The following is a 72089-nucleotide window of genomic DNA, read 5'->3' as shown; positions in this document are numbered from 1 at the left end:
CAGTGCCATTTAAAAAATGTAAGCCAGCTATTTTACTGCACGTGGAATAAAGATTCCTGATGCAGGCACACCTTCCCACCTCTTTTTCTTCTAAGATTGTTGTTTCCCTGAATGACATGGTTCGTTGAATCATCCTAATTAAAATGTGGGTGGGACTCCTTAATTTCTCCCTGTCTCTACCTCTCTGGTGTAAAAAGCAAGCATGTGGGCCTTAATCTATTTCTATTTCTTCCTTTCTATATTCAATCATATATACTGCCAACTCAGTTATAACTAAAATATATTTTTTCAATATTTTCTTCAAAGGCAGAGCTTTATATATAGAGAGAGATGGAAAGGCACGCAAAAGATCTTGCATCCACAGCTTCAGTTTCCAGATGACGTCAACAGTGAGGGCTGGGCCAGGCTGGAGCCAGGAACCCCGAGCTTCTTCCAAGTTTCCCACGTGGGTGCAGGGGCCAGAAGACTTGGGGCAGCCTCACATGCTTTTCAGAGTGGAACGGGGCAAGGAGGCTCTTCCTGGCCATTGCCACACCTTGTTCTCAGAGAAAGGCTGCCGTGAGTTTGTGATTTGTGCATTGGGTTAGTGTCAACTAAAATGATTCCCTTGGCCACTTTTAAAATAAAACTTACCTTGTGGCTTCATATTTTTAGTAAATCCAAGTGATAATCCCTTTCTCCTACTTCTTATTAGGACATTATTTTGAGATGATAGCCCTAATGGGTCCTAACTGTCAAACCCATGCGTTTTCAAGTTCACTTTCCCCAAACACTTGCTTCTTTTTCAGGTAATAGATCCTCAGACTTCCAAAATACAGGTCGGAGGTGGTGTGTTAGCCCTTCTCATCAAATTGCATTGATGTGAGGCTCCAGAGAGAGAGGCACTGGATTCTGTTTCCATGGCAACTGCCTCACTGCTCAAGGGGAAAACAGGACAGCAATTGAAGTCTGTGTTAATGGCAGCTCTAAAAATAATCAGGGGATGTGTTGAAATGAAGTGAAAGATTCAGGAAGCAACAGATAAAAATTATAACCACGCAGGGAGGCATGCAACAGACAGGTGTGGTGAAAATACTGTTACCGCTATAATGTGAAGAATTTTCAGAATGGTTAGTGACAAGCAGATTTTTGCAGAAAATAGAACAAATGATTTTGCTTACTTTTTCATTTGCGTGGGTGACTGTTGAGTACCAATGACAGGTCGGCCATGTGTCAGGGTCCGAGGATGCAGAGATGGTTCAGTGCTGGTGTCTTTGTCTCAGAATCCCAGGCACCTGAGGACCAACAGACAAGAAAATTCACAAGGTTATATAACTTTTTTTTTTTGTTTCCCTACCCAACATCCATTCTCATTACTTCTCAGGAATTTCAGTCTTTGTGTTGTGCTGACCTTACAACACGATCCAAGGGCCATGTAAAAATCATAATAATTACCGGTTCGGCAATGAGCATGCGACGGAGTGTGCAGATTTATGCGATGCCCTTGTCTACAGGGACTTGCTTCTGCACAAAGCTCGGAGAGCTTATTTGGTGGCGCTGGAAGGTTTATCATTTTTTCCACCTAGACATGAAAGAGGAAGCATATTGTGTCTATTGCTTCAGACAGCCACCGTGTGACCAGGAGGAAGGTCAGCCTAAGGACACAGCCAGTCCTTGGACAAGGATGAAGCCAAGAGAATCACAGAGAAATGCATCCACATTTGATGGACTGCCCTAAAGCCCGCTCCACCCCGGCATGTCCTTGGGAGACTTAACCAACGACACTTCCGTCTGTGGCAACTTGAGCTGGTTTTTCATATGTTCTATCTCCCGAAACAAAAGAAAAAGGCATCCAACTAACAGTAAAGGTTAATAGAGTGAATAAAATATTGCAAATGAGCAGGAGAAATTCCTGGATGTAGAGAGAAAGATGAAACCCTAAGGCGAGGGCGGAGGAGGTAACAGCTGGCGTGTCCGGAAAGACCAAGACGCTGCCTCGTCCGTGAGGCAGGAATTCAGCTTTGCTGCTCGCACAGCCCCTCACTGTCACTGTCCAAGTTTCTAGAATTCATGGTCATTGGGAAAATAAGCCTCTTTTCACTTAAGATCTGCAGAGAGGCTGATGTATCTTGAAGCTTAAGCTCAAACGCTTCTCACGAACATGGTCCCTCTTGGTTTGGAAGTAGCAGCCACAGTTTCACAGTAGCACCTGGGTCTTTCCAGCTTCAAGGTCACCCTGTGAGGTACGGCGGGGATTCTGGATTGTGGTGATCAATATTATCACTCTGCCCAGTCTCCAGTCACAGCCACTGGTGCGTCCCCTCAAGTGCGAGGGTCTTCAGCTCCAGGGAGAGGCCTAGGAACGGCTTCTTGCTCCCTCAGGGAGTTCAGCTATCAAATCTGCAAATCTCAGATGTGAGAACGGGGTGAACCCTAAATGAGCTGCACGTGCCACGTCACATGGTGCTTACCCCGTGACCAAGACGCTGGAGGAACTGAGGGATAACGCAATTCAACAAATAGAAACTTTCTAAAGTTCAAGTAACGAAAATAAATGGCCGTATGTTCTCTAGAGATTGTTTTTATCATCATTAGGCAAAATATTTACAAACTAGTCACAGGACCCTGGGTCATTCTCTCCCTCCTGCCGCGCTCTGTGCTGAACGCTGGCTTTGTTTTCTCAAGCTGGCTGAAATCACGGCCACTGCGAGTTTCTGGAATCATTACCTCATGGTTTCTTCACCAGAGATTTAAAACCATTAGGAGAAGTTTGATTTTCTGAGCTTGAGGGAAGCTCTCAATCCTGGACCAATTGCTTCTCTAAACGCAGTGGGTTTCACTGTATTAGTGATGGGTGAGCCACACAGCCATTCTCATTTCCAGGGGTGTCACTGGGTTTGTTTCTAGATTAAAGAAGGTGTCAGCTCGACAGAAGTCAGGTGCCTACTAAAAATAAATGAGAGTGCCTTTTCCCATTGCCTCCTGCAATCTCTCCTCCTTCACTGAGTACCACGAATTGGATCAGCCACTGCCATGACTCACCAAACAGGCAACCCTGAAGGCTAACAGGGAAAGAGAATGAACATTTTGATTTTAGCTAAAGGGCTCAAATGCCAGTTTTAGAAATGCTCTGTGCTTGCAAGCTTGCAAACCTCAAGTTCAGTCCCTGCTTTAGCTCTGACATTATGTGATCTTGAACGAGTAATTGCCCAATCATTACTCTTCCTGACTGTCAATATGTTGGCAATGTAAAAGTCAGCGGGAAATGTTAAAAAAAAATAGTTTAGGAAATTTATCTTTAACATGAAAAGAAGGGTCTATGTGATCTGATGGTGCTGAGGACATAATAAAATGGAATAAGAGGGAAGGCATCCTCCAGTGAAAGGAATACTTAATTTGAATTTAATTTGGATTCTTGTGCCTTATTCGGCCTTTCTGAGGCCAGTAAGCTGCGTGCTCTATCTATGCAGTCAGTAGGTGATACTTAGTTTATCTCTCAGATCCTTTCCTCGTTCTAAGATTCCATTTACAAAAACAAGTATATTCCAATTATCCCAAACATTTCAACATGTTTATAAACCTTCTCTAGGCTGGTAGCATTAGTGGAATAGGAAAATGTCGGCTGTTTTCTCAATCTAGCTCCCTGCTGACAGCCTGGGAATGCGGTGAAGAAGGGCCTAACTCCTTAGACCCTGCGCACAAACAGAAGCCCTGGAAGAAGCTCCTGGCTCCCAGCTCCCAGCTTTGCCCTGACTTGGCCCAGGTCTGGCTGTGACAGCCATTCGGGCAGGGAAGCAGCAGTTGGAAGGCACAGTCTCTCTCTATTCTCTCTCTGTAAGATCTGCCTCGCAGATGAAATATGTATGTGTATATTAGGTACAGCTTGGTTTCCTGGTAAAAATTACAACTGCCCACTGGTTAAAACGTGCATAATATCATCCTTTTCTCTTTTCTAAGGTAGTAACATTTATGTGACTCGAGGGGAGAGGGAAGCAGAACTGTTCTTTTTCACAGAACCTTATTTCTGAGAGCTGTGGAGGTACCACCCAAGCACCTGCTATGATGAAACCTGGAGTGCCTTTTGGAGAGGACTACCCAGCGGAGGCAGCTTTCAGGGCCCCTGAGCAAAGGAGCCAGGAACTCCAGCAGTCCTGGACCTGAACGTGGAAACCCTGGATCCAGGAGCTAGCCCAGGCAGAGAAGTGCACAAATCAATTGGGAAACCAGTGCCTCTGGATCGGGCTCCGGACTGGGCTCCGGAAGGCCTGGTAGGGTACCCTTTTTATTTTGACTGTTTGCACTTTTTATTTTTATTAGGTTTTAAAATTTGCAATAATTTGTAGATACAGATGATAAACTGTTGAGGTTCTATAAGATATTCTTAAAAGAAGTGCTTCTCTTTGTTTAGTATGAGGCCGGTCAGGTCCCTTCAAGTGTCGCCATGCCTGCCCTATTTCAGTTTTGTTGTCTACATGAAGCCCCCAGTAATGCCAGGGAGTGCCCTTGCCCAGTTTTGGGGCCTGCCTATGGAAAGTCCTCTTTGCCTTCAGTTCGGATCTTAACTCCTCCGTTCCGCCAGCTGCTATGATGCACGCTCAGTATTTGAGCTCCTGTCTGCTGTTTTGCTGCTTGCCTTGTATGTGCACAGCAAAGAAGCTGACTAACGATTTAAGGGAGGCTTGGATGCAGACTGTTGGGCAGTTCAGCAGTTGGCTCCTCAAATCCCAGCTCGCTTTGTGGCCCGAGTCTCAGCCTGTGCTTGCTGGAGTTGGCTGTTCTCTCTGGCTCTTTTTGCCTTCACTGCACTTTGGAAAAGTCCCTCAAGAGAATCCATTTGGAGAGCAGACTGTATGTCAGGAGCGTCCCTTTCTCCAGAGGTCAGCTTCTCCCTGGCACTGGCAGGGAGTCTCCAACGCCTTCAGAGGATACTTTTTTTCCAAGTGTTGGAGAACACTTAGTTCGATGCAAGTTACATTGTTGCATGTAGAGGGCAACATTTTAGTACATTTTAGTTGCTCACAGGGAACTTTGAGAGTTTCCAACTTGACATGCTATACTGCTTGAACTAAAAACTTACACTTCAACTCTGAATTACGCTCCTTGGGAAAACCTAAAAAGCAATAAAAATATGTCGTGATGAGCTTACATTTAGCAAACTTCTCAGACACAAGCTCGAGCTGCAGACATTCCAGAGCTTACATATTGAAACTGTTTTCACTCATGTAAAGGAAATTGTACATTTTAGAGAAATGGACATTCATCTTGTCACTGACATTCAAATAGTTTTAAAGGACTTTTCCCCCTCTACTTAAGGAGAAGGGACCATGTGGGTGCTTTTTTCTAGGATCTAATAAGTAAGTAAGTGAAAGTAAGCTTATGTTGTAAGTTTTTTGGTATTGAACATAAAGTACCTAGAAAATTCCAAATAAACAAGTCCAGTGCAGTCATGTGGCAGGTGACAAAACTGGCTTGACTGGGTTTGTCATATTGAGATTATATGTAGGCATGATCAATTTAATGACACTAAGGTAAGACAGAAGTGGGATCTGAACCTGGACATGTGATACGTTGGGTGGTTCAGGGGGTGGTGGGTGGGGAAGACACGCTGAGAGCAGATTCAGGAATCCTACCAGCACTACAACGTGGGACCTGGGAGTCCCTGGGTACTACCTCATCTGCGGCACACCGTGCCAACCTTCACCCCACTGAGAAGCCGTCCAAGGGTCTCCATAAGAGGGAGGGACCTGCTAGGAAAATTGCTTGTGACATTGACCTAATCATTGCATGACCTCTCCTCTAATCGGAGTGTGAGCAGGCATGAGCCACTCGGAATCGCACTTGGGCCACAATAAATAAATACAGTCAAGGTCACTTTTTTCCACCACTGTGTCCTGGTAATAAAAAGCCTTTTTTGCATAATAATGCCTTGCATGTATTCATTACTCTAACTTACTTAATAAGACAGGTGCTATTAAAAGGGTAAAATTAATTTTAAACTATTACATACCCTTGTTGCTATCAATCATTTTGGCTCTGATTATCTTGCCAGAGGCCTAGAAGAAGTGTGACTGACCAATCTGAATGTATCAAATATTTCAAGAACAAATCCCTCAATGTCTAATCTGCAATTCATGTCTTATGACAAATTATCCCCAATTTTAATTACATTGACAACACTCAGCCCTACCACAGCCTCACCTAAACTGACGGTATTTCAGAGGCCAAAGGCAAAAACACCTTATACAAAGTAGCATGCAGAATACATTGCTGACCATGTTTTAAGTTTTGTGCTAAGTATAAAAGAAAATACGAAGCAAATTCTGGGTGATTTGCTGCATTAGTAACTTAACATTGAGAACTATTTCTTTAACCTGAAATGAAGTGCTTATCAATGAGTTTTATTGGGTTTTATCAATGAGTTCATGTCTTCTTGTGGATTCCTTAAAATGTGCTTATCCATTGGCGTCATCCATGGGGAAAGAAAAGAATGAGTAACCGAGCAATTACTTCCTGCAATTTTTCAAGCACCCGGCTAAGTGCATGACAATATAATACATACGTAAATTTCTAGAACCAGTCTGTGAAATATAGATAGCAATCTGTGTTTTTCAGATGAGGAAACAGAAAAAAAAATTAACTATCTTGCAAAAAGGATCCCAGTTGGAATAAGGTTTTTGCTTATTAAATTCCTGGTTCAGCTGAATGAGGTACATATTTATTGTCTTGAATGCTAGTGTAGTTCTGTTACTTTCCCAGACATTTATTTATTGAAAGAGTTGAGAGAGAGAGAAAAGAGAGAGAGAGAGAGAGAGAGAGATAGCAATGGCCAGATCCTGGTCAAGCTGAAGCTAGGGGTCAGGTACTTTGGATCTCCCACATGCGTATCAGGGGGCTAAACACTTGGGGGCATCCTCTGTTGCTTTTCCTAGCCCATCGGTAGGAGTTAGAAGTGGTGCAGCAGGGACTTGAACCGGCGCCCACATGGGCTGCTGGTCTTGCAGACAACAGCTTTACCTGCCGCTCCATAAAGCTGGCCCCTTCTTGTGTGTTTTTAACAGGCAGTTGGTGTGAAAATAAAGCATGGGGCTGTGACTTCCTTAGCCCAGAGTGGCTTCACCCTGCCCAAGGACAGCAATAGAATGTGCATTCTTAGCTCAAGCACTGGTCATTTCCCTGAAAAAATAGTTGGGGTGTTTTATATTTAGAGAAAGGACATGCTCATTCCTTTAAAAATATTGAATTTTCTTTTCTGTGTTATATTCCCTTGTATCATTCCAGGCTCCCAACCAAAAGCTTCTAGGCTTATAATTTTTGGCTACGCTACCGGCTACATGACCTTGGGACCCTGTGACTGCCTTTTGGAAAACAGTGAGATTTTACCTTAAAAGGCATCCTTGTGGGCGTTGGCCTGTGGGGAACTGAGTCATCCTAGTTATTTTCTTTAGCCAACCCCTCCACGGAAAGCTGTAAGTTCTCCTGGTTTTCACCGTACCGCGTAGGCACGGTGGTTCCTTCTATTCCTAGACCTTACATCCTGTGACTTTGCTTTGAGAAAGCGGAGGTGAGCACGGTGTCCGGGCTGCGTGTGTGACAATGCAGATTGTCAGGAAGGAGTGGAACTCTCTGGAAGGGGGGGGGGTGTCAGACAAACTGCAGGTAGGCTTCTCACCGCTATCTTTCATCTTCTGTCATCTTCCAGACTCGCCCACCCACTTTTGTTTCTCATCTAGAGCAACGGTTCTCACGCTTTTGGCCACCAGGAGGCGCTTGTTCCAGCTCAGACTGCAGAGTCCTTTGCCCGAGTTCCTGCTTCAGCAGGGCTGGGGCGATGCTCTGAGGTTTGACTTCATTGTAAGTGAAAAACGTCAAACACACCATAACCCTCACTGTCCGTACAGATGTGGGGCGCGTATAAGGCCTACACAATTAAAAAACGAAGACTTTGCATCTTTGTGCTTCATTGGATTGTAAGGAATTTATGGAACTGCACGGCCAATGAAGCACCTCCAAAGAACCGTTCCACACTGCTGCTTCTCCATCATTCATTTTTCCCTGCTCCACAAAGGTCTGAAAAATGGTCCTAGGTAATTCTACTGTAGCTATGGCAATGTAAAAAAGGATTTATTTATTTAAAAGTCAACATTTCCGAAGCGGTGGGAAGGGGGAGCAGGGAGCGGAAACGAGAGGCGCAGACAGGAAGCATTTGGGCCATCTCGCTGCTTTCTCTGGCTGCCTGCAGGGAGCCGGATGTGGCACAGCTAAGGGATGCTGGTGCCACCATGCTACAGTGCTGGCTCCCGTGGCATACTGTTTTGTTTCCACTGCTTTTCTCAGCTTTTTTATGTTTATGCAGAGGAAATGTGACAGGCATGAGGCCTGTTAGTATGTCTGTCCCAGTAATAGTGATAATAATGTTTTAAATTCAAATCAAATCATTCTCTGGTCATTATTTGTAACACTGCAGCAAAAAAAAGTGTTCAAATCATCATTCATTCAAGGAATTTAGCAATTTTTCTAAAAACTGAATTCCGCTTCCCTTGAGCACCATGACAACCAAGGGCACAAAGTGTCTTTCTATTCAGCTTTTTTTTTTTTTTAAAGATTTATTTTTATTATTTTTTCATTGGAAAGGCGGATATACAGAGAGGAGAGACAGAGAGGAAGATCCTCCGTCCGATGATTCACTCCCCAAGTGAGCGCAACGGGTCGATACTATGCCGATCCGAAGCCAGGAGCCTCTTGCGGGCCTCCCACGCGGGTGCAGGTTCCCAAAGCTTTGGGCCGTCCTCGACTGCTTTCCCGGGCCACAGGCAGGGAGCTGGAAGGGAAGCGGGGCTGCCGGGATTAGAACCGGCACCCATATGGGATCCCGGGCGTGCAAGGCGAGGACCTTTAACCACTTGCGCCACCGCGCCGGGCCCTCTATTCAGCTTTAACAGAAAACCTGGACAATAGGTGGCACCAGCCACCTGAGTCCTCATCCCTCCAAAATGGGGAACAGGGCTGCCATGGCACCAGAAGGTGATGGCCGCCTAGGGCAGCCTGAGGTTGCAGCGACAAAGGATGGTGACTGCGGTCCATGGGAGCCCTTGTAGGTGATATGCATAGGGCCAAGAGAGTAGACAGCCTGCTGTCTGTCACTGCTGACACAAGGTTCCAACATCCCCCGGGCCTGAGGGGACAGCGACAGTGACCAGAGAGGTGCTTTCGTGGTGGTCTCAAAATCACCCACAAAATGCCCATTGGAGGTTCAGACCCCTACACCTGCCTGCCAGGCGAGCTTCGGAGTCAACTCATAATCAAGAACATTGCTGAGGCTGGCACAATAGCTCACCTGGCTATTCCAACGCCTGCGAGCGGCAGCATCCCTGGTGGGCACCCACTTCCCATCCAGCTCCAGGCTTGTGGCCTGGGAACGCTACAAGTGGAGGATGGCCCAAAGCCTTGGGGCCCTGCCTGCTGGAGGGAGAGCCAGCGGAAGCTCCTGGCTCCTGGCTTTGGATGGGATCAGCTCTGGCCATTGTAGCCACTGGAGGGGGTGAACCAGCGGATGAAAGATCTTTCCCTCTCTCTCTCATCTCTGTAAATCTTCCTTTCAAAAAATAATACATAAACAAATAAAATCTTTAAAAAGCCCCCTCCGTTGTTTCTGGTCTCTCACTCCCTTTTAACTCACAGCGAGCAAGTACAGCCAGGCTCAGCTGGGCGTGGGGAGGGGCTGAGGAGCAGAATCTCCAGTCAAGAAAAAAGAGTCCGGATGTAGCCCCTTCCTCCTTTACATCAAGTGTCTGGGTGTGTTTCATGGGCGGCTGCTCACCTCTGGAGGCAAGGATGCTTTTATCTGAAGAAAAATGGAAACATTTTGGTGATTATACAGAGGCTAGCATTTTAGTTACTTACTGCGTGCGGGTGTCCGCACTTGTCTGTATATGGCGGCCAGTGACCGGAGAACATAAACAAATATCAAGCTGTGGCTAGCAAAGTGTCGGGTCTTCCCGAGTCCCCATCAGAGAAAGCTGAGAAGAACTCTGAGGAGGTCGCTCGCTCCTTCTGATTCCTGCATCTCGTGGCGCTGTGGAAGGAGAGAGATTTGAGTTCAGAAGTGCACACAGCATGGCATGGCTGCTGGCACGGCAGCAGCTGGTGGAGATGCAGTACTCTGAGGATTAAAGTCCCTACACTTGCACAAAGTCCTCTTCCCTTCTTACTGTGTGCTTTGGCAGTGAGACGCCAAGGTCATCAGTGCCCGCCTTGGTGCCAGGACCTGCCAAGCACCTAGGCCAATCACTAGGCTGGTTGTTTTTTGTTTTTTTTTTTTTAAGCCAACCTCCAATCGGATGACTCCACAACTTGTGTGAACTGTTGCGCTGTACCTGCGAGGGCACACTGTAAATGTCTCCCTCCCTATGCGCGTTCTTATCTCACCGTTCCATTTTTTCTGTCGCATTTTTCATGAACTCTTTTCTAACCTTTCTGAAACCCCAGGCCTGTTCTTTCTAGAACTGGTGGGAGACAAGTGCTGCCCTGTGCAGGGCCAGGATGGCAAGGTAAGGGGCAGCTCCTGGGCATCCTCATTCTACAGCTGCACCAAGCTAAGCAAACACTCAACCCTTTGTGACTCCCCCCTCCACCCCACCCCGCCGCTGACATCTGAGTGTATTTGCAAGACAGGACGCTAGGGGGCACCCAGGGGTTAAAAATCAGCGGGAAGTGCCTTGAATGAAAACTCTACGGCATTTGTTTTTTTTTTCATCATTTAAAAAACTAAAGTTGGTTTCTAACTCTTTCGAGTTATACATGCTAAAGCGGTGCAGCGGCCCGTTCGCAGGTAACTCTTCTGCCCGGAAATCAGTGGTTTTCAAGGGAGCTTTGAAAGCTGAGCGGAAGTGTTTGAAATGAGGAACACACTTGACCATGAAATATGTTCTCAATCTTTAAAAGCTCTTTGCATCAGAGGCAGGGGTTACATTCTCCCTGGAGCCAAGCGCGGGGCCAGCTGTGTAAGTAGGCTTGCTTACGAGTTTCTTGTTTTTAATAATGTGAAAAAAAAAACCCTGCAACTACAGATTGAGCTTTTTTTTTTTTTTAAATTTCTTTCAGCTGACTTGGGTCGAAAGAAAAAGAATACAAAGCGTCTGGATTTGTGTTTGTGTGAGTGTCATTGCTTCTAAGATATATGAACATTCTTCACATTTATACTAACGTGTAAGGTGAGCTAACGGAACACATGGTGGAGAAACTTTTTTTTTGGCCATTACATAAAGAAAATATATGTGTGCAGTTTGAGTATTAACACTCGGTGCTTCTGGTCCATCAGTTAATGAAGGACTCTTACAAACGGCCGTGGGATAGTGTCGATTCTGCATCACTGTCTGTCATTTGTCTTATTTCCGAATTTCACGAACAGTCAGGTTTGTCACCTGGCTTTGCTTCAGAGTCAAATGAAATGGCTCTCACTACAAGTCAGAAAATGTTCTTGGATTTTTGTGGCTTGTTTTCACTGCTTTAAAACGAGTCTGTCTTGGCAGCAGCTCCCGGCCCTCCTCCCCTGTTGACTTTTGTAAGGAAAGGGTTACTCTCTCCTCTTGTATAGGAATTGAAGTGGGCTGAGACTGTGTGACTCAGTGAACTCTGTTTCCATTCATTCCCACAAGTCGCCACAGTTCTCCTCGGGGAGGCTGATAGGAGTTTAAAACGTTTGTTGTGGTGTCAAAAAAAAAAAAAAAAAATTCCCACCTCTATCACCGGCGCTTCCCTTCCACCGCTGCCCACTGGAGACCACTCAGGCACACAGGCGGGCTGAATCCAGGAGACCATGCATCACGCCGGCAGGGGCCAGGGGCAGACGCTGAGCTCCGCTCAACATGTGCAAGCGGCCAAGAAATGACCTGTCCGGACGAGCCCGGGCGACTCATAAACTGGCTCCTCTGCTCGCTGTGCGTGGTGCGGGCACGCAAGCTCTGGAGCAGCCGGCGTCCGAGGACCAGGAGGAACCTCCTGCTGGGCACCGCCTGTGCCATCTACCTGGGTTTCCTGGTGAGTCAGGTGGGACGGGCCTCTCTGCAGCACGGACAGGTGGCCGCAAAGGGGCCACAGCACAGCCGTGACGCAGCGGAGGCCTCACTCGCTGAGATACCCCTGGATGGCACCCTGGCCCCTCCGGAGTCCCAGGGCAACGGGACCACCCTGCAGCCCAACGTGGTGTACATTACCCTACGCTCCAAGCGCAGCAAGCCTGCCAACATCCGTGGCACGGTGAAACCCAAGCGCAGGAAGAAGTATGTGGTGGCATCTGCGGTCCCCGCCCAGGAGGCCTTGGCTGGACCATCTCTTCAACCGGAACCTGCCAGGGCAGCTGATGCAGAAATGCCAGGGTATGCTCAGGGAGGCTACCTGGCCAACCTTGGAGAGCGACCATGGAGACGGGTGCGGGGTGTGCAGTTGCCCAAGGTCCAGGAGAGCAACATCAGGATCTACAGCGAGCGCGCCCCCTCGTGGCTGAGCAAAGATGACATCCGGAGAATGCGGCTCTTGGCAGACGGTGCGGTGGCGGGATTCCAACACGACTTCTCCGGGCGTGGGGCCCTCTTGCTGGTGCTGGAGGGGGGTGCCTCTGGCGCTGCACCCCGCTGTGGCCCTAGCCCCTGCGGGCTGCTCAAGCAGCCCCTGGACATGAGTGAGGTGTTTGCCTTCCACCTGGACAGGATCCTGGGCCTCAACAGGACCCTGCCGTCCGTGAGCAGGAAATCGGAGTTCATCCAAGGTAACAGATGAGCGCGCTTCGTTATTTGCAGCTGTTGCACATTCGGGTTCGTTCTTTCTTTTTTGAAATGCCTTTTCTCCACCCACGTCTCCCATTTGGATCTCAGCAGAAGCAGTTCCAGCAGCAGCAGCAGCGTGTCTTTCCATGCACTTGGCAGTCTTTATTTTTCCCAGCCGGGGAGGATATGAGAGTTCCAGGGAAATGCTGTGCTGGACACGCAAGAGTAAGCTTACAATGCTCTCCATGGTCCCTTGCTGCACTTCCCGGCGGCTTATTAAATCTAATTAACACCAATGGTAATTTGCATGATGAAGAAGCCTGGTGGAGGCATAGAACTTGCTGACGGTCAGGCATGCTAGTATAAGCTACCAGGGGACCAGCTTGCGTTCTTGCCAAGTTTTTAAAAGTAAGGAGGAAGTGGATTATCTTTCTTAAGCAGATGCACTCTTCAGAGGCTCAGAGCCAGAACACGTGACATTGAGATACTTGCTTTTTTTTCTTTTTTTTTTCATATAATAATAGGTTTCACTCCTTTGTTAAACAAATCTAAAAAATTAGCCCAAAAAAGGTGAAATGTTCAATATGTCTATGCCCCGGGCAGGCAGTTTCTTCAAGCGCTTGACTGCACATTTCCTGAGCCTCATTTCTGAGACGCTCTTTGCTGGGCTACAGAAGTTTTGTTGACAAATTCCGGGGTAGGTAAGTGCTGACTGCTGTCACAAGTGAAACTCTTGGTCTACGGCCATACTTCTCTGTCATAGTACGGATTTTCTCTGACTGTTGAGGCTGTTCCACGGTTTAAATCCAAAGTACAGTGAGTCATGGGCTTGTGTTGGAGTGTAGAATGGTCCCAGAAGTCACATCGATGAATCCAGGCTAACACACGAGACTAAAACGGACCCCAAAGAGATTGTGAACTCAGAAGATGCTTCTGCCTTGTAACTGTAACCCTTGCTTCTCTGTGAGGTTTCCAGGGAGTCGGGAACATATTAAAGTCCCCGGAGTGGCCAAGAACCAACTTGCATTTCTAATGACTCTGGGACTATTACTAACTCAGTTTTAGAATGGGGACTTCTTGTTTATTTAAGCTTACAGTTAGCTGAAAATCCAAACGACAGATTACAGAGTGGGACAAAGAGCCCCCTGGTAGATGGTGGATGGCAGAGTGTGGGTGTAGGAAGGACCACTCAGCAAGCCAGGGAATTCAGAGAGAATGGATACTTCTTGAAGTGTCAGCTCTTGGTACTATGTGGCATTTCTTAGGCTGCTTCATGTCTGAGTGCTTCTGGTTCACAGGTGTGAAGTCTCAAAGTCACAAGTGGTTCACCACGATTAGGACAAGTGTGACAAATCCCCTCTAACATTTCACCAAATGTTAGTCAAAGCTGAGCTTTAAGCTTTAAATATCTGTGTATGTAGACTGTTAGAACAGTGCGAAGTGTATCAGCAGGCCAGCTCTGGTCATGATAGAGAAGACCTTGGATTCTTCTTCTCTCTCTCCATCCACGTAGTTCTACTATTTTCCTGACCTGTATCTTTCTTCTGCTCTCCATAGAAATGTGTATTTTCCTTCTAAGCCCTTTCCTATTTTCTTAGTTCAATTTGGATTCATTTGAGTCTCTTAGACATATTTAAGGGTATAATGGAGCCCAATTAGTTATCCAGAATCTATTTCTGGTTCATTCTGTTTTTTTATTACACAATGTTCATTTCTTGCCACTAGTATCTGAGTCTGGAGACTCAACCATTTCCTCTTTCCCTGTTGCTGCGTCTGTGGATGCTCATGGAGAATCTGACACATAGTAGCTACTCAATAAATACTTTGAATGACTGCAGGAATGCATTCTTGGCTTGTCTTGTGGGCTCTAAATAGTAAATCTATATTTGTCTGCGGCTTCCAATACTCAGGACAAGTACTACCATCTTTAGTCCTAAATCCAGTCTGGTATATCTCCTTGGAGATCTCATCAAGAGGTTATTGTGGAGGTAACGGAAATTAGCTGTAGAAGTCTCTTTATAATGTGAATAATAAGGTTGAAACGACTTACGAGAACCATCAATATGGTCTTTTGGCATTATGCTGCAGGATAATTTGATAATGAGTTTCTGCAGGAATAATCTAGGTTATTCATAGATTTCTGTGGTGATCTGGCTTGACCCAGCAGAGCATCCTATAAACAAACAATCAATGTATGAAAACAGGATTTAACTTTTTTCTTATTTTGCCAAACTAGCCCTGCAGGTGTTTCAGATTATTGTGAAAATCACCAGCCACTGTGTGCCGGTGCTGATACATCTGGATAATTTAAGAAATATACATATATATTTTAAAGCATTTATGCAGGACACAAAGAAGACCACATCCATGTGCAATTCAAGCACAGATGCAAAGCAAAGGCAGCAGCCTTCCACAGCCTTCGATTTAGTGGTTTTGTCCAAGCCGCCCTTGTGGCCTGCAGAATAATGTGAATGAATCTTCGGGGGCGCCGTTTCAGCCGCACGGCAGCACTGCACTTCTCCTGCCCACCACGGGAGATGCATTATGCATGCGTTATTTTTAGGATCCTGCTTTATTGCCGTAGAGCTGTCATACTGAATCGAGGTAGCTTGGTTCCAGGAATTCTGTATGTCAAGGCTGCTTGGAAGACAAACTACAGACACTCCACTAGCTTCCATTGAAATTCATGGTGGATCCCAAGTCGCTCACTGTTTTTCAATTTGCATCGCCTCTTCTTACAGGAGAGATAGTGCGTGTGCTTTGTGCACTCTTCAAGTCCATGTAGCACTGTGAGTTCTGCGTTGCCGGCACAGTAGCCTAGGTGCAGGCGTCACAGCTTCCCATCCGCTGTTGAGTCAGGCTGTGAAGTGACAGAGCGGCTGTGTTGGGAGTTTAGAGGACAGGCCTGATGCCCCTACAACCTGGAAACACTGCGCCTTCTAACTCTTGCATTCTGTGATGTATTTGCAAATCTTAAAAATGCTGACTTGGTGGCGCATCAAGTTATGTTTCCTTGTTGAAAACTTTGATTGGAAGCATACTGTGTTTGTTCTTTATCGGAAAGGCCCAAGGCTATTTCTTTAGCAATCCAATTGAACTGGTCAGCTTTATACATTCATTCATCAGTGAACAAAAGTTGACTGAGCTGGGCTCTAAGGCAGCGCTGTCCTTTAGCGTCCTTTTGTTTGCTCACTACATACCTTCCCAGGCAGACTGAGGGGACCAGGCAACCTTCCCTGCTGTGCTGTTGGACTGCGTCCCCTGATCCCAGACATGACTGGGATAGAAGAGGCGATAAATGGCGGCCTTAGTACTCACCCCATAAAAGATACACATCCCTTACCGACTCAACGTGTGCCTTTCTACAGGATCACAGTTCTCTTTTTCCTCTAACAAATGTCCATGCAGTACCTGCTACGTGTCAGCTCCTCTCCTGTCACTGCAGAGAACAGTCAAGAATTCATGTCCCCTCGAAGTGGACACCAGTGACTCATTCACAGACTTGATAGCCCGGCGAAAATCGTACTGTTATGGTGTTCTGGATTCAGTCAGCACCTTCCTGATTTCAAGCTCATGACTTTTCCACAGGGACTGAGCCACTGCCTCTGGCTGGTCTAGGGACTCACAGGTTTAGTGGGGCTGGACGGCCCTTTCTGCCTCCACTGATGGGCGAACACTGCGGTTTCGTTCTAATTCAGCTGTGATCAATTCAATTCAGTGACCGATTTTATGTGTTAGGCCCTGTCCTAGATACTGGGAATAAGTTATTTATTCTATTTGTACACTCTGTTTTCATCAGATAGCAGGGATGCTGCTAATAAAAATAATGATGGTTATGGTACTCAGACTTTTCATGAGAACTGAGCTGATAGGAAGAACATGTAACAGTGCTGAATACACAGCAGTTTTTATTGATACTATCTCTTACTATCATTCAGTTTTTGAGCTGATTTCCACTTACGGACAAACCTCAACGTCCATGGTTGAGAATAGTAGTGTCTCTCTTCGTAACATGTTGAGAACTTGACATTCGTTATCGCATTACCAGAACCACCCCACATGTCAGATATCCCTGTAGGAATTTTCTGAAGAGAATCCAAGGCTCAGAGCATAACATGTATCTCTTCGCGGCCCACGGGGAGTGTTCAGTGGGGCTGGGACGCAGCCAGGGTGAGAGCACGCCACAGCCTCCTTCTTCGTGCTCTGTCTTGTTTTCTGCTGCTGTCACTTCGCATCACATGTCAGGCTCCAATGCCTGCAGCCTGGCACTTCCCTGGCTCAGCGTCTACCCACGCCATCGTCTGCTTTGTCCAGTGCTGTGCACCTCGATTCCTGCATGTAGTCACAATACCTTAACGGCTTCTCTGCTTTACCGTCATCTGAGGTCAGGAAGAGGCAGGCAGTGCTGTTTTCACTGTTCCAGGAGAAAATAATGAGGTCACAGAAACCAATATACCTCTGGCTCTATTTATGAAGCTTCGAATCTTTTTTAATTCATTAGAGTGATGACATGGAACTCCCAGTTTTCTAGAATGTCACAGCAACCAATGTTTTATTCTGGTGCAAATGACAACTCCTTGGAACCTAAAAGCAATACATGAACATTGGGGAATTCTGAAAAAATTAACTTATCAATTTGCCAAGGCATTCATATGGAATCATGTGGAATTACAGATCCAATGATACAGGAAAAACATTCCCAATTCCTTGAAAGTTCTTAAGTAAGGAGACAGCTAAATAAATATACCATGCAAGAAGAACAACACTTCAATGCATGTATATGTTTATATTATATTATATTATATTATATTATATTATATTATATTATATTATATTATATTATATTATATTAGTAGTATCTGCTGGTACAGAGAAAATCTTTTCAGCCTGGAATGTACATGGAGGAGAATAGGTAGGGAAATTACAAAGAAGAGATAAAGCCAGAGCAAGCTCTTAAAATGTCACTGCGGGCAGAGACGGGTGGGTGTACCAAGGTGGGGAGGACATACGAATGTTAAAGCTATGGAGGCAGAGGCGCTCAGGAAACTGCAACTAGTCTGATGGATGGGTGAGTTGGGGAGATGAATGGATGAATGGTGAATTGGGGAGCTGAAGTGAGATGAAACTGGGGAGTGAGTGTGAGTGTGTGCTCTGTGTGGAGTTTATCTTGCACCGACAGGGCAATCTCCGCAGGGTGTGATGGAGGGCTGTCCGCACATGGGCTCTGCATGGTGACAAGGTCAGAAATGCATGGCTCCTTTTCAGCTGTTGTAATCAACACTGAATTATCCAGGACTGGGTCACCTTGGTGTTACCAAGGCTTCCTCTGCAAAGTGACCATGCCATCACCACGCTCTGGAGTCAAACTTGATTGATGTTCTTTTTCTTCTTTTTTTAATGTCTTTTCAACGGAACGTCAAGACAGGAAGGGGTTGTGAATGTTCATTTATTTGGCGCAAGTCCAGGCCAGTCCAGGAATGTAGAATTCCTGCTCATTAGTCAAAGGTTCAAAAAGAACAAACAAGGACAAATCGTTTTTTTTTTTTTTAAAGTAGAACTGATGATTTGGATTAAGTAATCCACAAGGGAGAAATTCCCAAGCCGTTCCTGCTTCCTGCTTTCTGAGTGTCGCACAGAGGTGCCACTGCAGAAAAGTGGGAGATTGTATGAACCCAGCTCAACCTACAGAAAATGAACTGTGACTTGCAAACCAACGATATAGGTAAACACATTTGGTTTTTCGTTTGACAAAATATATTCTAAATATCCAGGAATTGATTTCTTTTTATCAGTTATTAATCGACAATACTATGATTCTTATGATCAAGAATGATGTGATGTTTTGATACATGGTAATAAAAAAGGAACAGCTAATCAGGCTGATTATAGAAAATTCTCCACATACTGCACGTGTTTTTATAAAAAACATTTAAGATGCACTCTTTCAACAATGTTGAAATATGCAATATATTTTGATTGTAGCCAGCACGCTGGGCATTGGGTCACTACTTCCTCCTGTCTGATTGAAGCTTTGTATCCTTACCACTTCTTCCTGTCCGATCGAAACTTTGTATCCTTACCACTTCTTCCTGATCGAAACTTTGTATCCTTACTACTTTCTCCTGTCTGATTGAAACTTTGTAGATAATCTTTCCCTCTCCTTCTCCATAACTTTCTCCAAGAGTCTGGTACCCATTATTCTCTCTGGTTCTGTGAGCTCAGCCATTTTTGATTTTATGATTTTTGATGGCATGAAGGTGTGCCCCTAATTGATTTGCTTTACAGTGGTATTCTGCAGATTCAGCTATGTGGTCACGAATTACAGCAGTTCTCCTTTTTTAAAAAGACTGAATAACATTCCATTGTGTCTCTGCACATTTTCTTTGCCCATCCACCCACCGATGGACACCTAGCTTATCTCCATGCTGTGACCAATGTGAGGAAGGCTCTGATGGACTACGCACAGTTACGGCTTTGATATCCTGGTGACAATTCGTTTGAATCCATCCCCAGGAGTGGGATTACTGGATCACAGAGTTTTAAATTTCTGAAGAAGCTCCATAACACTGGCTATTTTTGGTCTTTTGGAAAAGACCCATTCTAAAAGGTGTAAAATGATTTAGTTGCATAGATATGCCTGTATCCAGAATTTGGTCAGCCATGCAGAATCTGCAGGTACAGACAGATAGAATCCTGTCATTCCATCCCCTCCTTTGCTCTTAAGTCATAAACTCTTCACATTGCTTATTCATTTGTATTATATGAAGTGTTAATTTTCTGTTATTCTTGGGATCCTATAACTCTGTGGGGGGGATTTGGAAGGTGTTCTGGCGGCAGAGAGCTCAGTGCCTCATGCCTTGGGCAGGATGTCTGAAGGGCACAGCTCAAGATGATAGAGACCCCCAACGACATCAGCAATGGCCCAGGACCCCGCCATCAATTCCCTTTCTGAGGTTCTCTGGGTGATCAGCGATGGCACCTCACCTGGCATTAACTGTGGGGTTTCAGCACTTTCCTTGGGCACGGGGATTCTCACCTCCTGGTTTTATGGCAGGAGCTCAGCTTTTATTCTGGTTCTTCCCTGCTTCTCTTTAAAACACTTGTTCAACTGGCAAGTGTATATGTGTATTCTCTATTTCTATGAACTCTAGACTCTTGTCATGCTCAGCTCTTACCTGAGGCTGGAGTCTCGTAAGGCCTTGGTTTCCAGTACATTCCCCATCGGAATTCGTTCTGCTGAAACTGTGGAATGAAATAGATCCACAGAAAACAGAGTCACTTATAAATACATCCTTAACAAACAAGTAAATGAACAGCATGTGAATTCCTGAGCAATTGTAAAATATCATCTAGTCCTTTGAATTCTCTCCTGCTTAAGACCGTCACAGGTCCTGCCTTTCTCTTCACTCCCTGCTCACATCTGTCAACCTCACCAATATTCAACAGCTTCAAGTCAGGACTTCTTAGCTGCTTTTTCACTCCAGTCTAATATTTTGTTTTTGTTGTTGTTGCCAAAAATCCCACAGTGTCAATCACTGTGAGAAATTAAAACAGTACAAAGGGATCACTAGACACCCGCTCCAGTATTGTTGGAGTCGCGACAGTATCAACAGTTGCCTTCTGCACGGGGGCAAGCAGCTGAAGATTTCCCCTTGGTGTGCGGTTGGCCGCTGTGATGGAGCCCGGCTGAGTCTGTTTTTTATAACAAAGATGTCCTTCAAGTTTTGACTGCCTTTTGTTTTCTGCAGTGGGTTTTATGGCCATTTTAAATGAAGGGCTCCAAGAGGGAATGCCACTTCCTTTTTGTCTTGTCTGCAAGAAGTCCTGGAACTTGGCCCATGAGCTCAGTTTCAGCATCCAAGACATTTTTACTGATCTCCGCTCAGTGACAGATGCTGGCTAACATTCAATACCTCACCCGCCGCCTTAGCATTCACCTGTGGCTGAATAAAAACCAGTCAGCCGAGGCTGAAAGTGAAGAGACATCTTAAAAATACAGACAAAGCTGACTGGGTAAAGCATTCATTTTTGGTGAATCTTCATGTTCATTTTCTGAGGAGAATGCCTTTTTTTTTTTTTTTAGTTGGAAAAGACCTGGGAGAACATAAAAATTCAGGGGAAACATTTAGATTTCAGAAACAGGACGCTGCAGTGACAAGTCTCATTTCTCACAGCTATGTACCCTTTAATCCACGTGAGCACCACACATCTTTAAAAACTTGCTTTCTCACTGCTCTGACAGTTAGAATTTTCTCTTCACCCTTAAGATGTCTCCAGGGAGCGTGGCCCTGCATCACTGTGACAGTCCTGGATGTGTGGATATGCATGCTGCTCGTCTCCGAAGCGCTTCAGAGTAAGCTGCCTTCACTGGTTTCCTGTTTTCAGAGCCTACTTTTCTGTCACCCTTCCAGACCTATCAAAGCTCATCTAATGCCTCTCAACGCCATCTTTTAGAGGAGGTGGAATTCTCCTCACGGTAGCATCTCGTTGCTCTGAGATCTGGAGCCTGGTGAGGAACTCGCATCATCTGTGAGGGCCACGTGGGCTCACACACAGCAGGAAGGAACTGCAGCTTCCACCACTCAGTCACTCTGCTCCCTTCTTGTGCTTTGGCAACTCCTTTGAGGTACTCTGCCAGGGTGGGGAAGAATGTCTTCATTCTATAGCATTAAAAATATCCTGCCTTTGGGCCCCCTGTGCTAGCCTAGCAGCTAAAGTCCTTTTCTTCCATACACTGGGATCCCATATGGGCACCGGTTCTAATCCCATTGGCCCTGCTTCCCATCCAGATCCCTGCTTGTGGCCTGGGAAAGCAGTCAAGGACGGCCCAAAGCCTTGAGACCTTGCTCCACATGGTAGATTGGAAGAGGCTCTGGGCTCCTAGCTTCGGATTGGGTCAGCTCCAGCCGTTGCGGTTGCTTGGGGGAGTGAATCAAGGGACAAAAGATCTTCCTCCCTGTCTCTCCTCTTCTCTGTATATCTGACTTTGTAATAAAAATAAATGTTTAAAAAAAATTCTGCCTCAGGGACATGACACATGATATTAATGGAACACCTGTTACCTTTTTTTTTTTCTTAGAGATTTGTTTATTTTTATTGCAAAGGCAAATTTACAGAGAGAAGGAAAGATGGAGAAAAAGATCTCCTGTTCACCGGTTCATGCCCCAAGTGGCCACCATGGCTGGAGCTGAGCTGATCTGAAGCTAGGAGACAGGAGTTTCTTCCAGGTCTCCCATGCAAGTGCCGGGTCCCAAGGTTTTGGGCTATCATTTACTGCTTTCCCAGGCCACAAGCGGGGAGCGGTATGGGAAGTGGAATAGCCAGGACATGAACCAGCATCCATATGTGATCCTAGCCCAAGGGGAAAATTTAGCCACTAGGCTATCGTGCCAGGCCCACACCTGCTATTTCTATCATTGGAATGTTTTCTTTGCCAGTTTGCGGATAAATTTAAAGACCAGTATGGAAAATGTGCCTTTCAAAAAATATTTGGTGATCTAAAATAGATAAATGGCAAATAAGATATACTATTCCCAGTGTAATAGAGATGAACATACTTAGATGGTACACAGCTTGCTTTTGTTTTGTAAACCAAAAAATGGTCTCTACGATTCAAAGTGGTTGATAAAAATGGAAATAATACTGTTATGAAAAACTGTTAAAAACACTGTGAAATGCATATTTCAGGCCATAATAAAATTTAACTGGAAAAAGCGCTAACCAATTGTATTGAAATAGGGCTGTGGTGACTTTCATGCTGTCACTGAATTAACAGTTGCATGGTTGTATGGCCACTCAAAGTTAAAATATCTACCGCTGGCCACTTACATGTACTGAGCACTGGATCAGATTACTGCATCGCAACAGCAGTGGTGCCCTGCAAGATAAATGCCTATGATCTAACATTTAATGAATTATGAAAAACTATATGAAGGGTGATTCTCCAATTATTGCTTTCTTTAGATAATTTTGGCTTCTTTCCCATGATAGAAATGTAACTGCGAAGAAAGGAAAAAAAAATCAACATTTATTTAGCTTCAGGTTTAGGAATAGTGCTTGGCATATAGTATTTGTTCAATAAATAATAAAGATATATGTTGAAGACCAATGGATTCTGTGGACGTTTAATGTAGAGATGTAGTAACAATTACAGGCAAATCTCTCTGAGGCATGTATTTGTGAAGGCAACAAATTGAGAATTCTAACTATTTTCATTTAATTTTTCTCATACCTTATTTATTTTGAGAGAGAGCGGTGTATGGAGATGCAGATGTAGGGTTAGAGAGAGAGAAAATGAGAATTTTCCTTTGTTGATTGGCTCCTGAAATGCCTCTAGTGGTTAGAGCTGGGCCAAGGTCGGAGCCAAGAACCATGAACAAACTCCAGTCTCCCCCACGGCTGATGGGAACCCAAGCATCCAGAGGTGTGTGTCGGCAAGGAGTTGGAGAGAGGAGTAAGAGCTGAGAATTGAACCCAGGTCCTCTGATGGGGCCATCAGGGTCCTAACTGCTCTCAAACTGGTCTCAGTTTGATAATTTTTAAAATGTAATCTTACTGAGAACTAACAAAGTCAGATTGGGAAGGCACTGCTAATTTCATTTTACACAAGAGGAATAACAGGGTTTAGGGAGGTTACACAACCTGCCTCATATTATTAAGTTAAAAAGTGACCAAAATTCAACAAGTCCATATGATTTGAGAGTCTGAATTCCAACCCTAAAAACCTCATCTTTTAAAAAAGCAGTGAACAAATTTTAAAAAAGCAGTGAAAAAGAAAGTAACAGAAAACCCTGGGGTAGGTGGGGGAGGGGATAAAGAACATATCACTGAAACATGAGGTTAGAGATGATTTTGATTTCTGTTATTTGAATTATACATATTTATGTTTTCTCATATTGACTAAGATGAGTGGCTTTACTTTGAATAACTTTCACCATAAGAAGCCGGCACTGAGACAACCCCAAAATGTTCAGTTCCTTCCATGGCTCATTCCTGTGCTCCCAGGGCTGCTGGCCTGTCCTGACTGATTTGCGTTCTTAAAGGTCAGCATTAGGTCTCACCCCTTTGAACACTTCCTAGCCCTGGAATGCAAAGTGCTATTTGTGTATAGCTTTGGTCCAAAGACACTGATGGATGGGTCTGCTTCGTGTTTTGCTCCAGCGGCTCAAGTGCACGCCTTTGAAAGCCTGGTTGCTTTGTCTTCGCGTTTGGTTTCACTGGTCCTGACACATTTGCTTCTGCACAAGGGGCTTCCCTCGTGTCCCCAGCCCCCTGGCACAGTATTGGCAATAGGCACATTTGAAACAACCTTATACCTAAAAGGATAATGAGGTTCTAGCAGCCCCAACTCACTAAAAAGCACTAGATAGGAGACACAGGTAGTATCATGAATGAAGTGTTTTGTTTTCATTTCATGTCTCCTTGCTTTTTCTCTTCTCTCCAAACTGTGTCAATCAATGTTGCTAGTATATTTTCCACAATCCAAAGGGTTTTTCACCTGCTTAGGTAGCAACTGCAAGGCTAAAACAAGAAGTTTCTCTTTCAAACAAAACTGAAATACAAGTGATGAGAATGATGGGATGAATGCTATCAAAGTGACCGAGCTTTGTGACACCATGTGTAGGAGTGGTGAGGGAATCTGACTGTTTCTCACAGGAGACTGGAAAGAACCATATCAAAAGCCCAGCAAGCCAGCTGGCAACATAAACATTCCTAACAAACAGGAATGAAGGTATAGGGTGAGATCAACCGAGGCCATTTCAAGGCATTTCAAGAATTCCAGTGACAGGTCTGCACTCCAGTCATGCAGACGCTTCCGCTGCTCAGGGCTGTTCCTGTTAAGCATGCCTGAAGTGGGATTTTTTTCAGCTCTTTGCAGTTCTGTCTATCCTTTTCAAAAGCATTATTCTGATTTTTAAGTCATAAGCAAAGCTGCTCGACACACTCTCTCTCTGGCTTTATTTGGCAGGAAGGGGCTTGGGAGCGGTGGTACTGGCTCTCAGCTTGAAGTGTTGTTTAATGTGCTTGGATCACGGTCTTCCTTGTTTATGATGACTTCATTGGGGCTCATCATTCTTTACCCAGTTTAGCAATGAAAGAAATTGCATTTCTAAACTATCAAGAGTCAGACTAAAACAAGATGAGTACTAGTTTTTTATTATTATTTTTAGAATCCAGCTATGCGCATGCAGTTGACTTGCTTTTGGGGATATATGTGAATGAATGATGCATTTTGAGGAGTGCTGTCAGGCTTGCGTGGTTTCTATCTAAACAACAACAACAAACCTTAGTATTTTTTCCCATCTTTGGAGATTCCAGTGATTGGTGTGAACCATACGATTTCATTTAGACATTTGCGCCTTCTGAAAATGCCTTTTCTTCCTAACATCGTAATGTGGCCTCAGAAAGTCAGGCAGTTGTTACTACAAATAGACAGCAGTCCCACTCAGATGTTCCACAGACAATTATAAATGTCTGGGTTCTTTCCTTTTCTGTGGTAGCTGCTTTTAGATGTGGAATAAAACCACACTAACCAGAGAGGACATTGTTATTAGTGGTTAGTAGCCGATTCCTGCCACATCTATAAAGTATTGTGTTCAAATTGTTTTGTTGTCTAACAATAACCTTCCACTTTATAAGACTTTCAACTGGAAGTATAAGTGGAGTACAAATGTATCAGAGTTTCAGCAAAACATCTCAAAATTCTAGAAGCTTCTAGGACAGTTTCTTTCAATCCAGCTCTTGTGCAGGTGAGACTGAGATTAAAGTTCCTGCGCAAGCATATCCATGCAGCTGACAGCAGGCTGAAAGCGTGTTTTCTCCGATTTCCTTAGATGGCCGCCCGTGTCCCATCATCCTCTGGGACCCATCATTATCTCCAGCAAGTAACGACACCCATTCTTCTGTCAAGCTCACCTGGGGAGCTTACCAGCAGCTGCTGAAACAGAAGTGTTGGCAGAATGGCCGAGCCCCCAAACCTGAATGGGGCTGTACCGAAGTCCATCACCACGAGTGGTCCAAGGTGGCGCTGTTTGACTTTTTGTTACAGGTAAGTTGATGGAATCCAGTAAGTGGTCCTTGATGACTGATGGGAACAGTGACTCTGATATGAAGGCGCTTGCAGCATCTGCGGATTCTAGGAAGACCTAGCTTTAAGTTCTGTCAAGCATTACCAAATCTTATATTCTTTTGGGAGTTAATCATAAATATCCCTGAAGCTTTTTATTAGTATCTGAAAGAGGAATGTTCTACTCATCCCAAGGTAGTCATACTCACGTAGTCGCAATTCATTGGGCAATGGGGCGTTTACAGTCTGACCCCATCTGGGAGGGGAGTTGTCTGAGACCTGGAGAGGTAAGATTTCTCATCCAAGTTAGAGCAACACGGAAGACAAGTTGCAGCTGGGATTTCTGGCACACGTTGGGGGGTTTTTCCTCATTAGTGCACAGTGTATTTCGGCTTATACTATTGGTTCTCCTACTTTCTTTGCAGTATTTTTTGGTTAATTTTTCACTAGAATTTGAGCTTGGAGAATATTAGTATCGACTGTCTACGTAACTGAGTGACTGTTGTCATATGGCATGTTTCTTACAACTCTTTTCTCCATTTTCTAAAGATATCACTGTCTTCCTCTCTGTCTCTCCTCTTCTCTCTATATATCTGACTCTGCAATAAAAAACAAACAAATAAATCTTTAAACAAGATGGGCCCAGTGCAGTAGCCTAGTGGATAAAGTCCTCACCTTGAAAGCGCCACCAGGATCCCACACGGGCGCCAGTTTGTATCTCAGCAGCCCCGCTTCCTATCCAGCTCCCTGCTTGCAGCCTGAGAGAGCAGTTGAGGACAGTCCAGTGCCTTGGGACCCTACACCCATGTGGGAAACTCGGAAGAGGCTCCGGGCTCCTGGCTTCAGGTCGGCTCAGCACCGGCTGTTGCGGTCACTTGGGGAGTGAATCATTGGAGGGAAGATCTTCCTCTCTGTCTCTCCTCCTCTCTATAGATCTAACTTTGCAATAAAAAATAAATTAAAAAACAAAAAGATATCACAGAATCTTTCTATTCCCTTCAGTCTGGTGAATACCATTTTTTCCCCATTGTAGAAAAACTAATTTTCTGTTATATCATTAAATAGTATCTTGAAGAAATCTAGGAGTGTCTTACGGTATGTGCAAAAGATTCTTTTAGTCAGTTGTGCGTGTGTGTGCGTGTGTGGGAAGGAACTAGAGAGGGACGAAGCCGCAGGAAGAAAGCCAGGAAGTCATGGTCTAGCGGACGGGAACTTTGACAAAGGGGAGCATGATTTCCGGTCTCAGCGGCGCAGTCACTGTTGAAGACTGCGTGAGAGAGCAAGTGACTTGACTGGGCCGAGGGAAAGTCAGGAAGCAGCAAACACTGACGCACTGTAGCGTGAGGAGTGCACGCGGGAGAGTTCAATTTGAGGCAGGGCGTGTGTGACCTAGACGCACTTACATGAATAGACTCGCCCTGGCAGGCAGCTGCTTGTCTGTTCTACTTGTAGGAAAAGTGAAGCGGAGAGGTGATTATCAACAACTACCAAGGATCTGAACTTGTGCTTTACTTGCAAGCTAACCGAGTCCTTTGTAACAGACTGACAGATTTCTCGCGGATGACGTGAGATTCCTGGTCAGAGAAGGATGACTTAACTGCTCATGAGCTAGCCAGCCTGTGGACTACATGCTGCTTTGTTCCTGTTGCATGGGATTTATACAGAGTTCGATCAGTGAATGCTTCAGATAATGCATTGGTGTCCTCAAGTCTCGGGGAGGTTACCAGAAAACCCGACCGCGTGACATTCCATTGACTCGGTAGGATACAGTATCTTTATTGTCCTGTTCAGGGAAAAATAGTCTGCAAAGGCAGATATTGTCTGCATCTTGAAAAACTGTTTGCCATATTAACATCTTTAAAAATAAATTGGTATAAGAAGTGCAGAATATTGATTGATGCACTTTATTAATGAAAGAAATAATTGGGCAAACTTGGGCCTGTGCACAATGATCTCTCTCCTTAGTTACACTGAAAGTGTTACTTTGAAGGCCCAAATACACGCCTTCTTGAATGTTTTTTTGTAAATGCACAAATATGGGGTGGATTTGGTGAACAATCTTAGAAAACCGTTTTCCTGAAACACAATCAAATCTCTTGCTCTATGATACAGAGCAGGGGCAAGGGAATAGAGTATCCATTTGTTAATCTTCTGGACACAGCACTCCTTTTGTTTCAGACAATTAACAAGTCTACATTCACGAAGGCTGGGCTATATTACTGGGTCAGTAAAATGTGACAGACACACACAAGTCTTTTAGTTTTGAGCGTGGGGGAATAAACTGCCCAGAGAAAAATCCATCCCTCTGAGGAAGACAAAGGACCGTATTCTAGTAAGCCTGTGAGTTTCCAAGGCTTGGTCTCATTTCTCTCAAATGATTATATCAGATAACAGAAACAAATTGGGGAATGCAGAAAACTTGCTTCCTGACTTAAGAAATATTAAAAGTATTATGGTTGGGACATTATGCTGTGGGTTAGAATGCTAAATTTGAATTGTTGCTGGGAATTTCTCAACTTTGAGATGTGGCTTCAGCTTCTTTCTGGCTTGGCTTCCTTGGGAGCAATACCATTGTTGGATGGAAGGCGAATGTTATGCATACTTTCCCTGACACAAGAATGAGTGTATTACCATCCATGTAAGAATTCATCTTTCCCTAAATTTAGCCTTCTCTAAAACATAACACTTTCACCATCTTCACTGATTTATATTTGCCATCAAACACTTTGTTGTTAACTTTACAAGTCAGTAATATGCACAAGATAAATAGAAATGAAAAATTAAATATTTTGTGTGTGTGTGTGTGTGTGTGTGTGTGAGAGAGAGAGAGAGAGAGAGAGAGAGAGAGCAAGAAAGTTCCTATTTGTTGGGTCACTGGCTCATTCTCCATCCCCAACTATTTCAAGCGGCCAGTTGCTGGTGGCAGCGACTCAACTCAAGCCTTCCACGTGGCTGGAGGAACCCAGCCTCTTCTTGGGGTCTGAATTGGCTGGGGGTGGAGGCAGGGGGTCAGTGTGGGAATCAGACATTGTGATGTGGAATATGAGTATCCCAACTGGCGTCTTAACCTACAGGCAACTGTCTGCCTAGACCTGAATTATTCAGAATAAAGGCTGGTTCATAGGAGAGATCTTCGAAAAGTTCAACAAAATGTGCTTCATGAAAAAACTATCTGTGAACTTTGCAATCTTTTTTGCATGAAAATAAGTTTCCCTTTTAATTTCACTTTTTTTTTTCACAGACCTTAGGAAATGCTATCATAGTAGGCATTCAATGAATAGTACTTATTAATAATTAATCTTCCAAAAGTCAGAAAACAGGTAAATTAAGATTGAATATTTTTATTCATTAATTTTCACTATTTTTAAAATAATTTCATTCATTTATAGTCTAAGGGATGTTTACACTTACATGATGGATCTTTCTATATTAGGTTTTAATTACTTTGTATTCAATAAACCACGAATTTCTCAAGGGCAAATCCCTGTGTCCTTCGACTTTGCAGGTTTTGCATCCGTAGCAGTGTCTGGAAATGTCACAATTATTTAGAGCATTGTTTTTTGATCAAAGAAAATTACTTGGTTGCATTAAACCTGACATGTCAAATTAATGATGTCCAAAGGGAAAGAAAATAATTGTTTACTTGACATGCAGAAATAATTAGTTCTGCTAAGGGAATATATATAATGAAGAGTTTAAAACAGAAAAGAATGGAATGAATAGAAAATATTGCATATATTTACAATTAGGCCGAGTCCTTCATGCAATTACGTTTTCTAAGAATAGCTACTTATTCGATGAGAAATTAGTTGGTGTTTTCACAGAGAAGAATGAACAAAGATTTGTCCTGGGAAATTTATGCTTCTGTCATCAACAACAAACAAGTTATACACATTTCCTTCCTCTTGAGTTTCACAATTTGTGCTCACGAGCCTATCTGCCCTACACAGTCTCACAGAGGAAAGAGAAAGCAGGAAGTACATCAGGTGCCTTAATTAAGTTTACCATCCAAGAGAAAGAAGGAAGGTGCTATTGATTCTCATGCAAACGGACGTTATGCAGCATAGACGGAGAGTGTGACAGTAATTGGGAAAGATACGAATCTGCAGGCTCATGTCAGTGCAAGAGGAGGGAGACAGTTTCACGGGGAAGGGCTGTAGGTGTGGAAATTTCCCCTGAGTGGTAGAAATGATGTGAACAGAAGTTTCTCCTGTTCCTGAATAGCAATTTTTCCTCAAATGGCTATGGATGATAAACTTACACTCATTAACTCAATGACAACAACTCTGTGCATTGATCTGCCTTGCCATGTAAAATGCTTTCTTTTTGGTTAATTCTTCCTGTGAAAATCTTACTGGCTTTTAAAGAATTATTGCCTGAGATTAAAAAAAATTACACTACAAAATTTTCATTACTTTAGTATTTGTGCGGCTACATAACAAATAATGCTAGTGCATAAGGCAATGATGCCACATTTTAATACATAAGCAATTGGCTAGAAAATTATTTGTTATTTATAATGTTTATGCTTTATTTTTTAGTTGCATAGAGATAATGTAAGCGATGTAACATAAATGTGCAGGCATACTTATGCTTTTAAGTAATTTAGAGGCTTTCACAAAGAAAGTGCTAAAAACGAAATGCTGTAACTATGTCAGGCATTCATTTTTATTAAAGCCTGTTTGGACTGTTTTGATTTGCAGTCCAGAGATTTTTTACTTAAATTTTCTGTTATTCAGTTATGTCATTCTGCTGAGTTTAATGTATGACATTTCGTTTTTACATAAGTCATCCCACTTTAGTCATGGACACAAAGGATATCTTTCTTTATGGATGGTAACTACATAATCAATTGCATTAAGTGGCAAGTGGTCGCCTCAGCCTCTCAGATTTGATATCTGGGAGCAAATCTGCCACCTCATCACCTAACCATTTGGCCTCCTGACTTTCCTAGTCCTATTCATGAAGTTATTGCTTTTAAAATCTGCCAGGTTTGAATTCTTTGAGTCTTTGTTAGTGTCTCACATTCAGGTGTTGGGAAATTTTGACAGCTGTTCAAAATCACGGCTTTAACTTTCCTTTTGCATTCTCGTTAAGACTGTATTATTCATTAAGACTTTCATTAATACGGGTCAGAATGCTAAATAAGAGACTTTAACCAATTTCTTTGTATTTGGTCTTTCCTGTTGCCACTTAAATGGATGTGAAAATTATTGCTGATTTTATCTTCTCTACTTTGCTTTTAATCATACCATCTCTTGCAAAAGTAATGGTCTCCAAAGACTTCCATTTTATTCGGAGATGAAATTTTGATGCCTTTACTGCATTAGCAAATTATTGTGGAGCTCCAAGTCCTGTGAAAGACGGCCTATTCTAATGAAGCCGCATGTACACGTCACTCATCTTCAGCAATGAAGAGCTCATTACCACTGCTTATTTTCATTTCTAATCCTACCTACTTCCCATGTTTGCCTTAATTAAATGAGGCAAAGCACTTACATCACATTATTCCATCTCTGTATTTTAGTATGTGTCACTTCAACACATAAAGCATATCATTATGGTAACACCTGAAATAAACTTAGCAATGATTCCAGTCAAATATCCAGCCAGCAGTTACATTTTTAATTGTTCCATGAGGGTCCAGTTTGTTGGATTCAGGGGCCACATCATGTCTGCACCTCACGTTTGGCAGGCATTCCTTTTAATTTATAGGCTCTACAGCTGTGTCCTCGTTTGATCCTTTGCCATCTACTTGTGGGAGACACCAGGACACTTGTCCTGTAGAACTGATGCCACCGTTTTCTGTAGGAACGTCTGTGGTGCCTTTGTCTTTCTGTTCTCTCCACTCCAGGTATACTGGTGTTCCATTTAGAGTTCTGATTTCATTTCAATCGAGATGGTGCTGAGTTCCTCTATTAGACACTATGTGGTATCTGGTCAATCCTTCATTTTGTAGTCCCTAAAGCTACTGATGAGCGCATTGATCTGTCATTACATGGCTTTGGGCCGTCCTTACTGCTTTCCCAGGCCACAAGCAGAGAGCCAGATGGGAAGCTGGGGCTACTGGGATATGGACCTGTGCCCATATGGGATCCTGACTTTAGCGACTAAGCTACCGCACTGGGCCCAATTGTTTATTTGTTAAACACTTTATTTGCGTGAAAGATATAATGAAAGGGAGAGAGTGAAAGCAGGAGAGAGAAAAGGGCAGAGGAAGTTCTCATCTACTGATTCGCTACCCAGATGGCAGCAACGTCCCAGACAGGCCAGGCTAAGGTTGGGAACCAGGAACTCAAACCACATCTTGCATCGGGACCCAACCACTTCATTATCTGCTGTTTCCCAGGGTGTGTGTTGGCAGGAAGTGGTTCCTGCAAGAAGCTAGGATGCAAGCTGAGGCATTATGATGCAGCTTGCAGGAAGTGGTTCCTGCAAGAAGCTAGGATGCAAGCTGAGGCATTATGACGCAGCTTGCAGGAAGTGGCTCCTGCAAGAAGCTAGGATGCAAGCTGAGGCATTATGACGCAGCTTGCAGGCAACACAAAGCAGCTCTCCCACTAGAACAGAAGCCTGTCCCTGGGTTTTCGTTTTCTTCGCACTTTTGTTTTGAGCATAACATAACAAATAATGCACAATAAGTCCTTATCATAGAACACAGTGTGTATAAAGTAGTCAATAAAGCAGCCCACTACGTAAGAACTTGAACTCATAATAAGTATTTATATGTACACACAAGTATGATTTTCCAAATCTCTAAATACTGAAAATAGAGCGTATACTGGGAGGGATTATGTGGATCTTTGATTTCTACAGTACAGGGCTGCTCATTGCAGCCGTGGTGCTGCAGGGAGCCACAGGGTCAAAGGCAGTTCCCATCGATTTGCTGTGCGATGGAGATGGTAATATCCAGATGTGAGGATACAATGCAGTATGCATCTCTACTTCCAGACAAAGATGGATTCCCACTGAAACTGTACTATATCCTGACAATAGGATGCTGGACTCTTTGCTATTGTCCATGACACAATGATGGACATATGACTGTGTATGAAGAACTACACTATAGTAATGACATAGGGGAACTCTGTGAGGGGAAAGGCAAATGGGGAGGGGATAAGGGACATCCTACGATCTATGGAACTGTATCATAAAATGATTTAAAAAAGAAGTGCTGTTTTTTCCACATCTGTTTCTTTCATTGAGCCATTCAACCCAAAGCACAATTCAAATAGAAAATACTCCATTTCTTTCTTTCGTAATTATCTTGTCAGCATTTTTGAAATTCAGGCTTTATTTTAGAATATAAACACAAGTCCCTTGTGGCCATTTCCTCATGACCATGGCCTTCACTTGCACTTTCCCGAGAGGTGATGACTGTCATGAAATCAGCGTGCATCTTTTCGGCTAACTTTAAAATAATTTCCCCGTGCAAAGGAGTATACATGGATCTGTGCATAACAATACGTGGATATTTCTGTGTTCAGGACTTTCTTCCTCTCATCGCCATTGATGAACTGCACCTTCCTGGAACTTGCTACTCCTTCCTGTTTCAGCATTTGTGGAGGGGCAGGATGCAGCCGGGCTGTAGGTTTGGGATTCTATACATGCAGTGTGGCTGGAGGTGGATACGAGGGAGGGTCTGTTCTCAGGAACATATGTTCAATGCAGAAGCCAAGAAATTGTTCCCAGATTGGAACCAGAGTCTTACTGTGATATCAAAGAGCATTTACTTATTGCTTTTGGTCAATTTACAAAGCTTTGCTTGGACTAGCAGGCGTTTCCTTTAAATAGTTTGCTTTAAAACCATTATGTTATTTTTTTCTGCTAGTGTAACTTAGTATTTTTTTTTAAATTTAACTTTATAAACAAAACGAGGAATTGCGGACAACAGGAAATTGCCTACAAGACTTGATTACACCCAACAAACTTGAATTGAGGGATTTTTAAAATTTTCTGTTTATATAATTCCACATCAAAATCTATAGGTTTCAATCATTTGATAAGATTTTTTTTCTTGCCCCTTGAATCTGACAAAATGTCATTGTCATTCCCGGGGAGGAGTGTCTTCCTCTCCCAGGGATTCTTCCATCTTGTGCTCATGGTTGACGTAGCATGGCTTATCCACCCTGACCCATGCTTGCCGTGGAGAAATAGCTTCTTGCCAATCTAGCTTCCACAATCAGAAGATTCCTCTCTGGATACTATTCACTCACTTTTTTTTTTAATTGGAAAGTCAAATATACAGAAAGGAGAGACAGAGAGGAAGATCTTCCGTCTACTGATTCACTCCCCAAGTGGCTACAATGACTGGAGCTGAGCCGATCCAAAGCCAGGAACCTGGAGCCTCTTCCGAGTCTGCCACGTGGGTACAGGGTCCCAAGCCTTTGGGCTTTCCTGGACTGCTTTCCCAGGACACAAACAGGGAGCTGGATGGGAAGCAGGGTCCATAGGGGATCCCAGCACGTGCAAGGCAAGGATCCTAGCCACCAGGCTACTGTGCTGGGCACTCTTCACTCACTTTTAAGAGTGATGCATGTTTCAGAACCTGTTTTTTCTCTTTTTGGCCATTCACATTCCCTAGCTGTCTGCTTCCCAGTTGAAACAATCTTGAATTTCATATGTGCTTACTACCAGTTGTCTAGGTTCTCTCTCAGATACTGGTAGCACTGATTCATTTTCAGAGATTGGTGCATCTGTGCAACATGTGGACTAGGAAATTGCTTGATGTATTTGTTCTTCTATCAGTGTGGATCAAAGTGAGGGGGGAATTTGGTCAAATATGCTTTAATCAAAATCTCATCTTGCTAATTGATAGCCAGTTATAATTTTGTTATTCAAAAATGTTATTCAATGATATGCCATTTTTTGGCTGTTTCCATGCTTTCTGTGTATTTTTTTCGACTTCTGAAACTTACCAACACAACTGACTGCTGAAACTGACCAACTAGGCTTCGGTCCTAATTCTGATCGTATACATAGCTAGGATAGAGAGATGAGAGATTACATGGAATGTCTGACAGGGAAGGCAATATTCTATCTACATACATATATATGTACACATTTATAGAGAGAGAAAGAGTGAAGGTCATCATTTGAAATATTTATGAAAAAGTAGACTCAGAGAGATAAGAATTACGTGAGAGCTGATTTCATCACTCTAGACGTGGGATAAAGAATCTGATTGCTCCAAGCTCTCCCCTACCATGTTCACGTTGTTGCTTATGGACACACGTAGCACGGAGACACACTTGAGTTTTGAAGAACTGCTGCTCGCCATGACCACACTGAATGCAAGCTAAACAGGCTGAAACTATTTTAATAATAACATTGAACAGATATGCTTGGCTTTTTCCCTCACTGTGTTGATATTTGCGATAATGGACAAATTGCAATGCGCTTACAAGGAAGGACATGTGAATTAAGTGCCAGATTCAATTAGGAGGAGACTTAATGAAGCAAAAAGAACTACTACTAATTCTATTAGACTTTTACCCGTAAGCCCGTATCATTTTAATATCCTACATGACAAAATGAAACAAAGTGCAACTACCACACCTCACGGTGCAATGACTATATTGAGAAAAAACAAAATAGTTTGAATTGTAAGTTGCATTAACCGATTTTTTTTCATGAAACACATTCTTAAACTGAAAGTTTGATGCAATTTCTATTTTTTTTGGGAAACTGTGATAATTTTCCTGAAAATATATTTTAATGTTAACATGTAACAAGCTATTTTTTTAAATGAATTAAACATAATTCTTTAAATTCTTAACTGTTCTATTTTAAAATATTCTTTATTTCTTTGATTTGAGAGCCATAATACTTGTCATACCTTGGCTTGTGTTTGAGCTCTGGCTCTCTGATACAAGGTGCAGCCTCCCCAGGTGGAGTCACAGCTCTGTGTGGAATGTCACAGCTTTCATGTCAACATGGGAAACAAGCTTTGAAGCACTTCAGGCGTCCTCAACACTCCGAAAGTCTGAAAGGAGCCTGACGTCAAAACATTGGAAAACTGCTCACTGTAACTCTTCTGAAATCAATCCACTCCCTTCACCCCTGCTCTCCCTGTCCCCCACCCCTGTGTACCGCCTGCTGTCTCCAGTGGTATCACATTCCTGTGATTCTCGAAGATTCTGCAATTTTTAAGATTAGATTTGAACTTCTGATAAGACAATGAGTAAGCTAATCACGGAGGTCTGGCTGGCTGCAGCACAAAAGCCTGTAAGAGGTGAGCTGAGTGGAGCCATATTCATTCCTTCATTTTTTTCCCTCCCTGTAACCATTTATCAAGGAAGTGCACGGTACATGATACGTTGTTGGTTGCTGTAGGGGATGCAGAGTGAAGTGTACTTAAAGGCAGGAGGTTGTAATCTCCATGAAGGCGAGAACCTTGTCTCTCGTTCCGCCAGCAGCAGTGTGAGCAGCCGACAGACTCATGTCGAACTGCACACCAGCCACTTGTCCTGTTGGCCAGGTTACTTTCCTGCTCTGCTTTGGTTTTCCGTTTCTAGTATGATGGGAAATGCCTATTTTGGATTGTTTTGGTGATTACAAATCTTTTCATGCAAAGTGCTTTCGCAGATTTCTAGATTTTTGAAAGATTTTACTTTATGGCTGCTTGCTTGCCCAGGGAGCATAGACAGAAATACAAAGTAGAATGTACAAATGTACAAATTATGTACATATCGTGTAAAAAGTCATTAAAATTTAGATGTTTATTTTTTACATTAAAAAAAAAATCTACCTCTTTATTTTAAAGGCAGAGAGGAAGGGGGGGAAGCAATAGAGATTCTCCCATCTTTATATGTCACAGTGCTTGGTGCTGTACCAGGTGGGAGCCAGAAGCCAGGAGCTCAGTCTGGGCCTCCCAAAGGCAATGACCCAAGTACTTGACCCGTTGTCTGCTGCCTCTGAGCGTGTACCTTTTCTTTACTTATTTTGTTCAAACTCATTTAAATAAGATATATAGTTTATAGTGGAAATCAAATTGACAAAAACTCTATATCAACACTGAAAAACTGTACATGCTGCGATAAGCAAATATTTCTAGTGACAGTAGTCTTATAGTTGTAAACAAACCTGGTTTTTAGATTATTTGTAATCTTATGATTTAAGTTTAAAAGGCATTGCAGTTCATTTGAAGGAAAACATTTAAAGCAAATTTTTATTCTAGTGAGACGATTTCAGGCTCATCTGAAATTTATTTTCGTAATTTAAATTCATCCCATAAATGAGAATTTCATAAAATGTGGACATTATTTTTGTCAATCTGAGTACTCATTTTAAACCCTTACAGGAAGGTGGGTGTGCCCCTGGTAGGAGCTATTTTCACGCAACTCCGCTTGTGTAAAGTATAGAACATGAATTATCATTCTCTGAAATTAGATTGTCACTTGCCTGGTCTGTGGCAGACAAACAGCGCTTGATGTGAACGCTGAACCAGAGGGACAGGATGCGGCTGTGACATAGGCAGCTATGAAAATTCACCCAAATACATCATAGCATTCAAAATGTACTTACTTATAGGCAAGGAAATTGTTATCTAGTATAATGTGGAAGAAACTAAAATGTCTCCCTTGAACTGGCATACGCTGGTATCTGCTTTTAAAGGTGTCACTCCTCAGTACAGCAATGCTTGCTGCTTTCAGAGGCAGAGGGCACCTTGCCCACTGCTACCTGTATATATTGCAGACTTTTTTGTTTTTTTTCATTGCTCATCGGTTGCTCTGATAGTCACATTTGCATGCTTCCTAATTTTTATAGCACTTGTTGTCATGACAACCCAGAACAAAAATGAAATCTGTTATTTTGGGAGGTGAGGCTGTGCAGGTGGGAGAGGTGCAGACGAGGGAGAAGACCCTGGACTTTGGCTCTGCAGAGCGTCCAAAGCAAGAGGCTCTGTCTGCACTCCCCAGGGCCACGGCGGCCTGTCGGCTTGGCCAGGCATTTCTATAGACTGAGGCATTCGGTTCCAGTCTCATTCCATCGGCAACGTGATGAACTGTGCCACTGATTTACATCAAGATAAATTCATAGAAGGAATTTCTAATGTGAATTATGACTTGCTAAGTAAGCTCATGTAATCTTACAAAATATATGTATTTATTCATTTGAAAGGCAGAATGAAAGATATAGCAGGAGGGGTGGGGGGGAAAGAGAGAGAGAGAATGTTTTCATCTTCTGATTTACTCTCCAGTTGCTCACGACAGCAGGGGCTGGGCCAGGCTGGAGATGGAACGTAGTAAAAGCCTAATCTGCACCATTGCTTTGTGTGGCATGGACCCAACGAGGTCAGCCACCACCTGCTGCTCTCTTGCAGTGCGCTAGCAGGAAGCGCTAGCAGGAAGCTGGGTGCCATGTGGGGCTGAGATTTAAACCAGGCACTCCAACCTGGGTGCCAGTGTTGCAACCGGCCTCCTCAGCGCTGAAACAAACACTTGCTCCTAGGCATGCTTGTTCTAAAACCCAATGAAATGTGCAGAAAAGTAACTTGAGTTCAGATTAGTCTTCTAGAAAAATTCTGATTATAAAAAGGAACTTCCTTTGGTTACTTATTTCATTGCAGCTTCCTATTTTGTAATTATATGCGGCATATTATGCAAGGCTTAATTGGTAGGAAATTTTATTGTTAGTGATAGGAAACCTTTATAAACAAGTCAACCAAAGATAAATAACAAACAAAATAAAAAATTATTGACAGAGTCCATTCCATTGTTGCCCCATCCTGTTTTTCTTTTTCTTCTACTCCGTTCACTAGATACTACTTTTATTAAATCTATATCATACTGTGCTACTGCTGTTGTGTTTATCTGGCTCTTCATGACCTATGATAGTGCTTTAAAAGAACTTCATGTATAGCAAAATACAAAGTGAGTACCAATTTTCTACAGTTCATTCAGTAATAAAAATTTATTGAGTACCTATTATGCTAGATATTTGTTGAATTATTAAATCTGATTAGATGTTTTATTAAATATTACTTCTGTAAGTGCAGCTTGCTTTCTGAAGGTACAGTTTTCAAATGATAAAAATGAATAGTTTGAAAAAAAAACCCAGAAGATGACATTCACTACACTGGAAATACACATGTTTACATCTAACCTTATGTATAGAAACCAAGTCAGAGCCTTCATGAGGTAGGGGAAAACACAAGCTGAAAAATATGCCGGTTGATGCAACTTAAAATCATTGAATGAGAAACACATGGGCTGATGGAAGTTTCCCACTTCCAGTAGGAAGAGACTGTCTTTTACTCACCGCTCGGCTCCCACACATCTTCCTACGCCACTGAGCCTCCATTCTGTCACTTGATGTCTCGCTCCCCCTGGCTTTCTTCCGCTCCATCTCTACAGAAGAAAATGATCATGCAACTATAAGCAGATTGTCTATTATTCCCTGTAGACTCAGCACTTTTTTTTTTTTTAAAGAATAGCTAATAATGTTTTCAATGTATGTAAGTAAAACAGAGGGTTACAAAGCAAGCCGATTATATGCAAATACATACATAAAACATATTTCTAATAGTTTCTCATATGCAGAGTCTTTTAGCTACCTTAATTTTTTAAAAAAAATTTTTATGTAGTTCCACAGGCTTAGGATTTTCCACTCTAATTCTCCTCCTCCCCACTGATTTCCCCTATATACAGTAGTAAAGTCCTTCAAAAGCAGTCGTAAGTTCATCCTTCTGCTATTTAAGTGTATCCTGACGTGAGAGGCACAGACAACGGCAGGAAGACAGAATACTCTTACTCACTATTGGACCTGACTCCCTGATGGTCTTTCTCCAATCCCTCCTACCCCCGGCAACAGAGTTTCATGGGCGATGGCACGTGATCCAACAACACAGGCAACTTCATGTCACTCCATGGTGAGATAAATGGAAACATTCCAAGAAAATTGTAGTAGTTTTGATTACAAATTGAGAAATTTTGTCTGTTTAACTGGTAAAATACTTGCCTGGTATTTTGTTTGTATTTGTAAAAGTGTCATTTCTCCAATAAGCAAAAATAGTAATACTAGTAGCGATGTATTAATTCAATAAAGCAACTCGACTTGTTGAGACACCAGTCCAGCACACTCGAATTCTGCGTATCTTTCTTTGGCTAGGAATGTTTCCATGCCTACTCCTATTTTCCAGCGCGTGTTTCCTGGCTGTTTCCAATCCAACTGTAATCTCCTCTCCTTCATGAGTTTTTCCTTGAAATTTTACACTAAATTTCTTTGTGTTTCTACCAAAACCCTTGCATCCAATATTTATTGAATGCAGTATCACTTAACACTCTGTCCCAGAGTAAAAAAAAATTTTTCTTTTCTTGGAAGTGGCACATTAGAATCCTGAGTTCTGTGGTTCATGAACTGAGAAATTTTAGGGGAAAACAGCTAGCTTTTTTGTACCTTAGTCTTCTCATTTAACAAATGAGGTTGTCACTGGCAACCAGCACTTCTTAAAGCTGCTACAATGATGAAAGGAAATAATGTATGTGAAACATGAAATACAATCTAAACACCGTATAGGACTGCCATTCTGTTTTATCATGGTCAACGTTAATGGCACATGAAGTATTTTTATTGCCTTTCTTCAGGCATAAGGAAATGAGTACTTCAATGACTGTTGTCTGGGAGAGAAGCTAGGAAGACAGCAGTTTTGGCTTAGTGGTGGACAGTCATTCGATTTGCTCTGATTTCTAGTGCGCCCTGGGGAGCCAGCAACGTTCCACAAAAGCACCCTTGCTTCGATACTGGAACCACAGCATGAGTCACTCATGAGACAGTTTTTTCCTAAGGAAAAACTAGCATTGCCAAAGGAAAATAGAGTACAAAATAAAAGGAAATATCTCTAAAAATATTTTACCACAAGCACCACCTTTTTTTTTTTTTTTTGGCTAGAATACCTGGATTTTTCTTAATACATTTATGGTTGGGTAAACACCGAAGAGATGGATTTTCCTAAAAGAGAAAAGAGTGAGTTTGTGGAAAATAGTGGTTATTGGTTAGCAGTAATCTTCAGATGTAGATCAATTTAACAGCAGGTTTTCTTTGTTTTAAAGAGTGAGGAGTGAATTTGAACAAGCTGTGGAAATGATGCTTAACACAACTGTAGAACTGACAAAAATGAGTTCTAAGTAGCATCCTTTGTAGGATAGCTGTTGAAGAACGTAGATACATGTATGCGTACTCAAGCGTTTAATCTTGCAATGGTAGAGTGGTATGGCCGTTTAGTGCGTACACTAAACAAGTATACTGGAACTGTATTATGGATTCAGCGTTACCTAGGATAGGCTTTATCAGGCTTTAAAACTAGTTAAGGAATCTTAAAAGTAAGGAGAAATGTGCTCAATTTTAATATAATGATTTTCCCTGATTTTCAGGGACTGGATTTATGGTTTGTGGTCAAATTGTTTTTGGTATCCTAGATGTGAATTCAAAAGGAAGACTATAAACAAAACTCTCAGAGGGGTTGGAGAATGTGATTGAAGAGGTAGATACGCTGTGCAAAACAAGGACAATAACACAAGGCCATAATTCACTGTGGCTGGAAGACAAGGAAAACAAAGGGAAACTCGCATGATTTCAGGTGTTACGATCTAATTCCACACCTGTGCTACGTATGCGCACAGAAACATGCACACACATCCATTCAAGACTGTACACACACATACAATAGGTCCATGCATGGGTCTTAATAGAATGAGTGGTAACATTTTCTAGAAGAGAAGTTCAAGTGGACTTACATAGCCGTTTTCAGGAACAACCTGCTAGGTGTGTAGGGCACAATAGTATGTCATGGAAGCTGTGAGTTCATCACAGTCTTCTGAGAGATTAAAAGCTGGTTGGACAAACCACTTAATTTCAGTACATGGTAGGAAACACTTTTCTTCTCTTGGCATTAAATCTCCACCCATTTCTCCACCTCCCGTGTTTTCACAGTCCTTGAAGAGTCTAGGAGATCAGATGCTCAGAAACGGATACAGAAAAGCATTGCTAAAGTCTAGCTTACTTTCAGATGACCATTCATTCAGCCCACACATGGGTATTGAACAGCTTCTCATCCTATCAGCAAACTGCCATTTTCCAGGGGTTGCTTTAGCAGGAGATTGGAATCACAGGACAGAGCTGGGCATCAAATTCATGTACTTCTAACATAGGTGCAGGCAGTGCAACCTCTTCCTTAACTACTAGCTTGCCTGCCCCTCAGAGTTCATTTGACACAAAATAACAGAGGGAAGAGGACAGAGCCTCCTGTGTTGGTAAGAGTACAATGGAGTCTTTTTCGTGAATGGGAGTTAGAGATTCTGCTGGCCATGGGTTCATAGTGACGTCAGTGGGAACTCTGAATATAAAGGGTGGAGATGCCTAACTTGGATGATCTGACTCTGGAACTGTTAGTAGAAGCTGGAACTGCTCTTCTTCGCAGCTGAGTCAGAAGGATATGAACCTTGGACTTCGCTCTGACAGTCGCCTTTAATTAAACCAGCCTGGTTCTCTTCAATGCTGACAAATGAACTAGTCAGAAAGCACTAATTCTTTGATCATTTTTAGTATTCCCAAGTTTTGCTTTTACTCAGCACTTGAGATTTTTGTTTTCCTTTTACAGATTTACAATCGTTTAGATCCGAACTGCTGTGGATTCAGACCCCGCAAAGAAGATGCCTGTGTAAAGAATGGACTGAGGCCAAAATGTGACAACCAAAACTCTGCCGCTCTGGCACACATCATCCAGCGAAAGCAGGACCCAAGGCATTTGGTCTTTATAGACAATAAAGGTTTCTTTGACAGAAGTGAAGATAATTTAAACTTCAAATTGTTAGAAGGCATCAAAGAGTAAGTTTTGTGATGCAACAACATCTGTAGAACATTACACTTATATTAAGTAAGTAGTAATGTCCTGAGAGAACTCCAAGTCTATGTCTGACTCATTTAATCTTGAAACCAGTTGTGAATATGAAATCTGGAAATTGAGATCCAGAGAAAGGGACCAAACTCAAGAGGAAGAGAACTTAGAGTGGTCATGACAACACTTCCTGAGTTTATTTTATGGGGTTTCTTAAATCAGCTAATTCCCTTTTAAGATAAAGAGTGCGGAATACAAATCATCCATTCTTTTCAAAGAAGACTGTACTTTAAATGCATTATGCAGAATAATGGTTTTGAAGTTCAGTCTCTTTTGAATATATAATTCACACATTGAATAGCAAAAATTAACACTCCGCTAATCCCCGATTTATATGTTGAATATTCCTATTAATTCCTATGAAGGCAAAGACAGATGGGTATTTTTGATTTCTTTATGGAAAGGGTTAGTCACTGAAGAGATCTAAAGCTTTAACAATTTCATCTCATGCACTTTGCTCCAGCTAAATTAGAGAAAGCCTTAGAATTTACACATCATGGTTTATTAAAACTTCATGCATCAAGGTTCCTGCTTAATTAATACTATGTCCACTGAGTTTTACAGTGTGTGTCTTGTGCATTATTTAATTCCACATCCAGACTCATTGAGCACATCTGCTCTGTTGCTGTTGGTCATTATACAACACAGAACTGTGGCAGTTTTGGTGCTGATAGGACTCAGGTGAACATGGCAATCCTTCCAAAAACTTACTGGACCTTCTCCAAGATATGGGGCGAGCACCAATCCCACAATGTTGCACAGTTCGAGAAGGGGACAGGTGCTCCATTTGCCCTGAGAAAGTGGCATTGTGACAAGAAACAGGGTGGCTATGGTGGGCGGTCTAAGCCAATATTCCAGGAAAAGGCTCAAACCACAGAGAAGTTTGTGATTCATCTTCCATTTCATCAGCAAGGCAATGGAATGTTAAGGTTGTTATTCACTTCAGTTGGTCTCCAAGTTTGTCTCTTTGGAAGGAATAAACTAGAACCATCATCACAATCTCCCATGTGGGGGAAATTTAAGCACTAACTCCCTTGGGATTTCGGGGAGCGCTTGGCTTCCTTCCATCCATGTGCTCTGTGTACCATCCACACTGTGTCCACTGAAATTTGGAGAAGGTGTTTGCAACATCTGAAATTTCTAACAAAGTCTGCTTTCTATACACAAGTGTATTCTCACTTTAGTTTTAAAGTGCAAGTGATTTTATTTGGATATTGTTGCTGAGCTTCAGTATTTTTATTTATCCTTCCACTGTAATTAATTAATTAATTAAATTGATTAGAGAGACCAAATGGGGCTCCCGGTCAGTGATATTCACCATGGCTGGGGCTAGCCGAGGCCAAAACTGGAAGGTAGGAACTCATCCAGGTCTCCCACGTAGGTGGCAGTAAGTCCACTGCTGGAGCCATCACTTGCTGACCACAGGGAGCGCGTTAGCAGAGGGATGCAACTTGAGAAGATCTGGAACTTGAACCCAGGACTTGCAGTACGGCATGTGGCTGATCCAACTGCCACAGCAAATGGTGACTCCTCATCCTCATTTTAAATGAAAGTGTGGAGAGATCAAAATTGTGGCTTTATCGAAATGCTACCTAGGACTTTCAGTGAGGAAGTTTGCTAAACTCTTCAGATGATGTAGATGGCAGACTCCCCGTTTTGTATTTACGATGAAGAGAAGATAATTCAGTGTTCCAAGGCAACTCAGAAAGAACCCTGCTAAGTCAGTTTAGGCTTTCCTGAAGTTTCCTGGCTATGACGCTTGAGCTTTGCCAAATCCATTTCAAAACAAACACTTCACAGTCACGATGCTCTGAATCAAGGGCTGTTTTCCTTTTTTAAATTTTTGAATGAATACATTCTGATTTTAGCACATATATTGTGAGTTATTTTACATTAAACTCAGGAAGGCGATTTTTACTGCAATTGCATTTAGCATCTCATATTTATTGCACCACCTCGGCACTTAGAGAATACTGTTCTACTTGGCAGATTAAAGAAGTTACTGTGGGTGAAATGACACTTAATGGAGAAAAATGTTTTTGCCTGCTTAATGGTATCCTTTCTAATTCCGTGACTCTTTTTGCCTGCATACAATGACATTCGTGGGATGTGAGTGTCAAGATCTCTGGTATATAAGATTCAGTTCACTTGAAACACATCCTTCTGGGACATTAGGAAAGGTGTCAGTCTGACAGTGACAGACATGTTTGTCCCCGAGGTATCCGCTGGAGAGCGTGCGTTATGCCAGGGAGATGAAGGATAGGGCAATTGGGTAAAGGATGATGTTTCCCAGCAATTCCTAAAAATGAAATATCATGTTATCTTTCCAGGTTTCCTGAATCTGCAGTTTCTGTTTTGAAGAGCCAGCACTTACGCCAGAAACTTCTTCAGTCTTTGTTTTTGGATAAAATCTATTGGGAGAGTCAAGGAGGCAGACAAGGAATCGAGAAGCTTATTGATGTCGTAGAACGGAGAGCCAAGATCCTTATCACGTACATCAACGCGCACGGGGCCAAAGTCTTGCCTATGAATGAATGACAAAAGTTCACTGCTGGCTAGACGGCTGATGTATTTATGCAGTTTTGTTTTGTTTTTAAACAAAGCACATTAACTTTTTTTTTTTTAAGGAAATGAGACGACACCAATCAATAGATAAAGCAAATAAATTTAATCATGTAGACTCGATGGGCTTGGGCATTATATGTGGACTTGTTTTCAAAACATACTGCTCGAAAACATTTGCTTATAATTTTCTCTAATATTTTGACAAGTGGGTCTTCTGATTACTGACAAGTTCCCAGTTAATCCTAGTAAGCACTTGAAATATTTTTTTTTCATTCGATTTAATAGAACAGTGTACACCAGAGGGCCCGTGCCCTTTAATAAACCATATTATATGCCATGTTTTGGGTCTCTAACTTTTATTGCAATTGGTACTTAGTATTCTGTCCCTCACAGCACCCGGGGCAATCCCACATTGGACAACTGAGACACATGATCGTCAAAGGCATCAGAGCCTGCGCTAACATTCCAAATAAAAATAGTTGATTATGTGTACACCCAGTGGTGTATTTTTGCTCACATCTATAAACAAATCAGCCACCTCTTAGCAGCAAGAATCGTATTTTTCTATTTTTGAAATTTATCATGACAGTACGTAAGTCATCCGCATCCAGCAATTTTCGCATTACTTTTGCTCTTTTAGTTCTGGTCTTATTTAAGTCTAGAGTCTTAGAAAATTAATTTTGAGGTAGGAAGTTACTGATTTGACATTACTTACAGAATATCTGTTTTAATGTTTTAACTTTTCTGATTTACAAAGGATATGCTGTGATTTGTGTATATTTTATTATCAATAGGGGATTTCTTCAAGTTTGTTCTGCGTACTTATATTTAACCTGACAATTAATATTGCCCAGTATTGGCATTAGGTAACAGATATCGAGTTTGTTTAAATATATCATTTCCTTTTTCCAATGTGAGAAATATGAAAAAAAAAATTTAAGCCTGCCACTGACTAGTGCTCCTCTATGGGAGAGCCCATGATTTTAGAACAAAAACTGTGATTTTGGACAATAGTAGGCCTCGAGAAATTCCCAAACTCTGTCAGTTTTTCAATCAGTTTGCCAGGATTTAGACATTTGGCATTCATGTTTTGAGTCTTCATGTCGCTGGAACAGTAAGGTCAACATGAATCACAGAAATTCAAACAGAGGTTTCAGATGTAGAGAAAACATCGTTACCTTGCCATCATCACTGTCCTCGCTGTGAAGAATTGATTTACTGGTCCTTCTCTTGTCCCGAAAGTGTCAGGATGTATCCTATCCTCTTTCCTCTCAGCTCCCTCTGATATCGTTACAGTGTAACACGTTTTCTGCCTTTTGATCAAGGGTATCTTAACATCAGTGTGAATCAGAATTACTGAAGAGTTTATAAGAAAGGTTAACATAGGAAAAAAAAATGAACGTGTCTATACATTCTTATTTATCACAATGCATGGAACAAAGTGTCAAAATGGTGTGATAAATGCAGGAGAGGATGGGTCAAGGAGAAAGGAATGATTTGCTTATCTAATTAGAACTGTTCTTTGCTTTCATTCAAGAGTGTTATGTTTAGCATCTTCACTGCCACACTTGCCCTTGGAAAGCTGATCTTTGGACCATCCTTCTCTTCGATTTTCCATCAGTAGCCCTGTTTCTTTCTGCTTCCATATATTCCTGTTCTCATTGGTTCTTGAGTCTTTTCTTGTACCTGTTGTCCTTGAACTTTATAAAGTCCTTTTCTGCATTTGTTTTATGAATCAGTAACTCTTTGGGCAAATTGTTTTACACCTTAGCTTATCAAGGTTGCATATTTAGTTTCTCGTGTCTTTTAAGGAACTTGGCATCTTAGTCCAAAATGTAATATTAATGATTAGAATCCTAGTCCCCTCGAAGCTGGCTTTAATTTTCTGTCCTGTGCTGCACCGCTCTCAGGCAGCCTGGTCCTCTCACACAAGGATGTATGACTTTATGTTGCTTTCTGTTATTCCAAAATGTTTAGCACTAAACGAAAGGACATACATGTTTGTCTGGACTTATTATTTAACAATGTTTTTGTTTATAATCAGTGAATAATTCATGATGCATTATTTTTTTTTTTCTATAATGAGTGCTTGAAGACCAGGCGTCAAATTCTAAAATCATTTTTCTTACTGAAATAATGAAAGTGCTGTGTGCATTTCAAATGCACTCAAATTATATCATGCTTTGAATCAAATAAATGTATGTGGCTTATTTATAACAAATGTAAAATGGATTAAACTACTTTGGCAGACACACAAAAGTGTATTACTAACTGACTTATTTTTCTCAATCTGATGATATGAGAATAAATATGTATCTTAAAAAATGTATAATAAAAAATCAGAAATGAAATGTCTTGTGATTTCTTTAATTACAGGGATTCATTTTCTTTTGTAGGTTACTTTCAGAAACTAACATAAGGAATTTCTGCTATCTTGACTAGTTAAGAATCGTGTTTATGTGGATATATTTGATATCATCATTAATGATCATTATGGCTTCTCTTGGAGCATATATAATGGGAATTCCAAAAAGTTCATGGAAAAATGATATTGAAAGCAAGTTTATTTTGACACAATTTTGAACACCCTTAATACATTTTGTGTAAGAAACATTTTTCATGAGCTTTTTGGAGATTCTCCTGTTGCACTGTTTTAGTTGTAATGCAAATTAATGAACAGATGTACATTAGATTCAATCTTTCATTTCTTTTTTTATTGAAGTGTTCCACTAATTATGTCTAAGTCTCAATTTTGAATTTGGTGACCATTTCAATGAGACAGTACTTACTATCAAAGTCACCCTAAGAGATATACTTACTACTCAATTTCAGTCTTTACAGGTGTCATACTTCTAGGATGATGAGACATGATAAGTTAAGGTTTGGTTCACAACACTCATAGTTAAGTTTATTAAATACCCCTAAGCATCTAAAGTACAAAGTTATTATATTTTAATCTAGAAAACACATATTCCTCTCCTGAAAGCGTTTAATAAACAGTTCATTTTATTGTACATCTAAATATATGTTACATTGTGTCTAATGAATATAAACCTAAATGTGGATTCATTTATTCACTGTCTGTGGAAAGACACAACACAGGATGGTTCATCTCTCTAGTATGAGACTGATATAGGAATTTTATGTGGTTCAGCCCAGGATGGCCGAAGGTCTTGGGCCTCTGCCTCCATGTGGGAGGCCCAGAAGAAGCTCCTATCTCCCAGCTTTGGAAGGGCCCAGCTCTTGCTGTTGTAGCAGTTTGGGGGTGAACCGGCAGATGGAAGATTGTTCTCTCTTGTTCTCCTTCTCTCTCTGTGATTCTGAAGTTCAATTGAAATAAATAATTCTTTAAAAATATTCTTACAATTTTTTTTTTATCATTTTACTGGTTCTCTCATAAGTTGCTTTCTTAAATAAAAGCTTCAATTTATATTGGCACAGAAATCTATTATACTTTTTTCAAAAACTAACTTTAATAAACTTCTCACTGTGCAGTAATATATTTGTGATTCGTGGTTTTAAGATTTGGGGGCGGAGTTTGTATTCCTGCAGGTTAAACTACTGTGTGGGATACATGCATCCCATACAGGGCTGCTTGGGATTGAGATCTGCCTCGGATTCTGATCCAGCTTGCGGTAATGATCCGAAAGGCAGCAAATGATAGTCCATGCTGTTGACTTCTAATCCGTACAACACTGATCTCCCACATGGGCACTGGTTCACATCCCTGCTGTTCCACGTTCTGACCAGTTCTCTGCTAATGCAGCTGGGAGAACACTGGAAGATGGTCCAAATGTTTGGGTCCCCGCTACTTGTACGGAACACCTAGACGGAGTTTGAGCATCTGGCTCTGGCCTGGCCTACACTTGGCCTTTCTAGCCATTAGAGAGAGTGAACCAGCAGGTGAGACACTTTTCCTGTACTCTCTCCTCTCTGTCCCTATGCCTTTGAAAAAAAAAAAAAACTTCAAAATAAAGTTTCAAACATTTTACTTAGCCAAACTTTAAAATACAAAGTTTTATAATTTTATAAATGAATAGACTGTCCTACATTTTCACACTCTGGATGCAAAATAAACTAACAAAAAAATGCAAAAGGGAGAACCACGAATATTAGTGAGGCAAAGCAACTTGCCTCAATGTATACAAATGGACTTAGAATCTTCAAGGTAGGAGTTGACTTAGAAATTGAGAAACCAAAATTTTAAACATACAATGGCTACCAAGAAAAAATAAGAAATAAGAAATTTTAACATTATAAACCCCAAAGGCCTTACACAATGCACAGTTATGTGTAATAATAATCTTATGAAGCTACTTAGTCTATGAAGCATTTGATTATCACATTTCATAACTGATTGACACATTACTATGTTTCCTATCCTGTGCAAGGCATTGCAGTTGCACAAAATACTAAAGTTTTAATGCATTAGTCATCAGTTGAGGCCTATATTTAGGCTTTATCTTTATTAAAGATACAAATGGTTATATCTTTAATAGCAAAAGTTTAGGAAAGTTTAAAAATAGTCTCTTGGATTACAGAGGGATTTTTGCATCCACAATGAATGTTTCACTTCCTCTGCAGTGTATTGTTGCAAATGATTATATTGAGTGATTTTGTGGCTGGACAAATGTATCTAATTATTCCAATATGTTCCATGGACTCTCCCTGTTCCAACATTTGTGAGAGTAGGAAACATTCAAAATGAATGCCTTGATTAATTGCAAATGCATTAACTGGTGCTCTGTATTGTCCAAGGCTACTTAACCTTTTACAAGCTTTAGGGAGATCTCTGTGAAGGACAGAGTAGGGGTCAAGCTCATCAGTATGGGTCTGCACACATGCATGTGACCTGAAGAGGCTCTCGGGCTTTTGGATTCCCCTTTACAGAGATCTTTCCTCCACAGAGTGTGGGTCCTAGGTTAAGAATGCTTCTTTCTTCAGGCTGTTTAATAAGCTGGGAACTTATATTATGCAATTTTTGAAAAATTTTCTCTCAACCTATAAGTTTTACTTTTATATCAAAACGAACACTTGGGTTCCTGAGGAAATTACTTCATGAGATACTTGGCTCGCGAAAGGCAGTGGAGAGGTCCTGTACCAGAGTGACAGACATTTTCAACCTGTCATTTCACTCTCAACATCACTGTCTTTTAAACTCTGCAATTAAATTCTTCAGGTTGATCTTTATTTAATCTTTTAATTTATTAACAACTGGATGTATCTGCTTAGATACACAAAAGACCCCAGATAGTCACTTTTAAAATAGAGTCTTTGAACATAAGAAGCTGTTAATGTACACGATTAAGTGTTTGATTAAGTACCATTTTGGATAGTTCCATAATATTCCCATTTTTCACAAAGTGATTTATTAAACTAACGAATCAACTTTTGCCAATGGAATTATTTCACTGACATCTGGTCAAGGAGATCTAACCCTTTCGTGTTGTTGTTCTTGCTTGACAGAGGAGCTCAGAGTAGTGACACTCATTTTGCCTTTTGCCCCCTTTGCTATTCGGACACAGCTGTGTTATGTCAAAATATGGCATCTTCCCTGATTTTTAAGCTCTTGAGTCTTCTGGGACAAGGCTTTGCTGTAAGTCTGACTCAGGTTTCTGGCAAGCCGTGTTGCAACTAAAAACGCACATGGTGAGTGAATGAAGTCAGAGAAATTGTTTTCTCTGGCCGCATTGCCATGTGGCTAAATTAGTGTGACTTTTTTTAAAAAAAAATTTTAAAAGGGTACCTTCTTACCTTGATGATTTTGTTGATGAAAACAAGCACAATTACATGTATATTAAGAAGTACTTATGCACTTTTCCCTGAAAAAGTAGCCTGTATTTATTAAGATTTCTAAAGCTTTTGTGACAGAAAAATAAAGAAAATCTCCCTCGCCAGTGGATTTAATATCATGCTGCAGAATAGCTGGCTGGGCTGCAGAGTCAGACCAATCTACACGAAACAGAGGCAGCTGTGACGCTCCCTGCTGTGCCACCAGTTCCCTCAGCTCCAAGACAGCAGACATTATTTGGTCTATAAAGCCCTCTGTGTTATTTATTGGCTTGGCTTCCATGTGGGAGGACAAGAAATCATCACATTCTGTTTCCTTGCTCCAGGCTCTCAGGAGAATTATAATTTGAGGTCAAATAAACTAACGATCCAGATATTCTTTCCAGCCTTATGAGAATGTATTATGATGAAGCTTGCAAATTCCAGGTCTTTTAAAAAGAGGAAAAGGAAATAAGTTATAGTATCTCCTACAGGGAAGTCAGTCCTCTCTCATCAATCAGACTGCAAGTGACAAATATCAGATATGCCCAGGAGTAGTGGTGGCTATTGTGGCTAAGTGATCTGCTGCTGGTATTCACCCTGCATCATTTCCTGTCTGACTCGCTGATTGGGTCATTTCCCTTTCAATTGCAAAGCTGAAAATATTTCAAGGAGCGGGAACATGTGTTTCAAGAGGAACAACACACTAGTACTCAGAAGAGAACTTCAAAATTACAGACCCAGATTCTTGATTACATTCTGAGCTTAGTCCATACTTTCTCAACCTCAGCACCAGGAACGGGGGACCACCATCACCTTAGCTCTGTAATGGCTTGCGTGACATAGTTGGTAGGTTCACTCATGTGCTGAAGCAGGGACAATATCAGGGACCAGCTAGGTCTGCTGTCATAATTGGTTCAAAACAGACACCTGGCCTACCTGAGCCAATTCAAATATTTCCTTTAGAATTTTAGAACCTAAAATGAGAAAAAGAAGTCTGGATTGAAGATGGACATAACAAGGAGTAACGTTCACCTCCATGCTGACGGATCTAATCACCAAGGAAGCTTCATAGGCGTTCTCAAGTGTTCCACAGTCATGGGGACCACCTCATGCTGTTAGCTTTATGCACATAGGCATCGGTTTGGTTGATATGAGCTTTGGGGGTTATTTTTCCCTTAGAAATCTGCAGGCATTTTTAGCGCTGAATGGTGCAGATAAGATTTCAGAGGTTACTCTGCATTGTTCCTCCTCTAATTTCCAGGTGTTTTGCTTTTTCAATTTTAATACTTAGGGAAATACTTCTTTATACTTGAATCATACTAAATTTCTAGGCATGTCTTAACACCAGTATTCTGCTTTAAAACTTCTAGAAACATAGTATAGCATTAACATATGTATTTTTATCCTTCATTTTGGGAAGACTTTTACAAAATGTATTAGGTGGTCATGTGAAAAAAAGGTGTTTGTTAAGATGGATTAGAGTGTGCTGTAGGAAGGGTTAAAGCAGAGATGGGGATGCAATTTAGGAGGCTACAGAAGTCACTTCAGCAAGAGATAATCAGGGAATGAAGTGGGATGGTCCTAATTTTGAATTGCTTTTCATACATAATTATGAGCCATTACATATCTTAAGATGCAAAGAGGATTTACTAGACATTCTGAGAAAAATGTCATGATGAGAGACAACTTAAAAATGTATTCTAGAAACATGCTCAATTATGTTTTCAGTAGTCATATCAGTAATCTTCTCTAAAGAGACTTTACGTAACCCAGAGGAGGCCGACTGAGGACACGACCCTGAGAAGACTACAGAAGGACCCACACACAGAAACAGAGCAAGCAAACCCCTGCTTATGAAAATGCTGATTTATATCCACAGGTGCTTACTCACTATTCTCAGGATTGAGGTTCAGTACTCAGGGTAGGTCACCCTAAACCAGGCAATTTAACTCACACTTCGGGATTTTTCTGGCAAGATTAACTCCTATGGTTACAGAATTCAGCTACTAATTTTCTTTCTGTGGGGCTTTATTTGTTTGTTCATTCTCAATAGCAAATGTTTCTTGAGTTCTAACCATGTGTCAGGCAGTGTTGTGTGTGCGGGATAGAGCAGGGACTAACAGTGTGCATGGATGGCTACAATGCCTTCCTCTCTAGACTTTTTTTTTTAAGAAAAGAGTTTATGTATTTGAAAAGTTAGATTTACAGAGAGAAAGATCTTCCATTTGCTGATTTATTCCTCAAGTGACTGCAACAGCCAGAGCTATGGTGATCCAAAGTCAGGAGCCAGGAGCTTCTTCAGGGTCTCCCACATGGGTGAAGGGTCTTTGAGTGCTTTCCCAGTCCACAAGCAGGGAGCTGGATGGCAAGTGGGGCAGCTGAACAACTAACGGCACCTCTGTGGGATCTTGGCGCACACCAGGTGAGGACTTTAGCCACTACACTACAGTGCAGGGTCCCCTTTTCAAACTTTTACTCATTACATTGTGAAAGTCAATATTTGCCTGCAAAAGCAACATTAGACTAAATTACTCTTATGCACATGGAAAAGTAATCTTATATACAGATCCCTTAATCTACTTTATTTTGCAAAATGGTCCTAATAAAAAAGAAGCATCAACTTTCAGATATCTCTGTGTACACAATAAGAATCTTTTCGATAATATCAGATATTCATTAATAGTTCTAGCCAATGCATTTTATTATCAGGAGTTGTATATTCTGTGCAGTTTTACACTCTGGTTTTCTTTGATTTTATCTTTGGTTAAAAAAAAAAAAACCCTGAAAAATTGCAACAGTGACTGGAGAGTTCTGAGATCACTTGGGTGTTTGCCTATCCTGTGTGCTTTCAATTCAAGGAATCGTTCTAAAATCAATATTGAAATAGCAGATCTGGCAAATTCTTCTTCCCTGAATGAAACGATGGCATTTTTTTTAGAGATGAAGAGCAATGCGACCGGAGGATGGAGTTCAGCAAGCTACCCTCTGATCCCGTTCCCTTCGTTCCCTTCGTCTTCCGTAATCCTCTTCAAGGACCTTGAACATCTGGGTCTCTTTCTCCCTTATTAGAGACACGCTTTTCTCCCCTTCACACTCAGTTGCTAAGTGCCTTGCAAAATTGCCACATCCATTTGATTTTTTTTTTTATCCTAGAAACTTTTTCAATGCAGTTTTTATTTACTGAAGTAACTTTCCTGCAAGGTCTGGCCATTTCTTCTTTCTCTTACTCACCAATGCTGATTTCTCCACTCCTCGCTGGGCCACAATGACACAACTTCTGACCTTCTGGCCATTCGCACGCTTCCCCCTCTACGCTCTCCCTTCTGTTCCCTTTAATCCCCTGTATGTTGTTTCCTGCAGATCTGCTTTTTTTTTTTTTGCCACTGTCCAGATAAAGGGCAGCCTGGCCTTCATGAATTTTGCCACAAGCCTTTAGTAGTCTGTCTTATCTTTCAGTTCTTTAAAACATCAAAGTAGGGATCTGGTTGCCGTCAAACCAATCACAAGAGCAAAAACAAAATAACAGAAATTGCAACACAGTTGGAAACCTGAACACAGCTGAAAATCTGGTTATTTGGCTCATCTGCAATACATTTTTTTCATGTATTTTAAAATCACAATCTCCTTGACTTCAGGACTTAACTTTTTTTAAAAAAAAAAAATTGTATTTTTACTTATTTTAAAGACAGAGTTCCAGAGAGAGACTGAGAGAGATCTTCCATCTGCTGGCTCATTCCGCAAATTGCTACAATTGCTAGCACCTCATCTTGTAACAAGTTTGCAAGTTTGCCCAGTGCTCTCCCCCACTCCATCATGGTGACTTCCTTGAAAACATCTGCCTTTCTGATACTCATGAGAGAAGCTGCAGAATCCATGGCCAGATGTTTAGATGGAAAATTTGCTAAGGACAACATGAATCTAGAATATGTCTTGCATGTTTGACTCTGTCAAAGTACCTGAGATAGTGATCTTCAGGGTTCCCCAGGATCAGTATCTAATATTTAAAATGGTTGTTATGTCGGTTGCTATGTTTTGGCTTCATGATTCATAAGGGGTGAAGAGGATGTTAGTTCACAATTGTAATACCAACGCATTTTCTCTGCTGCTGGGTAACACAGAACTAGGGCGCATGTAAGACAAATTCCTTTCTGTCCCAAGCCTGGATGAGCATTTTTCTTGATGCATTTGGATTCCTCTGATAAGAAAAAATCACAACGTAAAGTCATTCTTTACATTCAATGTTGTGAATTTGAACAAAAGGCTTGGAGACCACTGTGATGTGAAAGCTGGCAAACTTCCCAGAACAAAGGAGGGTGAAGCCCCTTAAAATCACAGCCTTCCACTTCATTTTACTTTGTGTTGCTAGGTTGGAAATTGAATGTGCTAGTTTCAAGTTGGTATAATGGCCATGAGAGCTTTGGCTAACTGATTAGTTGGTGTGTTTAAAGGCTAGAGAATAGAAAAAGACAAAGAACAGATTTGAATTCACATAAAGTTAGCTCTGAACTAGGAAAGAGTTCTTACTTTCACCCAGAGTTGTATTTAAAAAAGCTATTTCGGGCCCGGCGCGGTGGCACAGTGGTTAAAGGTCCTCGCCTTGCACGCCCGGGATCCCATATGGGCGCCAGTTCTAATCCCGGCAGCCCCGCTTCCCTTCCAGCTCCCTGCCTGTGGCCTGGGAAAGCAGTCGAGGACGGCCCAAAGCTTTGGGAACCTGCACCCGCGTGGGAGACCCGGAAGAGGCTCCTGGCTTCGGATCGGCATAGTATCGGCCCGTTGCGCTCACTTGGGGAGTGAATCATCGGACGGAAGATCTTCCTCTCTGTCTCTCCTCTCTGTATATCCGCCTTTCCAATGAAAATAATCAAAATAAATCTTTAAAAAAAAATTCCATAAAAAAAAGCTATTTCGTGACACAATATTATTTTTATTAAACTTAATGCTATGTCACAGATTTGAATATTTAGGGAGGAGAGCTACTATTTCTCAAGTGTATTCAACAACCAATATTTATTTGTTTGTCTTCTATAAAGTTTGGTAACCCTCATATTGAACATTGGGGAAACAATGAGGGGTTAGACATGTAAACATTTAAAGCAATCTCATGATGACCATAAGATAACACCAAAGCTGTTAGCAAAGAGTAACACACAAAATAATAGAAAATTCATTACTTCAATCAAATTTTCACTGGGAGAATGAGAGAAGTTGCTTTGGTGTATTACACTGTTACAACGCAGAAGTGAGCGGAAGAAGCCATATCCTTATGAATTCATCGACACAAAAGCTATTTAACAAGAGGATACTGCTGGAACATGAAGCTCCATAAATTCTATCTTTCAAGACTTGCACTTGTAGAGCAGCTGGTTTATTTTTACTAATGTATTTCTCAATCTTATTCCAAAGACTTGAAGCGTGTGGCTTCCAGCTTGGAATGATGAAGTAATGAAGCTATAAAAATTCTGATGATCAATATCCAAAGCTTGAATTTGGACAACAAGCAAGAAGAATTTTAATATTGAATATAGGATATCATAAAAAGTACATAAAAAAGTCAACAAATCTTTTAGAACCAGCACAGCTGATGCGATGGACCTCTGGCACAGAGGCATGGCCAATGTCATAGCTAAATGCGAAGTTCACCAATTGCAGTGTTACTTTTGAGTATTAGAATCAAATCCTCATCTAGGACATGTGGACTCGACGTGTTACAGAAGATGCACAGGTCGTACTGAGGATACGCGTGGGCTCTCCCGGGGCATGCATAGTAAGATCTCATTCTCCCAGTGGTGTATTAAAAATGTTGCAACTTAAAACTTATTTAACTCAGAAATTGACTTTTTTTTCTTACATTTTTTTTGGGGGGGGGGAGAAAAACATTACATTTTTCACTCGTGACTTTGATTTGGATGATGAATCTCAAAAATTCTAATCAGTTGAGCTCTCAGATTATGGAGAGAATTTCAGCAATGCCTCAAAATAAGGGAAGGGCAGTGTTGCTTCTTTGGATGAATTATCTTGGCCTTACAGAGGGTGGTTTAGGTATTTCTGGAAGAGTAGCAGTCTTCATTGTAATCTAATAGCTACACTGATAATAACTGAGTAATTTTCATGAAAATAATCAAGTGAGAAAAAATGCAGTTTAATGGAAAGACCACTGTGTGGGAGGGGATAGAGACTTTCTCAGAACCTGATTGCAACATGACCAATTTTTCATAACCTTCAACTTCTGCAGACTTTAGTTTTCTAATATTGCATGTTGGTTCAACTCCACTTCATTTAATTGGTAATTGTGTCTTTTTTTCAGTGATCTAAATTGCTCTGTAAAAAAAACCTTTATGTACCAAGAGGTGAAAGTATTTATGCATTATGAGAATCAGAGGCTATTTTGCAAAAAGAAGTGAAGACTGAGGAAAAAGAAGGAAAAATATTTTTTTTCTATGCAAATACCTGAGGAGATTTTAGACAGACTAGCGGAAGGAGTGATGCAGTTTCCCTCAGAAACCAAAACAGAACCTGCAGTTAGAAGTTACTGGGATTCTGATTTCAATCCAGTGTAACAAATAGTTTCACAAGGAGCTGGGCTTAAATTCTCTGCTTCTTAGCAAATCTGAGGAGAGATTGGTGAACCCATTGAGGTGGGTGAGGATCTGAACTTAGACTCCAGGCCAGTCCTTCCAGTCCTTGCAGACACATGTCATGTCAGGCACTGACTAGAACAGGGGAAAAATGATGGAGCAGGGAATGAAAGATCAAACACTGTGACAAGAGCTGTTTTAGGACACTCTTAGGCCTTTTATGGGCATGTGGTATGTTACTGCTGTACATTAATCATTTATTAATTAAAATACTTACTGAGTGTCAAATTTATAAATAACAGCTTTGGGCCATCCTCGACTGCTTTCCCGGGCCACAGGCAGGGAGCTGGAAGGGAAGCGGGGCTGCCAGGATAGAACCAGCGCCCATATGGGATCCTGGGCGTGCAAGGCAAGGACCTTAACCACTGTGCCACCGCGCCGGGCCCCAAGCATAATTATTCTTAACCAGAGCAAATTAATCACTTGTTAAACTTTAGCTTTGGTCCTAGACATGCTCTGATAACATAATATTCTTCTATTCTCATTTTTGTGGCATTTCCTTCTATGTATTTCTATGCAGGTGGGACAGACTTCACCAGGCTCTCAGAGATTTCTTTCATAAAGGGAACGGTGTCTCATTTACTTCCAGCTCCCTGCTATTGGACAGTTTTCTGCTGCTGTTTGATCCTGAGTCAACAGTCGGCTTTTCAGACTGGCAATTGTGTTTAATCGGGTTTTAAAAATGATTTCATCCCAATAAATAGTAGGAATAACTTTTATGGCAATGTGCAAAGTTGGAATGAATTGTGATGACTTGAACCCAACTGCAGGTCTGCTTGATGTTCAGAATTAAGTCATGGTGAATGCTGCTGACAACCTGCCCGCTTCCTTCCCCTCTTCTGTGCCCACTATCGAGCTTCAGGGAGTTCACCAGCGGAACCAGTGGTCTTCTGTTAGCCAGCTCATCCTTCATTTTCTGCAGTTTTCTTCATCTGTGGTTTCCTGTATTTTGTTTTCCAGCAGCTTTGACCTTGGAGTGTTTTTTATTCCCTTTGGATGACAGTGTGGACAGCCACCTGGTTCTGCAGGTGCTAATGCCAAGGTCATCTGCCAAGAACATGACTGTAACATTTTGCAAGTAAGTATCCCAAGGAAAAAATGAACTTTATAAGAATGAGACTATCTTGATGTTAAAAATTAATGAGAAATGTTTTTCTTATCTGTGATTATGAAAGATACTCAGAAATTGTGTATTTGCATTTTCGACGGGCACAGAATCTTTGGCTGTCTCATATCTCACTTTCCAAATGAAAGATGACAAAACAATAATATCTCTATGGGAATAATGCTATTTTTTTTTCAAGTTCCTTCATTTGAATTCTCTGCCTCTGTCTATCTTGGTCACTTTTCCTTTTTTTATTTTTAAGAAACACAAGGTGAAAGAGAGACAAAGTTAAGAAAACAGACAACTTTCTGCTGGTTAATTTCCCGAATGATTCGAACTGGGTTGAGCAGAGGCTGGGAGCCAGGAACATAATCCCTGTTACTTGGTTGGGAAGGACCCCAAGAAACTGTACTATTACTTATCGCCTTCTAGGATGCAATGGTAACAGGCTGAATCAGAAATGGAGCTACAGGGCCTGGCACAGTGGTCTAGTGGATAAAGTCCTCACCTTGAACGTGCTGGAATGTATGGGTACCGGTTCTAATCCAGGCTGCCCAACTTCCCATCCAGCTCCCTCCTTGTGGCCTGGGAAAGCAGTCAAGAACAGCCCAAAGCCTTGAGTCCCTCCACCCGCGTGGGAGACCTGGAGGAGGCTCCTGGCACTTGGCTTCAGATCAGCTCAGCTCCAGTCCTTGCAGTCACTTGGGGAGTGAATGGTCGGAAGGAAGATTTCCCTCTCTGTCTCTCCTCTTCTTTGTATATCTGACTTTGCAATAAAAATAAAATGAATCTCAAAAAATTAAAAAAAAAAGAAATGGAGGTACAGGGACTTGAATCAACACTCCTTTTCACCGATTGCTAGAGGTTCAAAGAGCCTGGAGAATTCACTTCTTTTTGTATTTTACATGCATCATGTTGTTCCATCAGCACAAGCATATCTATGAGCAAGGTGGTATGTATTATTTCTGTCTTACAGGTTATAAACTTAAGAGAGGTGTATAAAGGTTAATTAATTTTTCCAAGATCAAATGGCTAGTAAAACACAGTGTCTGGCTCTGAATCCGGGAAATCAGATTTCAGAGTACTTGATTTAAATCATGTGTTATAGCATGTTTCTGGGAAATTCTAAGAGTGAAAATAAAAATATTTGTCAATTTTCTGAAAAAAATATGATCCCATTTTTACGTTAAACATATGAGTTACTCAAAGGCGTTGCCCCGGTCTGACAGCAACCAGTTTGTTGGAGGACCAAGAGGAGCAAACACTCTAGATGAAACCCCATGGCATTCTGCTGTAGTAATGTTTTACTTGGCATGGGTTTAGTTTGTTTGGTTCGACTCTGGTGTTTAACAGATTGTATCAGGCCAACTGACCTGAAGAACAATCTTCCGTACTCAAAAATCCACAGAAATAATTGAATGACTGTTTTCTTATCCCTAAATAAGCCACATATATACTCAGGATAATATTTCTCTGATTACCCAGATGCTCCGTGACCCAATCATGCTGGCACACACACACATTAAATATCACTGTGTCAAATGAAACATTTGTCTGCCAGTGTTTATTATTACATCACTTATGCAACTGGTTTGAGAAATAACACCAATCAGCATAAAAAGTGCTTAGGGAAGATCCTTAAGACAAATGTCAAAAGGCACATGGAACCACCCTGAGAGAGGTCAACTATGCTAGACTTTATTATTAGACTTTGTGCTAGACTTAATTATTATTTATTTTTATTGTTATTTGAATCTTGCAGCTGAGAAAGAACTAGTGCCTTGAGCCAAGAGTTAGACCCCATACTGGGTGGTGCGGAGAAGTCTTGTATAATAATTTTTTTTTCATCAAAAAAAATTTCTGGAACTCAAATTTATTTTCTTAAAACTTTATATTTCATAGTTTGTTTTAAAAAGGATTTTGTGAATTTCATTCTCCCGTCTTAAAAATAAATAGAATAAGCAAAACGTAAGCCACCAGATGTCAGCCGTAGCAGGTAGACACGACTCCCTCAGGCTTCCACAGAGACGCATGAATGTGTCAGCTGACATGGTGAAAAGGGGTTGGCAGATCCTAGTTAGGGGGTCTGGGATGGGGAGGGGGTCCTGTGGCTTTTTTGTTTGTTCAATTTCAGACACAGTGCAATCACACAACTGCTTAAAAGAAGAGAACGTTTCTGTCATAGGTAGTAGAGAATGTGACAACAGGAAAATGACCAGTGAGATGCAAAGTTGAAGGCTTAGAAGATGGAGCCAGGGGGTCCTGGGCCAAGGAATGTGGATGACCTTTAGTAGCTGGAAAGTTCAGGAAATGACTCTATCCTTTTTTGAACTCACAGAAAGGAATGCATCCCCACTGTGATTTTCATTTGAGCCCACTGAGACCTATGTCAGACTTCTGACCTACCTAACCATAAATAACACGTGTATGTTGCCCTAAAGCACTAGGCTTGTGGCAACTGGCACGTAACAGCAACAGTTATTTTACATCATCAAAGCAACGTAAGAAGAGGGAGCTTTCCATCCCCCTCTGCTTTTCACTTTTTTTTCTTTATTCCTTTAGCTAGGATTTTTAAAAAATGTCTTCTGTATAATGACAAACACCACAAATACTCCTCTGTTTGATCAAAAGCAAAATAAGGCACAGTGGCACTCTATTTGCTAAATGGGATCATGAATCCTGATAGTACATCAGGCAGGGGAATTTTATTTCCTATTTCCAGTTGGCCAAGTTGTAGCACAGGGTGGGGGAGTGCCGAAGAAGCCCTGTGGGCTCCTTGTTGAAGAGCTGGGGCCGAGCATCTGGGAGCCTGGGCAGGCCTGAGTCCTTCATCTGGAGACCAGAGCTGCACAGACTGAAAACCCTGGAGGTTGGAATATAGTCCTCGAGGGTTGCTCTGTTTGTTGAGAAACTTCCCAAGGCCCGGGAGACAAGCACTTAAAAGGATTCAAGGGCACAGTGCCTTGGGGTTAGTTCCACTGGCCAGACTGGAGAAATAATTCAAGTAAAGTACCACCTAATAGGAAGGAAATGATTAGCTCTAGACTGAGTCCTGCTTAAACAACAGCAACCACAAAAAAACAGACACGCAAAACCCAAACAGCCTGTATTACTTCCATGTAATGGAACAGTCTTTTGGAATAAATACTTGTAACTATGTGCAATATTTTCAGTGTGTTCTAGAAAAATAAGAAAAATAAGATGTTGAAGGTAAAAAAATTAACCATCCAAAATGAAAAAAAAAAAAAGGCAAAAAACGGTTAAAAGAATCCGAGTTGGAGGATAGCAATAAGCAATGTCATATACTTGAAATTCAAACTTCTAAAGGGAGTGCAGAGGCAGAAAACACACTTCAAGAAATAAATGGCACAGATTTTGATGAAACGCAATTAATTTTCTGCTCATGGTAAAATTTAGACGAGACTAAATGCCAGAACATTCTTCTTTATGAAACATAATCTATGTATTAAATCAAATATTTAAAATCTTCCTAAGTCACATTTATTTTATAAAAGTTTACATCTGCCACTACTAATGTGTTATTAAAAATTTTATTTGTGGGCCTGACACATTTGGCTAATCCTCCCCTTGCAGGTATAGGATTCCATCTGGGTGCTAGTTCATGTCCTCACTGCTCTACTCCCCATCCAGCTCCTTGTTTACAGCCTGAAAAAGCAGTGGAGGATGTCCTAAAGCCTTGGGACCCTGCACCCATGTGGGAGACCCTCAAGAAGCTCCTGGCTCCTAGCTTCAGATCAGTTTAGCTCTGGATATTGTGGTCTTTTGGGGAGTGAATCAGCACGTGGAAGACTTCTTTTCCATTAAAATAAATAAATCTTTAAAGAACTTAATCACTCAATTTAGGAAATGCTTAAATTATACGTAGCTTTCCAGAAAATAAGTTCAATTGAATAAGAATACTGATCATCAGGAATAAAGATTTATCTATTTAAATGGCAGAAAAAGAGACACAGAGAGGTTGAGAGACAATGAGCTTTCATCCACTGAATCTCCTCTCTCTCTCCTCGCGATGATTGCCCTGGTGCTGCAACGGCAAGGGCCGAGGCCAGAGGCCAGGAACTAGACCTGACTCTCTCACTTCCCTCTTAGGTGCCTGACACCCAGTTACCTGGGCCAGCTTCAGTGGATTTCCCGACACATCAGCAGGGAGCTGGCATGAGCACAGAGAAGCCTTGACTGGAAATGCAAATCTCGTATTTGGCGTTTTTTTTCACATAGCATAATTTTACAAGGCTGTCCATGTTGTAGCATGTATCCATATTTTAATCCCTGTTATTGCTGAATAATGTGAGTTCTTCACTGTGCATATATCAATGGATATATATGGATATATACATAGTGGGATATTATATATATTTATATAGCGGGATATACACCATATACATGGATATATTTATACATATAAAACAAGTGATAGATATCTGTGTCATTGCTTCTCCCGTCTGTTTTGAATAATGTTCCTATGGGGACGTCCTGTACGAGTTTTGAGTGGATATACTTTCATTATGTACTCAGGTATTTACGTAAGAGGGTAAAGTGGTACCTCGTTATTTAATATGTGGAGGAGCTGCTTAACTGTTTTGAAGAATGGCTGCACCATTTTCCACTCCCAGCATCCAAGTTTCTTTTTTCCCTGAGGTATCCTGTACCATGACTTGTCCCTTTGATGCTACTCATCGTAATGGTGGGGAAGCAATGCATCCATTCCTTCTGGTTTGACTTATATTTCCTTGGTGAGAATGAAGTGAGTATGGTTCTCAGAGTTTAGCTGGACTGTATTCAGAAATTTTGCCTAAGTTTAAAATTGAGAGTGGCCTCTTTAAAGCTGTTTTATTATTATTGTTTTAACTGAGTTTTGGCTGGCTGAAAAAAAATTTATCTCCACTCCTGAGTTTGAGCCTGGTCTACTTATAAAATAAAATAAAATATTTTAGGGTTAGGGTTATGAGTTTGTACTTAAAGTTAGGATCAATTATTGCAAGGAAAACGTGAATTCACTAACACTTTTATGATAATGCTTTCTTTCCTTCCAGAGTGAACATTTATTGGGTAGAAATACATGCAAAACATTTTAAAAAGCGGAAGTATAAGAAATTACACGGTTTAATATCATGATCATTTTTACAGTTCCTAAGAAGATCTTGGCATTTAGACAATGGCAATACTGTTTGAGCAAAAGTCATTTTTGAAATGATGTTAACTTTTTCCTACTCTGCGTTGGTAATTTTCCCCTGAATGTTTGTGTAAGAAGATTAACTCTTTTGTCAACACAAGTTACAGGCCTGCGTCCTAAAAACTTGGTATTGGTTGAATGTCACAGAAGGAAATAAAAATATTTTCTGCAAGACCACAATCAACTCTACCATATTGATCCTGCAGGTGCCTGGAAGCATATATTTGATTTTCAAATGGAGGCTTTTGTAGAGCAGCACACAAAATATGTGAAAACAAGAAGGACGTGATTTAGAAGAAATGACATTATCAACGTATCTGTTGATGTCATTCTCAGTGTCACCTATAATTAAAAAATATATATATTCCTGCCCTATTTTATTTAAACATATCTTTTTCATGCAAAAAACAACATATGTGAAATTTTCCAATAATCACACATTAGTATGTTTTTTTTAAGTCTATCATGCTTGAAATCTGTAACTTTTCTTACAAATGTGTTTCCTGTGGGCACAGAATAATGAATCATAGAGCCTGGCATATCATAAATACTTAACGCATTTTTACTGAATGAATGAATTAAATATGGAATAAGAGTTGTTCTTTTTTCTAATGTATTCAACTCTGGACATGTTGCACGATCCAGTGTTTGATCTGTGAGGGAAACTGACATACAAGAGAAATCCAACCCTTCTCGAGATACTTTCTGGGCAGAATTGCAGCCCGCGAGCCTTGTGTCAGCGAGCCTCTCACACCCCGTGGATCCCCCAACTTCCCAGTGTCCACCTGCTTGAAGGCAGCTACTGGGCTGCATCTGCATTCTGTCCTTGGCAGATTCTCCACGGGAAAGAAAAGGCAGAGGAAGCACAATCTCTTCTACATTATTTATCTGACAATTTACAAAACAAACAGATTCTGATTACCACTGGGAAGACCGTAGTCAATTATGAAGAATTTGTGCTGTACATCATTCCTGCAGTATAGATATAAAACGCCAAACAAGTGCTTCAGCAAAACTGTGTAACTGCACACGAAACTGAAAGCAATTTACTGCCAAAAAAATCAATTATTCCAACAATTTTCTTGAAGGAATGCAAGCAATCTTAGGCATGAGCTAGTCTTTTTGGAGGTCTAGTTTTAAGGAGCTTCTTTCAGTTTTTAGGCTCAATTAAGAAATTAAAATTCTATGGAAAAGAACAAGCATGACAAACAGATCTTATTTCACCTTATTGTGAACAATTTTTTTGTTTCTTTCCTAGTGATACAGAAAGGTGGTGGGTGAATGATACACTTAAACTATGTCCCTTTTAGAGGACTGAAGTACAATATGAAGGAAAATTTACTGGGAGAAAGACCCTTACAAATGTAGTCAACTGATTGCCCTCTGTGTTTTTATTTAACAATGAGGAAATTCAAACTCAGAACTGGACAGACAGACAAATACGTACATGACTGACCAAGCAATAAATCAGAAAATCAATTACAAATAAACTACAGCAACACATATACTGATGGGAAATATGTAAAACAATAAGAGAAAAGGATAAAGAAAGAAAGAGAGAGAGAAAAAGAGAAAGAAAGAAAAAACATGGCTAAAAACAAAGTTTTACTCAGAACTAACACTGTTTCTTGAGACAGAAATTATGAGCAAATTGGAAGGGATTCAAATCCATCGGTGATTAAAACTGGAGTTGAGAATGGAGAATACAATTTCCAGTTTGTCCTCAGCAGCAAGAAACGGTACATACGTTGTCAGGGAAAACAGAATGATGCTTTACTCATGGCTGACCGGTTCTAACATCATGTCAAACTGGTTTATGTTATGTTCTCTCCATTTCTTTCTCTTTTTCACATGTACAGCCCTGCCCCCAACATGTTACTATTTTTGACAATCGATGGTGAAAAACCAAGCACACACAAATAAATAATACTGATTTTGCAATAAGTAAAAATAAGCTTATTTCATAAATAAGTCTGATCTTCCTTCTCTGAGACGGCCTGGCCTCCTGCAGTAACAGAGTCTCAGGAACCTTCCTATGTTTTCTGTGCCTGTTAAAAATGTTGGCAACTTACTAAAAACCAATTATCAACAGAACTCTCTATTGTTTGACAAAAGACCCAAGATCACTGCTTTTTCTATTGTCTACACATTTTAATTGTTACAGGGTAAAAGCAGACATTGTGTCCTGATGGAACAAATTCTGCTTATTTTCCAGGGAGCGTTGCCAAGTAGCAAGAAAATATTTAACTCTAGGAAAATGGAGTTGAGCACACACTCCTGGGTCCTGATGATGAGGCCTTGACAAAGCTAGCTGACCTCTTTGAGTTTATTCATCTGTACCAGCAGGCTAGCCACTGTCCATGTTCACCTAATTCTGCAAAACAAAACTGCCATCCTGACGCTTACAGGATATGAAATATGTGAATGGTGCTTTGTAAATGTTCATGAGCTCTGCACAAAATTATGTCTCCCTGTATTCATTACTGCTCATTACAGATAAGGGGTCTTTGTAATTTTTAACTTGGTTTTATATTTTTACTCCAGTTTGTGAATTTTGGCAATCTTTCAAAATTCTACAGATATTCACGATTTTTTCAGTGTTTTATTACAAATAAAAAAGAGCTCAGAATTGTTTACCTTCTGAAATTCCATGCTATGTAGTTTTGCTTTTTTCACAGGTTTCTACTAAATCTAGGACATGTGACACTAAGTTCACTCATTTCTAAAAATTGTAGCTGGATCATTCCACAGTGGTACTTACTGGACTTTTCTCAGCCTTTGCTCCAAATGTGCTTTCACTTAATTCACACTAAGATGCAAAAGCTTTAAAATGATATCAAGTTATAACTTTTCTACAAGTATGGATGGGATGGACAGAGAGATTGGTTTTATCCAATCCAACAATATTCTGATACAGTAATTCTGGTGTGAGTTCTGGACATCTCTATTTCTAGATAAAATATCTCAAAACAATGAAGAATGCCTCAGTGTAGAAACCGAGGGATAAAACACCCTGGAATGTAGGAAATTGACATGCAAAAAAAAAAAAAAAATGAAAGCACATCTTGCTTTCCTGGAGTCCTTGAATCACACTTAGAGATCAGTTTCTGTTGTTCTTAACCAGAACCAGAAAGCAGGTATAACATCGGATGTCTTGGAAAGTGAATGGACTTTTGTCATCAGTTTGATACTAAAATATAGCTAATGTTATTGTTTGTTCTTTGTTCCACACCTATGTCCTTGTATATTTATTTATCTCAGTAAAATTATCAGTGGTAGTAAGCAGTCCATTATTTATTATGTATATCCATGGGTAAAGCATGGTTTCATCGCTCAAATTGTGCTACAAGCTTTTTGTTAGTCCTTCTTCAGCTTAGATTTTATACATATGTGATGAATTATTTAGGTTGCGTATGCTTAGGACAACTTGGGGTTCATATAAGGTCTTCATACACATTTTGCTTCTGAAGAAATAAAATTTTGGAATTAGCATATTTGATTTATTATAATCACATTTTTGGTGAAAATTTGTGTACTAGGCATGAACTTACTTAAATTTATTTTGAATCTTCTATAAGCTTGGAAGATAATACTGATGATAATGTAAGTTATATATGTTTCTATCATAGATTGGCAGCTATTAAAATGTCATATTTAATAATATGTTAATGGTATATTAATTATGCATTATTCATATGGCATGAAAAATCTAGGCTCTTGACAACATGATCTCCCAGCCTTGTGAACAACAGAGTTGGCTTGTTCTGCAGGAAAATGACAAAATATTTGCTTCAAGTTAAAAAAAGAAAACACGACACTTTTTAAAAGTTTCTGCATGTTTTTGTTCTATCTCAAAAGTCCAGTATTTTGGAAGCCCCAAAGCACTGAAAGTCCACTATTATGAGGCACATTACAAATAACTAAGGAAAGATTTTTGTTTTCATTAGCACATTTGATAGTTGTTATCCATTATAAAACGTGCATTTGTAAACTGCTTTCTAATTGCCAAAATTCCAGACATTTTTTTAAACGTCACTCAGATAAGTTCTTGTCGGTGATGCACCTCAGTAGATTATATCCACCACCATCACAGCAAAAACCAAAATACTCATGATTCTGCTTTGAAATCAATGCACCACGACATCGAGCATAGGAAATAGCTCCAACAGCTACTCTTTTTAAATGAAGCAGGCCTGGACACATTCCTTTTTTGGAAATATATCCGAAACTGCTTTGGTGTTAACTTGTTTGGGAAAGAAGGTGAAAAAAAGGCAGACTTACTCTAATCTTTTTAAAATCACAGGCCTTCTAATCTGTGCTGTATGATGCCAACAGAAATAAAATATCTGAACACCATTAGAAAAGAATGTGAGGTACACTCTCTTTGAACTGTGCAACCTCAAGAGGAAATGGGGTCCCATTCCTGCTTCTGGAATGTGAGGGTGTTGGGTTACGAGTTAGCGCCCCTCTCTTAACTGCGCTTAGGGCACAAATCGGGAAACGAGAATTTCTGGACTAAAGCCCAGGATGGGCCTTTTCTTAAAAGTCTCCTGGAACTTCTCTGCACAGTCTTTGTTTCTTGGGTATTTTGGCAACACAATTAAAATTTGTATTTTCAACTCAGAAGAATAGTGAGCTAATGATAGAAAACTTGCTAAAACTTCCAAATTCTGTGCTTTCTTCAGAGCCAAATCCCCGAGAGCACCATTGTGAAGCTCATTTTAATCCCACCACCCTTGGGGTTCATTCATAGAGCATTCATAATAAAGTGTCTCCCCAGAGGCTCCCTGGGAAATTGGATTGGGAAAGGACTGAGCTTGATGTTTATTCTTGTTTCTCTCGGAATTAAAAGGGAGGACAAACCAGGTATTAAAGGTAATAAAAAGGAGCCCCTTTGCTTCCTCATGCATAACGGAACTGGAGATGTGGTACAAGTTTAACAGGCCATCTTTTCCTCACCTCTGATGAGGTAACAGAGGTCCTATGTGGTTAAATAATTTGCCTAAAATTATGTGCCTCATCAATTGCATTCTGATTGGGAATGGATTACCTAGTTACCTTTTTAATATTGCACAGTTATGCAACAGAATTACTCATTTGTCACTGCCATTCTTCGTCTCATGCTGAAGCTCATCGTGCTGCTCCTTCTGAAGCAGAAAGGCAGATATCAGAGAAGATATCCCCAAGGATACTATGAGAGATGCAACAATATGATCTCAGTACTTAAAGACTAATGTGGAGTTTGCCACTAACTCTACATATTCATCAAGGATTAATCTGGGATGTTTATGACATGTGCTTATCACTCGGGTGTCAAAGCCACAATCTTTAGTGGGAGAGTCTTGGGGCTCTGAGTCTGCAAGTCTTCCTCTTTCAAATGACACATAGCTCTTTTGCTGCCCCCCAGTAATGGTTAACATTGAAAGTGTTTATGGCTTGTTATCATAGTTATTCTACGAGGCTTGTCAGTGTAGAATTGGGTTGGGGCTTCTTAAATAAATGCTTTCTAATCTCTGATTTTACTATAGATGAATGCAGACTTGTATCAGAGTGTATGCTTTGCAAAATGTTCCTGATGACACACATTTATTTGTAAAATATCCACTGAGTATGCACAACTTTTTACTGCCTCGCCATAAAGCCTTGATTGAGCAACATCAGGGAAAAGCACAGGCCATAAAACTATTCTTGTGGAGTTTAAAACCACCAAATACGGCAACCAAAGCTAGATACATCTTTGAGAAAGCAACTGACACTTATACCTGTCACCCTCCGTGGTGGCTGCTTTTGAGGAAACAAAGCAGGAGTTAAAAGGAGTTATCAGTTGTCAGAACTTCCAAATCAAGGGTAGAATATCAATTATTGCCCCAAAGTTTGAACTCTTTCCTCCCAATCTGTAAGGTGTTTGAGAGGGAATTAGGGTCAGATTAGATCATAAGAGATAGGCTTCTCATAATGGGATTAGATTCCTGCCCTAAGACTTTTTATCTGACGGGGACCATAAGAACACACATCTGTTTCAAGCTGCCAGTCAAGCGTATTCTGTGACGGAAGCCCAAGCTGACTCAGATAGCTGCCAATGACCAAATATGCCATTATCATCTTCCTTACTCTTCCTGGCTCTGGGGCTGATCTTGACATGCGAAATCAAGGTAATCAGCATTTAATCAAGAGAAACAGCAGAAGATGAATTATCAGTAGAAGGCACCCTCTGAAAACCATGTGGGCTTGAAACAGAAGTGAAAATACCTCTGTTCTGACCCTCCCAGCTACTGACATTTTACTGCAGTCCTGTGACTGCATATTTTTAATGATGAGCTCCTGAAACCCATCAGAAAAAATTTTTATTCACAGTAAAGAGTGACCCTCAGAAAACTCCTATGAGAAGACCACTTACTAAATGGCTGTGCAATGCTCAGGCCCCCGGCCAGTCTTCCTAAAGCGCCCGGCCAAAGAACAACACGAAGGATGTAGGAGGCTGGAAGCAGACCCTAATGAGTCATGGGACGAGAACGAGATAATCAAGTGAATTCATCCAGTGTAAACTATTTTGATAAGCAGTTTAGACTTGAGAGGAAACAGGGAAGGGAAGTAGTTTAAATGAGAGGAGGACAAGCTAGAGAAGGATTATTTTTTCTTGGCTAAGGAATGTGGATTTGTTTTTAAAAGGAAGGGGAAGGGGCACCAGAGGAGGGAGGTATAAAGTAAAATGAGCGAACATCAATAAGAGAACATTCTCAGGGCAGACAGGAAGGGATGGTATCCCAAGTGCGGGGTGGGGGAGGGGATCAGCTTGGCCACAAGTGGGAACACAGGGAGACGAGATCGGCACGGCCCATGCTGAAGTGCATGTGGAAGGGAGCCATCTCAAAGAATTCGCTCTTGACTATTTTCTTCTTTAAGCTGTGATCATCTGTTAAAGATGAGAAAACTCACATTTAAATTCAATAAAGTGTATGTGAAATGGTAACAACTGGTGTGGAGTGGGAAATGATACGAGTGGAGCTGAACAACAATAATGCAACAATAATGACGGACAAGCCATGGCTCACGACTTTGTCCAAATCTGGTAAACACATACCAGGACTAATGTGAACATTTTTTTTCACGGCTTCTAGTGTATCTAGTGTTGATCTTCTATTTCTGGTAAATAATAGAGTACAAACCATGTCATGTCAACAAGCAAAACTAACATTTTGCCATTTCATTGTTGTTAGAGGCCCTTGTCCAGTATTCTTAAGGAACAGTGCTTTTGTTTGTTTGTTGTTCTTGTTTTTACTATTTGCTGAATTCTTTACTCAACAGAGGGTTAAGTCTATGATAATAAAATAAGCCAAAATGCATGTCATTGTAAAAACGAAGGGAAAAAATAAGAAAGGAAGGAGGAGGGAGCAGGGAACATGCATGAGAGAAAGCGGGATAACAAGTACCACTATGCTTGAAATTTGCTCATTTTGCATAAATAAAAAATAAAAGGCTGATTGGTAAATAGACTTCCATGATGAATTGAATTAGAACAGTGAACTGGTCTTAAGAGGGTGACCGACTTGACTGTTTTCTGGGATTTTGACGTGCAGAGTAACAAGGCTGGCATGATGATCCTGGTCTGAAGCGATCATCTGACAGTCACGGTAGATGCATGAAGAAAGGGATGCTTGGCAGGATCCCTCTTCTCCATCACACCTGACCTCTGCGACTTCCTGGGAGACCCTGGGACACACTCGCTGCTTATGAATTCCAGACACATACAAATCAAGAGATATCATAATGCTAACACAGTTTTAGGAAACTGAGATTTTAGGAGATGAGTTTCAAAGCACTGGAAACTGACATAATGACTTCCCCAGCCTTTCTCAAGCTTGATTTTAACAAGTTTTCTTTAAAAAAAAAATGCAGCATTTCCTTTATTGTCACACTACATTTTTTTTGTCTCAAGAATGAGGTATTTAATTCCAGGACCTGACAATCCTTTCATTTTCACATTGTCCGATAATTCTCACTTCCTTTCAAAGTCTTCCCTTGCATCTCTTGGGATAAATGGATTTGAATTTCTTAAGTGATGACACGTGACTTTCGGCTCACTGCAGTTATGAGAATCAGCGATGTCATCCT

At 41.2% G+C, this 72089-nt stretch overlaps 1 protein-coding gene across 1 annotated transcript; it reads left to right on the top strand.

The window, feature by feature from the left end:
• Positions 1-11862: 11862 nt before the first annotated feature.
• On the top strand, positions 11863-48619 carry GASK1B (golgi associated kinase 1B). Its single transcript, XM_040971327.1, has 4 exons — positions 11863-12742; positions 25574-25788; positions 42407-42633; positions 45034-48619. Exons 1-4 carry the CDS (start codon positions 11863-11865, stop codon positions 45239-45241), a joined length of 1530 nt encoding a protein of 509 aa, XP_040827261.1. The 3' UTR covers positions 45242-48619.
• The last annotated feature ends 23470 nt before the right edge of the window (positions 48620-72089 follow it).

The sequence above is a fragment of the Ochotona curzoniae genome, unplaced genomic scaffold (genome assembly GCF_017591425.1).
Source record: "Ochotona curzoniae isolate NIBS_2020 unplaced genomic scaffold, NIBS_Ocur_1.0 contig_21, whole genome shotgun sequence".
In the NCBI taxonomy this organism is placed as follows: Eukaryota; Metazoa; Chordata; class Mammalia; order Lagomorpha; family Ochotonidae; genus Ochotona; species Ochotona curzoniae.
Note: the sequence above shows the minus strand (reverse complement) of the source record. Positions and strands in the feature narration are given on the sequence as shown.

Coding starts and splice junctions, on each gene's coding strand:
- GASK1B (XM_040971327.1), top strand. CDS start 11,863: ATGACCTGTCCGGACGAGCCCGGGCGACTCATAAACTGGCTCCTCTGC. Junction 12,743..25,573: donor GAAATCGGAGTTCATCCAAG/GTAACAGATGAG, acceptor CGATTTCCTTAG/ATGGCCGCCCGTGTCCCATC. Junction 25,789..42,406: donor TGTTTGACTTTTTGTTACAG/GTAAGTTGATGG, acceptor TTCCTTTTACAG/ATTTACAATCGTTTAGATCC.